We start from the raw sequence: 72,089 nt of genomic DNA on the forward strand, positions 1-72,089 counted from the left end.
AATGGGTCGTGCTGATTCATGGGCCAGGCTGCCCTCACCAGGGATAATTTGGGGGGTCGGCCTAGCATAATCCATGGCCCAAGCTTGTGTGGGCCCGTGCCATGTTGTGCCGCACCACGGACTTGGGCTGAGTGGACTGTAGGCCATGTTGGGCTGAGCCACAGGTCGAACCTTGGGCATGGGTTGAATTGGGCCAAACTTTTTTTTTGACATTTTTTATTTTTTTATTTCTTTGTTATGTAAAATTTAAATATCTAACTTTCCTTTGGGAACTATTTGAAAAAAAAAATACTTAACCAAATAAAATGTCAAAGAGACAAAGACTCAAAGTGAAAAACAAATTGGAAGAAAAATAGGAATTTTATTTCATTTAAATTTGAATGATACAATGCACACAATGGTTGGATGAATGAAATATGAAAATGGAATAAATTAATAAAATATAAAAAGCACAATATAGTTACAAATTGAAAACAAAAAATTATGTTATTAAAAAATATCAAATAAATTGATTAAAATTAAAACAAAATTTATAATAATTTAAAAAATGCTATACAACTATTGAATATACAAAAAATATTGACTTCATCATTTTTTCCTATTGTTCCTGACTTTGATCATCTGCCTCAGGTGAAACATCAGGTGTAGTGTCGTGCTCTCCTTTGTCTTGTAATCCATTTTCAGAATCCATCAAATCTTTAAAGTAAATGCACATCTCTAGACTTTCATTATTCATACAATTTATTTTGTCGTCCAACACCCTAGCATTTGCACTAAAATAAGACTCTGATGGAACTATAACACAAGAGGGGTTAGTAAATCACGTGCCATGGTGGTGAGAATTGGATAATTTTTTGCATGTTCATTCTACCAAGCTAAAATATTAAAATTATTTGTTCTCTCCGATGTGAAGGAAGATTAACCTAAAGTATAAAAAATTGCTTATAAATAAAAATTAAGTTTAGTAAATGAAATTGTTGTTGAGGCGGTAGATTTTTGCCTCTTATTTATTAAATATAAAAGTTTTTCTCTTTCACTACTGGACTCAAGTTCAGAAGTGGAAGATGCAGTTGTACGAGTTGTAAAATTTTTATTATTCCTTGTTACTTTAAATTTATATAAACTATACATTTAAAATAATAAACTATTAATTGCCAATATGTTCCAAGTAAAATATCTAAACCATTTTTTCGAATCCTAAGATCTAATATTGTAACTAAGCAATAAAGAGGAGAAATGTTCTCCTAATATTTTTTTTTAATTTATTTTCTATTATTTCAACAATACTTTTAAATTGTGGATTCTTTCTATATTTTGCAAAATAGTCATTAATCATCATTAATTGATAAGCTAAATTACAACTAGTTGGATAATAAATACTCGACAATTCATTAGTTGCATCATAAAAATGTTTTAAAAAATCTCTTATATACAAATTGCCATTTCCCAGTCTTCCTCAAATATAATATCAATAGGTATTTTTGCATTATTAAAATCACTAATCATTGTTAATTTGAATTCTTGTTTTCCTGTTCTAGAACTTTTAATATATATATAATACATATGAGTAGAAATAATATTTAAAGCATTTTGAATACATAAATTTAAGATGTGATATGCAAATTTGATATGAAATAATTTATATTTAAACATGGTTTTAATTGAGATTTTAAAATATTTATTGCTGAATCATTAGTATTATCATTATCACAAACTAATAGAAAATAATTTATTGTCAATTCAATAAGCAGGTAAAGTATTTAAAATACTTGTAGCAGTAGTTGGGCCAGTATGTGGCCATTCAAACATAGTAAAACTTAAAATTCTTTTATTTAAAAGCCAATTTTCATCAATAAAATGACTGGTAAGACAAATATAACTTATGTTAAATTTAGAAGTCCAAATATCACAAGTAATTGCAACTTTAGAATTAAGATTTGATAACATATAAAGTAAATTTTTATATGAATAAAAAATTTTTAAAGCATTTGATCTAATAGTATTCCTAGAAACTTTTTTTTAAATTGTGGATTTACATAATTATGCATCCATTTTTCAATTTTAGTATCTACGGCTAACAAAAATGGTTGTTCAATATGTACAATGTATTTTGTTAATTCTTACCTCATTTTTTCTTGAGAATATTTAAAAGTATCAAAACCCCCCACCCAATTTATGTTTGTGTTGTTTCTCTCCCTTCTTCTTCTTTTTCTATCTCATGGGTGAGAAAATGTCTGTCCAAATGGTTAGTACCACCCTTGCTACAATAACTAAAGTCTTTCCTACATTTTTGGCAAACAACTCTTTTTCCCTTCTCCTGAACCCCCTCTACTTTAAATATTTTCCAGACCAAGCTAATCAATTTAGTAGTCTTCTTTTTCTTTCCTCTAGTATCAGTACTACGGGTGGAAGTTCCATCAATATCAATAGCATCCATGTCGGTGCTAACATTACCATGTTGCGACTGAATATCATCAACCTTGAACATGTTGGGGAATTGGTTTCGGGAGGAGCTAGCCATTTTTTTTAATTCTAAAAGAATAAAAATTAATTTAATTGCACTTACCTGGATTGCCAGTTTGAAACCCCAACTTGATTTCAACGGTTGAAGCCTTTCAACTCCAAGAGTCCAAGCCTCCCAAATTGCTAATGTGAGATACTTGAGTTGTTGAGCAAGCCTTCTTCTTGTTAAAACTTCAATAAAGATGATAATTAGAGAATCAAAGAATGTATGAAAGATTGAGAGTTTGAAACTTGAGAGAGCATGAGAACTAGAGAAGAGATTAAGAGAATTGTTGAATTGGTGTGATGAGAATGGTGGACGATAAGTCTATTTATAGGAATTGAAAATAATTCAATTGCCCAAAATACCCTAAAAACTAATCATTTTTTTAATTGTTGGGAGGGTTATTTTGGTCATTGTGAAGTTATCTATCACTTTACCCAAAATGCCCCTTAAACTAGCTATTTGGGGGTATTTATGTCATTCTTTTTCCCTCCAAAACCAAAATACATAAATACCTTATATATAGTTGTTTATAGCTATTGGGGGGGGGTATTTCTGTAAAAAACCCGCAACAAGCTTAAACTAGCCATTAGGGCATTGGGTAGACTAAGCATGGCCCGCAAGCTGTGTTGTGCCACGTGTCGTGCCGCAAGCTAGGCTATGTCATGCCAGCCCGTGGACCTAGAACCCCAAGTTCAACATGGCTCGAACCATCGTGTCGGGCCTGGCACAACCCGCGTGCCGTCATGTCGTATCGTGATGGGCCATGGGCAGCACAACCCGATTTATACCTCTACATTCAATCTCTCGCTTAGCATAACGGGGTCGAGGTGGGATATAGAAAGAAAAAAGGACCCATAGAGATGGGAGTTTTTACTATTCTTAAGAATGTACTAAGCTTATCAGAAAGCATGCCATTACTAGGAATGACAATTTCTGTCCTACCAAGTGGGTATTCGCCCCAATGGGTGGAGTTTTTTTTTTTTTTTTCTTTTGCTTAAAAGATGGATTTTGAAATTCTACAACTTTTTGTATGGGTACAAATAGAATATAGCATTACACTAAATCCGACCTCACATTGTTGAAAAGCATTTAAGATTCCACATCCTGCTGCACTACACAATAATCGTGGTGATCGACAAATCTGAATTCATGGGATTGAAGAGGGAGGAAGGGGTCCAGATCTCTATAATACATACTTTTTTCCTACGCTGCTATCCTATAATTTCTTCGGAGAAGTACAGAAACACACGATGCAGAATTCTGAATTCCAGCCCCCCCCCCTACTACTAGCCCTCTCCCCCTATAAACCACATCCTGCCTGTGAATTTGGCATCAATTCATGGTCAGGATGCATTCCCCCTGTACTTTGGGGCTATAAAACTCTGATCTGGGCTGATTAGTCATTCTCCCTAATTTCTTTCAATCCATTTGTAGTACATGCCTTCCTTGAATCATGTCATCCAATTTATGATTTGAGAAATGTCTCTCTTATTTCCATGAAAGAGAGCATGGCTTTAAAAAACTATCTGGAAACAGAATCATTTTGGCCACCCTTTTTGGATTGACGATTTGATCATCTGATTCAAATAGATGGTTTGTTCTAACAAAAAAATTTTAAAAATAATTAAAAATAAAATGGCCAAAATTATCGAATGGATCGATGGTTCAACCATTCGGATCAATAAGTCGTTAACTGATTCAATAGTTTTTTACCAGAAATCAGATTTAAGGTAAAATAGAACCAATTACCTAGACAATTCTCGAGCCGAACGATCTGACAGTCCAAATCAATGACAGTTTGAAAACCATGAGAGAGATGTCTCTGAGAGGTGTTCGCCATAGTTAACTGCCATACCAGCAAATTTCATAAATAAAATCAACTTGTTTTGTTGAACACCCCCTTATTATGCTACATGTTACTACCATGTTGGTTAAACTCAAATACATAAAATTGCATGTGAGACAAAACCGGAAAGAGGGAGAGATGGAATCGTGGAAGGAGGGAGAAAATTGAAAGGAAATAGAGAATCAAGAGGAGATGACTGAAGAGTGACGAGAGGCAATCAAGAGGAGAGGCCACCTAGGTTCTATGTAAAGACGAGAGAGAATCAAGAGGATAGGGTACCTAAGTTCTAGGTACCCATATAGCCACACCTACTTAGATCTACCCAATTAGTTATTCAACGCATATCTACCACCTGATAAGGAAAAAGGTGAATTTGAATGGTTGAGGGTGGCCGAGTGAGTGGTAGTCATGGGCTGCATAGGTTGGGTCAAATATGAAAAAAAAAAGTTTATTAATGCATAGAAGCAATTGTTGTATTCTACTTTCTTGGTATGCACTATTACGTTGTACATTGAGTTCATGATTGGTGCGAAAGTTGGGCTATGCTGATTTCAATAAACTTCTGTTTTGGAGTTTGAGACTGTGTTATAAAAATGTGATAAAGTAGTTTAAGGATTGGATAAATGTTTATTTTAGTAAAGTCAAAATACCTTTACCTCAAAAGCACAAAAGCCATTATTGACTTTGTGTTCTCTCAAAAAAAATGGCTTTGTGTTGGTGGCTTTAAAAACACAAATCCTTAAGTTTATCCAAGTTCAGCCTTATTTACTATGGATAGGGGTGAAATCAAGGTCTCGTTCACTTTTTGGTAAATTATTTATTTGGGTAAATGCACTTATTCTTTTATTTCTTAGATAAATAATATAATAACCATTTTAGACATAAAATGTCATTATTAAAAATGGCAATTTTGTTCCATCCAAGTGTTGACAAGGTTACTTAACCACTTGAGATGGAGTAAGCGATATCCAGAAAAAATAAATTTTTCGTGGATCCTATATAAATCTAAAAAAAAAAAACATGGGTTTCTTCCCATTGACCAACTTTCCCTAGTCTCAAATTTCCAGAAATGAATAGACCCTAATACTATGTTTGGTTTGAAGGAAAAGGTAGAGAAAGGAAAGGAAATATAGGGAAACCTATACAACATTTGTAAAAGGTTCCCTTCTTTTCCCTATTTTTTCCTTCAAAGCAAACACAGTCTAAGAGGGCTTTTTTTTTTTTTTTAATTTTGAGAGGGGGGAAAATTGGTCAATAGGATTTTGGTTCCCATTGACCAAGAACCCCATGTTCTTTTTTCAGATTTATGTGGGGACCAAGGAAAGTTTATTTTTATAGGTATCACTTACCATGGTAAATGATACCCACCCCTATGTGGGTAAATAACTTTTCCATCTAGGGGAAAAATTGCCAATACTTGAATGGAAGAAAAATGTCACTTTTAATAATGGATTTCTATGGCTAAAATGGTCATTACATTATTTACTTGGGAAATAAAAGAACAAGGGCAAATGCACATTATGCACTTACTAGTGTAAGTGTTTTCCAAGAAAAACTTACCCAGGTAAATGCATTTACCCGAACAAATAACTTATTGAAAAGCAAACAAAGCCTAAAGGGAAAGTATCATACCGGATAATTATCCTATGTAGTTGCATGTATGGATTCCAGATTTGTTTAGAATACAAATGTGTATAACAAGTTATATTATGCCCATATTTTGCATACAAGTGAATATGCCTGTTATACATGTGGTGTTAGAGGTGTAAATCCTGACACGAATTTAGACCAACCCGGCCCGACTAGACATGACAGCCCATTGGTTGTGCCAAGACTGGTACAATGGCCCGTGTTGTGCTGGGCCTGGGGTTCGAAGTCCACGGGCCAGCACGGTACGACACAACAAGACACAACCAAGCAGGCAATGCCACTTGCGACCCGCGACTTGGCCTAGCACGACCCATATATACTATCTATATATATTATATATACATATATATTTATATATATACATACTATTCATATATTTTATATATTATATATTATATAAATTATATTTATATAATAATATATAGTATATAATATATTAATAAAATAAATATTTTTTCAATTTTATTCTACTAATTTATTTAATTATTGTATATATAAGCAATTGTAGACATCAAAATTCATATAAAATAAAAAATTTAAGATTTTTTTTTCAATTTTTTTAAATAAAATAAGAAAAAATAGCTTTGGCCTGGTCAATGTTTCAACTTGGGCCAAGGCTTGGCCCATGGGCCAGCCCAGCTCACGGCACAGCATGGCATGACACATGCATGCACAGGCCTGGGCCATGGGCCGTGCCTAACTGACCCCCAAAATTTTCACCGAAAAGGGCGACACGACCCATAACGGCTTGCAAACGAACACAGTACAACCCACACTTTACACGGACCATCTACAAACTGGCACGACTCACTTTACACCTCTAATGGTATTTTGCGTAGATCCTGAATTCCTGATGAACCTGCATCGGCATGTAATAAGCATATAAAGTACCCCTTGTTAATCAAATTCATAAACACCACATGTCTTGCCCATCTACTAGAAAGATAAGGTATGATACCATAACAACTTTGACCAATCATTTTATATATTACCATCAATAGATTCCACCTAATGCCAAACCATAAAATCTAAGACATTAGCCATTAGGGTTATCCAATTATTAAGATGATAAAAGAATTCAAAATCTAAATGTCGTCTCATCTTTTTTTTTTTTAATCTTGCAAACGTGCTTGACCCACACCCTTGTGATAGCAAAATTAATATGTATTTATTAGTAATGTTGGTTTTAAATGTTATAAGTTTTTTTGCTCTCAACAGTGATAGACTTTCAATAAAAGTTCTCTTTTAAGTTATTTCGTTTATGGTATATAATCTTAGGGTCCGTTTGATTTGCAGGAGAATCAGAATTGAAATGGTCTGTTCTGATTCTAACTGTTTGATTAGGAAAAATTGGAATTACATTCTCATTCTTGGTTGAATGGTATTCCCGCATTTGAAGAAATGGCCATTCCCTCCCCTTCCTTGAGAATGAAAATCCATTCTTACTGATTCTGATTCCCATCTGACCCAAATAGGCAGAAGAATTAGACCAGTCCGATTCTGATAGATTTCATTTCCAATTTTGATCGTGAGCCAGACAGACCTTTAATATTTTTAATTCATTTTATTAATAATATAGTATTAAACTAGTTTTTTTAGTAACTAAAATCTACTAAAAACTAGTTTTTAGTTTTGTAAGATAGTGGCATTGCAAAAGTATGTTGACCCGGTTGACCTGACATGAACGGATCAAACCAAATTGTTCTTAGACCAAATAATTAAAGGAATTTACATGGATTAAGTGCTGAAATGTTCTAGAATATTAAATAAGGGTAAAAGAGAATTCCAGGCTAAGTGAAAATGGAAATTAAATAAGATAAATAAATTCTGGAATGTGAGAGGCCCAATTTGTTATAAATTTTGAATTGCTTTACTAATCATTAACTCCAGATCTGGTTGTTATCTCTCCTCCTCTCTCCCATCTCTCTCCCTCCTTCTCTTCCCACGACCATAAACCATGTCCATCCCCCTCAGACTTTCAAAGTACAGACCACAGTCTATGGCCTTACAAGTTTAATTATTAATGATAATGGGATCTTAATCACAATTCACATGAATAATTTTATTAGAATTTGTGGATTGAAATTGGATTAGGTATATCTGATTCAAAGTCTGTAATACTATTTTGCTCAACAAAGGACATGGGAGTCAGTGGTTTCGATGGTCCAATTCGAACAAATGGTTTATTCTAATTTTAAAAATAAAAAATGGTCTAAATTATTGTTTGGGTCAAATGGGTTGGTGGTTTGACCATTTCGGTCAACAGATTACGGTTCGAAAACACTGCTTGTCACCTCTCCCTCTTTCTCTTCAAATGCATGCAACTCACAAAATCCCAACCAAATTATATTCTCCATCTATCCATGATGTAAGAGATGTGCATATATAAAATATCTAGCTGACGTATCTCTACAATGTAAAACAGACTAACAGAGTATTCCAAAAAATCTAGTGGAATTGCAAGTCAGAATAAAAAACCATGCAAACAGGGCTGAGCTGGGCCTAGGTTCGGACAATTGAGTATGCCCAACTTGAAGTCTCATTAACAGCCTTCCCTTGTGACATATTTAGTAAAACTTTTTCTGCCCCCTTTAGCATCAAAACAAAGGAAAGCCTTCTTGGTGTCCGATTGGGTGGGCTTTCTTATTAATGTTTTTATGGTTTCGTGAGGTGAGGCCTATTTAAAAAAGCCCATAAAATCAATGTTGGACAGCCCAAATTATTTTACAATGCATTGCATGCCTTTTGCTTGATGCTTCTTTTGGTGGTTTCTTTAAAGCAAGTCGACCAAAGTTTAGGCTCTCCAAACAGGTCCTGAAAAAAAAAAATTTGGAAGAGAAAACAAATACCCAGTTAGAGATGTTAGTGGAATGGGTTGAATGGTAAATTCACATTGACCCAATCTTATCGGGTTATGGTTGGATCAACCTTGATCAGGTTTTAGGTTAAGTGAAACCCGTATCGAACCCGACACCTTGACATTGCAGCATCAAAAAATTGTTTAAATTGCCTTGTTTGAATGTGGGTGTTCCATATATGTGACGGGTTGGGTTCAATATCTCACCTATGTTGGGTTGAGTTCTTGTTGGAGTGCTCTATACAACGATAATTATAAAAAGAGAAATCCTATATTTTGGGTCTAATGTCATTTTGGTCTCCGAATTTTAGAATATAACAATTTAGTATCAGAATTTTTAAAGCGTGGCAATTCAATACTTGTCATTAATCAGCTGTTAAGCGATACTTGAAAAGACATAAATGCCCTTTGAGTGTCATCTAATTCTTTTTATCAACCATTCAAATATTAACAAAAAATAAACAATCCCAAATCCTTGCCTCTTCTTACCCAACTTTCTTGAATAGAGGAGGCAAGGATTTGGGACTGTTCATTTTTTGTCAACATTTGGATGGTTGATAAAGAGGATTAAATGACACTTGAAGGGCATTTATGTCTTTAAATGCCACTTAATGGCTGGTTAACGACAAGTATTGGATTGTCACGTTTTAAAAGTTTGGATACTAAATTGTCACATTTTAAAGTTCGGGGACCGAAATGGCACTAGGCCCAAAGTACAAAGTACTAATTAGGAATTTCCCCTTATAAAAACATAAGCTGTATATTACACTAGCCAAATAGGAACTCACATGGAAATAGGGGTGTCAATAGACCGGTTTTGGATTGGACCTATCCGAACCAAAATCAATGTGGATAGATTGCAACAGGACATATTGAGTTAGACCAGTCCAGACTTACTGGTCCAAAATATTTATTAGATTGAACTTAGTCCGTCTAAAATGAATTTATATTGGATTGGGTTGTATTGAGACAATACCTGGTCTATTGATAGAAGATAAGAATATAGGTGTCACTGCACCTAATTTGGGTTAGAAATAATCTAAATTAAAACAAATTTAAACAAATTAAACAGTACAACCATTGAATTTGAACGGTCCAAAATAATTTAAAATATTCATTAAATTGGATTGGAGCTGGTCCAATGACCTCACATTGGACTGGATTGTCCAATTTACACCCCTACACGGAAAGGGATGATAGGCTTGCCCAAACAACAATATCCAATGAAATACTCTTTATTTTCGACCATTTTCATCAATAGTCAGATTTGACATTTTGGCATCTTCTTAACGAATAATATTGTGCTCGGATTATCGAGATATTTTCATGCTCAAGCTCTCGTCTCATGAGTTGATTTTATGTCCCTCGTCAACAAGTTTATTGAAAATTGAATTCTAAGGGTGAAACTATGTTTGGTTTGAAGGAAAAGGTAGGGAAAGGCTGTGTTTCTTTTCCTTCCTTTCCCTACCTTTTCCTTTAAACCAAATACAGCCTAAAACTATACTGATTGTGAAATATGACCGCTCATACTTTTTGTAGTATGTTCTATTAAGTAATGATATTTTATTTTTCAACAAAAAAAAGGGCTTTGAGATCTGCTGAAGTAGAGTATATGTTATGATACTGACTCGGATCTGCAACTCATAAGTTGCACATCCCTACTCACAGGACATTACAGGCGAGCATTTGGAATATCTCCCTTGTCATTTATGGGGAGATGTTCCCTTCCCAATACATGATGGTATTATGTGGGTAGTGATGTGGGAACAAACTGTGGGTAACAGATCCGGTTGGTAGAAAAAATAGAAAAAAATGTTAAATAATGTTAAAACAGTCATTTTAAGAAAAATTCAGAATAAAAAATAGAAAATTAGTATTTTCATTACATCAAAACACCTGATATACATGTTTATACTTATAGGATGTATCCAAAATTTTAACCTCGATATCCTATATGTGTGATTTGTTGGTAGAATCCTATTGGTGGCAGATCCAGATTCACCTAATTTTACCTAGACATCTTGTTCCTATTACATCTAGGCCCTATTCACTTTTCGGTAAATTATTTATCCAGGTTAATGCAATTACCTGAATAAGTTTTTTTGGGAAACACTTACTCGGGTAAGTGCATTTATCCACATTTTTTTATTTCCCGGGTAAATAAAGCAATGATACCATTTTAGTCATAGAAATTCATTATTAAACGAGGCATTTTTGTTCTATTCAAGTGTTGCAAACTTTCTCCCCATGTGAGAGTTATTTACCCATATAGGAGATGGTATCACTTTCCTAGGTAAGTGGTGCTCAAGAAAATAAATTTTCCCTAATCCTCACATAAACCTGAAAAAAAATCATGAGATTCTTGATCAATAGGAATCAAAATCCATTGACCAACTTTCCCCCCTCTCAAAATCTAAAAAAGAATGCCCCCCTAATGCATTTATTCTTGGGAAAATCTATGATGCACTGGAAATACATGTTACCATAAGAGATTTGACCAATCAAAGCACCCCCCGTGACCTAATTGGTCACCTCTTTTATGGTACTAGTTAATTGGCTGTAAGTTTTTCCACTATCATTCCTTTCCAGTATGAGAGTCGAATTCTATCAGGAAAAACGACAGCAACACCCATGGATGAATCACTTATGGTCCAACCTGGGTAAAGTATTGGGAACATGATAGATCTTAGCAATTGGCCTAAAAGATCAGCCTCCAAACATGAAATTGGGCCAATCACGAAACATATCACAAATTTTCTAGGGCTGCATTTGGTAAGAGTGCAAACATTGAGCCTAAGAAATTTTGCACTATGGTTGAGTTTTATACGTATTTGATAAGAATATGTTTTTGTATTGAAAATGACAGCAAATTTGATTCTTCTAACATGTTTGTATTCAAAATGGGAGAAAACTTTTGCACTAAAATTGGTTAATATAAAAAAGTTGATTTCATTCTTTGAATTCCCGTTTTATACATCACTACTAGATACATTTGGTAAGAATATAAAATTTATCAATGCAAAAACACACCAAGTTTATATTTTTCTAACTTGTACATATTTGCACTCTTACCACTCTTACCAAATACAGACTAAATACCAAACTAAAATACCATAATTGGTTAGAACAATACCTTTAGGGGCATTTGGGTTAATGCATCTATAGATTTTTTTTTTTTATTACCAAAAAGAAAGAACGACCTAAAAAGTCGTGATAATATAAAACTTTACCTACAGGGGTAGTCTTTCCAACCGATTAAACAATTGTAGAGAAAAGGTAACTTTTAAAATTCAAGAATATAAATGTTTTGAAAGATAGATGTGACCTTGAAAGAGAGGGGAAGTAAACAACATGAGGGTAAAGCTCTATTTGAAAAAAATATAGAAGTAAAATATGGTCTGGTTTGGTTCAACTCTCATTCTTACTCAAGATGAAATTATAAAATGGATAAGGATGGATAAAAATGAGTAGAATGAGAAAACATTACTATGAGCCAAACACTTTTATCTTAAAAATGAATTCATTTCAAAATGGTTAGCGCCCTATGTAGCTTATTTTCATTCTTAAACAACATTGTGTTAGCGGTCATAAACCACCAACCTAGGTCTCCAAAATTGTCACATAGATGTTTATTGGTGGATGGTCGCTGATCAATGCCTATTGGCATAAAGTTTTCATGACAGACCACCAACAAACATTAATGGTGATGGTTTTGTAGACTTGGGACAGTGATTAATGGCTGTTGGCATAGAATTTCTTTAAACAATGAAAATGAGCAAGATGGAGCATGATTATTTTTCATGTTGCAGGATGACTCAATTTTTGTGCTATGAGTTGATTTTTTATTTTGAAAAAAATGAGGCCCATGACAAGAATTTTGTAACTGAATGCTCTAATGTTATTCATTCATGCCCATTCTTGCCTAGAATGAGAAAGAATTATAAAAATGAGGCCTAAAGCAACGGACCAAATATGGCCAATAAGAAAGGCCATTGACTAGAAAACTCAAAAAAAAAAAAATTTTATAAGGAGGAGAAAAGTTAAAATTTACCAAAAGTATTTTTCACTTGCCAAAATGTCCTAAACATTTAGAGATGTCAAAGTCTACATGATAAAGCTGAATCGACTGAATCAATCAGGTTGGTTCTAGTTTTGTGTTTGTGCATGCTTGGATAAATAATTGGGTGAGAATTGATTCTTGCTATTCCAAACCAATTAAAACCCAGACTGATTATATTAGTGAACAATATATAAGGGTGTCTTGGTTTTCTTCTAGTTTTTGTTATACTTTATGTCTTAAAGTGTAGATTTCATAAGGTAAATTTGGTTAAAAACACTTGTCTTATCGACATATGAACAATTTATTATTTATTTAAAGTTATATTATGAAAAAGGAAGTTCTAAGTTGTTACTAAAGTATAATCGCATCAAGGATGTGTATTTCAAATATTAATTGGTGGATCTGCTTTATAAAATTGATTAATCAATTTAAGACTAAAGCTGTTCATGGGCCAATCTGAGTTTGGGACAGGCTTTGTTTCTTTATTAATAGAAAATGTTCAGCCCAAGCCCGATTTGGAATATATAATACTAGGAGGACCCGTACGATGCATGGGAAAATCTGAAAGATTGATAATTTTATTTACTATCAATTAATTGATAAATTAATAATTAAAATTTGCTGTTAATTAACTAAAAGTATTCAAAGTTATTGCTAATATTTAAAATTTTAATGATTGTATTTTTTATTTAATGTTGTTTTACAGGAAATAATTATTGTTAATTTAATATGAACAAATATTTTTTAATAAATTTAATTTTATTAATCATTTGTAGTAATAACTACTATAATTTTTATTATTTTTAAATAAAATTTTGATTGACTTTAAATAAATAAAAATAATTACAAAAGCTAACATTTTTATTAATTTCACTAATAATTAACAATTATATAGGAATGGAAATGGGGCAGGGCACCCCCATCTCTGTCCCCACCTCGTAGTCAAGACTCTCTACCCCATCCCCACCCCGTCCCTAGTGTCAGGCGGGTTCAGGGCAAGGCACCCGCTCTCCATTAGGAACAAGAAATCCTTTAATTTCTCTGCCTCATCCTTAGTGTCGAGCAAGTTCAGGGCAAGACACCCACTCCTTATCAAGGATGGGGAATCATTGAATTTTCTCCGCCCTCTCTCTAGAGTTAGGGAGGTTCAAGGCAAGGTACCAACTCCCCGTCAACCCAATCTTCAATTTGATGAAACAAATGATCAAAAGGATATATTGACTATCAATCACATGGTAAATTTCTAAAAGTACAATAAATTGTTTTTAATTTTTAAAAATATAGTTTTATGAAAATTTTGGAAAAATTATTATATTTTTGTAATTTTCAAAATTTATTTTTAAATTGTTATTAAATAATTTATTTTCTTTTTAAATGGATTACTTACAAAATTACACTAATTTATCTTAATAATTTGTGTATTTATTGGTTCAAATTATAATTTTCCCTTTTCTCATAATCATTTATCTTATTAATTTTCAATAATTTACAATGAAAATAACATAATTTGTCAATATTTTTCCAAAATATAACAAATCTAATAAAATTTCCTAAAATATGCAAAATACTCCAATAATTTTCAATAATTATTTAATACATTTTAAATAAACTTTCAAAAATTTTATATCTTTTAATTTCTAAAATGTTATTTTATGAAAATGTAGTTTTATGAATTTTGTTTTTGAAAATTTTATTACATTTGTGTAATTATGGAGATTTATTAAAAATTATTTTAAATTGTTATTAAATATTTATTTTTATTAGGTAGTTTACTAACAAAACTACACTAATTTATCTTTTATTTTCTAATATAAATTAATTAATAATTTCATTTTCCAAAATTATAGTATTTTATTCCTCCATCTGCATTCGGTTATTAACTATGATAATAGCAATAACTAAATTTTTTTACTTTTTGATAATTATTAAATATATTTCTCAATTTTATAAAAATTTGTTAAAGAGTTTTCAATTTCTATAAAATGTTGTTAATGAACATAAATATAACAGTATTAACCCAAAATACCTTAAAAAGTCATGATGAGTTAATTAATAACGATATTTATTAATTTTTTGGTAATTTACTAACTATATTTATTAACTTTTGGTAATAACACTATTTAATACTCACTAATATAGGTTAGATTAAATATTAACTATATTTAACTATTTATTAATTAATATGAATATTTTAAATGAGAGAGAGAGGGGATATAGATTGGGGGGAGAGATTTTAGGAATTGATTGGAGAGTATGGTAGTTCCTAATGGCTTAGAGGAGATACCTTAGGAGAGTGATTCAAGGAATGGTGACATAACTTAATGGGTTGGGAATGGGAATGGAGAGAGAGTAAAGAAGAATGTAGAGTGGGGGTAATGGAGAAAGGAGAGGCATGCTGACTAGACCGTCTTACTATGTATATATATATATATATATATATATATATATATATATATATATATAAATAGATAGATTATATATAATAGGGCTAGTAAAACGGAAAAGTACAGACATGCCTAATGCAGATTTCAGAATTCCCCTACAAATCTATAAACACTCAAAATATCAAAAAACCACACTGTACTTTGGGCCTATGAATTCTAACACTGTGCTGAATGATCATTCTCCCGCTAGTAAATAATAGATATTATACTATGTACATTATTAATATTATCAGGCTGGGCTAAGGGTTGAGTTTGTTTTATTGGAGAAATCCCGAGCTTGAGCACACATGCCTAAAATTTTGTCTGAACCTGATAATGAATAGGCTAGGCCAAGCTAGTTCATCGGTTACCTGATCCATGAAAAAATCTATTCAGGATTGGTTCATTTTATCCCAAACTAGACCCGACCCTCTGATAGCTCTACAATAATGACATTCCAACGAATGTTTCTTTGCCACAAATCTAAACTCAAGAGTAAGGAACACTGAATTGGGATCTACTCTAAACAATGACCTCACAGTCACATCCCACCTAGAGATGTCAATGGTAAACCCGGCTTGGCCCGACCCTATACGGTTGGGTTAGGGTAAAGTATATTCGGTTTAGGGTTGGGTTAGGATTTTGATTCTTCAACCCGAGTCGGGTTCAGGTTTTGGCTAACTCGTTTCAGCGGGTCGTGATACCTTGCATGTATTCAGAGTATTCTTGTTACTTTTTGACTTCTAAATCAATAGCATTAAAGTTTAAGATTTATTTACATATTGATTTTGTTTTTTTTTTAAATGGAAAAAGTGACACCTTATAATCTATAAAACAATTTCCTAACTTAAATTAATCAAATTTATGTCTTCAAAACATACAATTGAAATGTTATGGGTTTGGTCGGGTTGATATTAGGTTAGACCCTATATAGGGTCAAATTGGGTTTGGGAATCATACATTTTAAAGTCGGGTCGGGTTTGAGTTCGGATTGGGGTACTAGAGGGTCAGGTTAGAATTGAGAGAAACCCATGCCGAACCCAATCCATTGACTTCCTAATTCCACCTGTAATGGTCCCATGAGTAATAACATATAAGTACTGGAGATGTTACTGATGTGTGATTGGTAAATGCTGTGAGGCAGTGTAAGGAGCGTTCAGTGAGGAGTATCCGCTATCAGGAACACCATTGTAACACTGTCCACATCAGCTCCATATTCCATAGGCGTTTTTGGTACTACATGTTGGCAGACATGATGTAACAAGATTGGCCCAGTATGCTTCAATTACCGCAGAGGATTGAAATCGAGTATAGATAAGGCGATCCTTAAGGGGAGGGGAGCAGGACACTAGGACAGTACTGGGCCAGTCATGGTATGACAGAGTGGGCATGGAGCCTCGTGATTAGAACAGTATTACGAGTAGAGCCGTAGTCCGTAGACGACTAGATGACTTCAAGTCATGATCTAAAAAGCCTAAAAAGGTTGGGAAGGGAACGGAAGCTGCTACAGAGCCACGAATTTAGCCACGTCAGAAGGGTGACTCACTGGCATTAGTCTTAACTGTGAACGTCTGAAAATCGACAACTCCTCTCGGTCCACGCTTCTCTCTCTCCCTTTTGTTGGTTTTCACGTCTGAAACCTTAGAAAGCTTTCGAGCGACGAGGCTTCCCTTGCTCGTTCGCTCGAGGGTTTCTTTTTTTCTTTTTTTTTGACTGCCTAATTTTCATTTTTGTTCTTTATCATTTTTCTCGTTATCGAATTCAGCAAGATGAGACGCTCCTCAACCAGGAAAACCGGGCCTGCAAATCCCGCGTCGTCCATGAATTCCTCGGCGACTGATATCTTTCGCTCTGGTAATCGATCTTCCTCCTTTTTTTTCCCTTTAATTGGGATTCATTTTGAGCATTTGATATCTGTATCTGGTATAACTTTGGCAATTCAGTTTACTTTTACATTGTAATTGGTTTTTCTTATTTGTTTCTTTATTCAATTTGATAATAGCTTGTAATGATATTTATTTGAAAAAAATAGAATTCTTTTGGGCCTTTTATGGGTTGAATTGGTGATTCAGATCCATTTTTCGGTTTCTTCTTATCTATGCTTGAGATTAGAGGTAGATTTTTCTCCCTAACGATCATTGAAATTTCAAATAGTAAATCATTCAGTATGGGTGCTTGTTGATTTATCTCATATCCTCCCAGCAAATTCGTAGTTCAGGGCCTTCAGACTATTCGGAAAACAAAGAGACCAAAATCTGCCCCTTCAATTGCCTTTAAATAAGGTTTCTTCAATCCTTCCTGACCTTAATAGTGGTTATATTGCAGTTTCCGTTGCCGAAAAATCTTGTTGTGGTAATCAGTTTGAAGAGAGCAAGGTTTAAATTTTAAAATGTTGGTGTCGATGGAAATATGGTTATCTAAATATAGGAAATATGTTGGAAACGTGGGAAATGTCATATTGTAAAAATTATAGACATGGTTGAAACGTTTTGAAATATGCAAGATATAGAATGCTATTTTACATAATAATAAAAGGTGCATAGGTAGGCCCTTTTTAAGTAAAATTATATGCTAAGATGTTGTCCTGTAAGCTTTAAGATTCAAAACTACATGATAAAGTGAATTCAAGAAAAAATTAAACTCATATAAAGTGTAAATGGTTCTAATAGATCAACCAAATAATTTATTATACAATAAAAACTAAGGTTTAACTTTATGTTTGAAAAGAATTTTGAGCTGGCTCAAAGTGGTAATCATGTTCGTTGGGCAGGCATTAACACTGCTACACAACATCTAAAATATTGCCACCAATTTATGTTATAATACTATCTCTAGTATTCCGCATAGCATTGGTAGTTTCCATTGTGGACTGTGTCGATTACAGTAATATTTCGTGTGAATACCCATGGAAATGGAAATATGTCATGGAAATATGTGGACATTTTAAACCATGGAGAGGAAAACACCACCTTGCCCCTTTAGCTTATGTTCCATATAAGATAGTAAGATCCTTCTTTTGACCATGAATAAGGTGAAGGAATGGTTTACTTGTTTAGCATGGGCCGTTGTTCCTTTAGCTTATGTTCCTTATTTGGTACTGGACTATCTTGTCCAATTTGTAGTAGAAGAATTTGGGGTCATATTTCCAGGTTGGAATAAGATATCATCATATCAACTTACTGTACTTTGAGGGTACAAATGTGTACATGTGAACACTGGTCTCACATCCTTAGAAAAACTCATTTACAACATTAACTCTTGGTATTTTTGTGATAATTATCTTGCAGTTCTCATTGTTAAATTATGATAAAAACATGGGGCTGAATTATTAGGCCTGAGGACATTAATAGAATTTTAGGGTTTGAAGGAGTGGCTATGAAAAGTAGCTTCCTTCTGCATGGAAGAATTAGTTATGGTTTACATCATGTCTGTTGACTTTCTTTAACACAAAAAAGTTGAGGTAGTTCTCCTGTTGAAACATGCATAGACCAGGAAAATTTAGTGTGTTAGTTTTACTCAACAAATGGCCTGCCTTCTTCTCTTAGTGAGTTCCTTTCTATGGCTCTTATCTTTCTGTTTTGAGCAACATATCAATTGGAGATACGAAAGCCTTATTGTGGGTTTGACATAACTTTATATTTGGGACCATTATTGGGGTTGCTGAATTGCTTAACCTGAGGAAATGGTTCTTCAGTATGCAACATTCCATGATCATTCTTGGTTGGAACTAAGACAGAACTAAGTGACTAAGGGCTGTCTGGTAATAACTGAAGTTGCTGAACTGAATGACTTTTTGCTTTGTCTTTAGTATTTTTGGTGTCTTAGGATGGCCATTAACTTGTGTCCTGATTTTGAGGGGTCAAATCTCATATGTTCTTAATGACTTAAAGGTTGTTTGGAACTGTGATGTGCATTCATGTTTAGAGTCTATATAAGCTCCATGTGGGCATTTTGACTTCATAGTACCAAAATCATGTTTGCTTGGGCAGGTTTAACTTGAAATGTTTTTATCACCCTTTACATCGGGTTATGTGCATGGGGGGGGGGGGCTGGGTGAACATCTTTTGGTGTTTCCTCCGATGCTATAATTCAGGTACAAATGTTGAGACTGAAACACCAAGGCACAAAGTACCTACTTAGGTGTCATTAGACAGTTTTTAGTTAGCCATGTACAAATGGATCTTTTTGATAAATAAATTGATTTATTATTGTAACAAGGAGAATACTGATACAAGTTTTTTTGGAGAGGCGTGAACTGCGTACTCTCCTTAGCAAAAACAAAAACAAACTACAATTGAGTCCAGAGCATTGGCTGCCCCGTGCTTGGCTAAGTAATCTGCCAGAGCATTGGCTGACCTCCCAACCCATTGTATTCTTACAGTCAAACACCTTGTTAGCCATTTAAACCTCTTAATTTCGTACTTATAACACCACACTACAGATTCTGGATTCTGTAGCCAGCCCACTACCACCTTGGAGTCACCCTCAATTAACAACTGTACTACTCCTAGCTGATTTGCAAGCTGTACACATTGAATTGCAGCCAACGGCTCCGCCCTAGTGGAGTCTCCAACTCCTAAGGGATCTGAGTAGAGAAACACCACATTTCCATTCCATGTACAAATGTCGAGACCAAATATTTTGTGCATCCAATGTATTTGAGCAAGTTATGGTAATTTTACCAACAGGGTATCGGTTAATGATGGGATTTGGGTTTTAGTAATTTTGTTTTTATTAGGACATCTTCTTAGGTTTAAGTTAGGGTTTTATTTCTTATAAATAATTTTTATTGGGAATTTTTTTTGATAGATTACTATATAATTGTTATTAGAGGAATTTCAAATAACTTTATGATTGGATGACATTTATGTTATTTCTTTAAGATTTTTATCAATTTTCTCTTGTGGATTAAAGATTTTTCTCATGGGAACAAGACAGTGATCTTCTTCTTATTCTTCTCTTTTTCACGCTTACTGCCACATTAAAAGGTCAGAGACGCATTTCCAAATGGCAAATAACTACAATGGATAGAAAGGTATTTCACCACCTCCCCATCATTGAGGCACAGCCAATAACCATGTAGCAACAAGCACCACTTGTCACTTTTGGAGAATTTACTAAATATTAATCTTCCGATTACTAACCTCTTAGAAGTACGTCTTCTGGAGCTGAAATCTCCTAACCATTATTTATGTGAATGTGATAAGATTGTTATCTGTTTTAGTTATCAAATGAGGTTGTATTCTTTTCTTCCAAATGTTTAAATAGATAGTGAAGGGAGTCAAATGGCAATAATTATTTCATTTTGTGTTTGAATTCCTAGGCTTCAACAAACTTAACCTGAGCTGCTAAAAACTAGATTAAGAACAGTAAACAAATGCTGAATGGACGATCAGATATGCTCTGCGTTGGTCTCATAATGAAATTTCAGTATATGCCTAGCCAGTGATTTCATTTTCTATTTTCTTGATGCCTTCACATTATTTTGGTTTTCTTTCTTTTTTTTTGATTGGTAAATTTAATTTTTTTTGCTTAATGAAAAAGAATATGTGTACATATGCACCAGTTACATCCCAAACAGCTAGAGCTAGTGCCTAGCAGTGAGGCACCTGGCCCATTGCCCATATGTTACATAACAAATTTCCCCCAAAAAACTAATCCTGTTTGCCCCTTGTTTGGCTATTGCATCAGTCATATTATTTGCAGATCTTAGGATCCGAGAGAAAGTGGATTTTTTTTTTCTTGCTAAATGCCTAGTCTTCCTCATAATGTGTTTGAACCATCACATCCCTTGTTCGCTATTCTTCAACCAGCTTGCAACTTCCTTGTAATCCCATTTGAGCAGTAGGTTCCTGTAATTTAGTGATTTGGCTATCCTTAAGCCTTTAGGAAGCTAGCAATGCAGATCATATAGAGGTTGCATATCATATTGCTCCTGAAAATATTACTAATAGAGGTTACTCATCAAAACTTAATTTTATTTGGGACATCTTTGGTGGGTTCCACAATGCAGTTGAATGCATACACTACCGGTCTAGCTGTTGAAGTTGAAGCTGCTCATTTCCGCCTTTTTAGGATTCCATACACAGAATGGTGCAAAAAGTGTAAAACAGAACAGATTGGCAAAACAAGATTCATGTAACTGATCCCATACAGTTGGGATAAGGCTTGGATGATGATGATGATAATGGGGCAAAAAATTCAGGAGTTTTAACCCAATCTGTCACTTTCATTGCAATACTGTCTGTAGTACTTCCTTGGATCATGCTCTCAGGTTGAAAATTTTTTCATTCCTTAATTCCAAATTTCCAATAATGTTCACAGGACTGTTGCTCTTGTGCATCTCTCCACAATATCTTCCCCCTCCTAGGCAAGGTGAAAAACATTGACTTAAAAAACCCCACGCTTGTTAAGCCTTCCTTTCAGTTAAACCTTAATCTTGCCAGCTTTGTGGTCATCAACATATTCAAATTCCCTGATATAACCATACTTCTACATAAGAAGGATAAACTTGGTAATTACTTTTTGCAATGGTCTTATCATAGTATATTGCCCCCCCCCCTGCTTCTCTGCATTGCACATGCTTTTAAGAGCATCATTTATGAAGCTAACTCTCACCATTTTTTCCCAACACTTGCTCCTGTAAGCAGAGATCTGTGGCAGCCTCTCTAAGGCCCAAATAGGCTTTCCATGTTTGATTGAAGATTCCATATGAAACCAAAAAGAGAGAAGCAATTCCAAATGCTAGATGCAAAGGGGCAAGAGATTAGTAAGTGCTAAGTAGTTACTCCACTTAGATTATAAAGAAAGCAGATATATGGGGACACGCACCAGTAAGGTCTCCTTTTGTGGAGGGTTTCACAAGTTTTCAGTTTTGGCTGATACACCACTGACCACCCAACAAAAGCCCTAATTTTAGGAGGCACCAGCCCACTTCAAATGTCTTTAATCAGAAAGTCTTGCACAGTAGTTGAAAGCTGTAGGGGTTTTAAGAGAGAAGCACAGGCAAATGGCCTTGAAGGATGGACAGACCATATTCTACAATCAGATTTGGAAGCGTCATGGGAAACTCATTCAATGGAACTCAATAAATTTATAACTTCTTAGACTTCATGATCCTTATGGCTTCTCCTAAACCCAAAATCCCAGTCAATCATGTTACCAGGGAAAGAAGCAAACTAAGAAATAGGTTAAAGTAGAGAAAAGGAATGGAATATGATCCTTCAAGGGCTCTTCCCCACCCAAAGGTCTTTCCAAAATAGACAGCATAGCTGATACTCAATAAAACCAGAACAGACTAAAGATTGCTTTCCGAAGAGAGGTCAAGCATGTCAATCAAATTTTCTTCTTAACCATTGGCATGCATCCCATGGATGTCTACCACCACCACCCTGTGCCAAAGTTTGAAATTGTCTGTTAGGAATCTCCACAACATGTTTACGAGAAAAGCTGAAATCTTCACCCCGAATTTACCCATCCTCAAGCTGCCTTGGTCTTTTTCTTGCAACCAAAGCTCTAATTCTAAATACAAAATGGTAGTAGATGGGTTGGTTGACAAAGGTTGAATTTATGAGCATTATTCTTCTACATAAAGAGATGTAATTTCTTTTCCATGTTGTTAGTTTCTTATTGAACCTATATAGGACCAGGTTCCAATAGGTATTTGATCTCAAGTTGCCACCTAAGTGAAGATCAAGATGCTTCATAGGCCATTGGGTATTAGTGCACCACAATACTTCAGTGTACCCGCCAGCTCTTACTACCTCATGTTCATACCTGCAATGCAATTTTTGTCTATGTTGATTTTTACATGTGATATTTCCTCATAACATTTTATCAGCAACTGTATGTTCCTAACTCTTACCTCCCTCATATAAAGTGATAATGTGTGCAAATTTCAAATTGGTAACCACCATTTCATCTCTCTCTCCTAATCTCCCAACCTTTAGTCAAACCAAACCTGTCTGCCCTAATGACCAACTTGCCAAGTATATAAACAGTAAGGGTAAAAAGGAATGGAGAAAGGGGGTTTCCTTGTCTCAATCCTTTTTTATCTGAAGAAAAATCTTTAACAACCTCATTGACCAAGACTAAGTAGTGGCAAGTCTACAAATATTCCGTGATCCTTAACCTCCATGTATCTCCAAAATCACACTTCTCTAGGATCTCATCCAAAAAGGGACAAGCCATATGCTGGTGTAGTTTTAGTTTGTATTCTTTGTATGCTGCATTAGATTCATTTTGTCTCTTTGTTGTATTTGACCAGTTGTAGAAATCCGAGATGCCATTATTGTTACCTTTAACCATTTAAGGTTGTCTTGTTCAGCCTCAAGCAAAGCTATTATCAAGGAGTTGGAAAGGATTGACCACCTATTTAACTTGTATGCAAATAGGTCTTCTGGCATGATTGAGTAAGTTTATTCCACCTACATATTCGAATTATATCCTGTACTGATATTTTTATGATAAATTTATAAAGGTTTAGATCTTTGAGTTGAGTAAGGGAATATAATTATGATGTTTTCCTTTTGTTGCTGCATTAAGTTACTGAACTAAGCTCCTTACAGATTTTTACACATTTGTGACTGTGTGGCTTGGAATGTTTAGATTTTTCCAAGTTCTTTGAAAATTTGGTAATACCAAGAAGTTAGGCCTTGGTCCAAGTAGCACCTCAGTAAATAGGGATAATGTGTCTGAACCCAGTCCAGTTGGAGACAGAATGATTAAGAAATTGTTGAATATGGGGATGTGAAGAAATTCTTATTCTACTTCATCGAACATTGCTTTTGATGTTCTCAAACAATGGTAAGTATTCAGATACAGTGCGGCCACTTTCCCCCCTTTTCTCACTCAAAAAATATATAAAAAATAAAAGATAAATTATATATATTATTACGTTTAGGCTGGAATTAAGTTGTTGAGGTGTTTGTTTTAATGTATTGAACCTTGTGTCTTAAACCGAATTTGACGTTTGCTGGATTTCAAATTGCAAATCAAGGTTTGTAGAGTGTTAGATAGATACAATGGCTGAAAAGTAGGTTAGTTTACTTGAGTTTAAAAGGATTCAGGAAGGGACTGCAGGCTATAACTAGGGCAGGGTCAATTGCTCAGATTCTACAATATGATGTATTGAGTCGTCCTTAAAGGAGGATTTAAATCTTTTAATAGAGTTTGAGTTAACTCCCAAAAGTAAAGTGTTTCTTGGGAGTTGTTTGATGAGGACATTCATCTTGGATGAAGAATGCAGCAAGGCCCACTTAATTTTCTTTTGGCATTGTTGCCAAATTTTTTGATGTTTCTAATTCCTAAAAGAAACTATTTGGTGTTGATTTCTATTCATCTAGGAGTTGATTCCTAGGTTATTCTTTAGATTCCTGTAGAAATAGTGGGCCAGATGGAACATAATCTTTTATGTTTTATTCATTAGTTAGTTTGAATCATGGGCCTTTAGCCATTTTTTCTTAATAGTTATTGACGACCACCCCATTAAGGCCAATCTTGTAATTGCCATATTAGTTTTTAATTACGATTAATAAAAGATATTAGGGGCTGGAGAGAGTGGTACATTTGACTCTTCTCTCCTCTCTCATCTTCTGTTCTCTTACTCTCTTGATCTCCTACTACTTCCTTGCTGTATTTTTCTGATTAAAGGGAAGTTCTTCTATTCCTTTTCTTATTTTGTGGGTCTATCCATTATTACATTGTCGAAGTTTTGTAATGTTAAAAAAGTAAAGCACTTATGCAAGTGATAATCAGTGATTCAATCATTTGTCCTTTGGATCAAAATTTCACTTATAAGCAGGCCTATGAGAGGTGTAATCAAATGGACTAGAAACGAATGACCACTTACCTGATTAGTTTCAGATAAAAATAGCACCGCACCACCACCTTTGTGATTTTTAAGAATCTTTTAGCCACCTTTTATTTATTTTCGATTTTGAACTGTAAGTCCTAAGTGATTGGCCTCACATGGAGAAGAAAAAAACAGAATGTGGTAGCTAGGTCCAGTGTTGAAGCTGAATATAGGGCAATGTCTCATGGAGTGGCTGAAACTATGTGGCTAAAAATCTTGTTGAGTGAGTTGGGATTTGCAGTTAATGAACCTATGACCTTATATTGTGATAATAAAGCAGCCATAAACATTGCTGCTAATCTAGTGCTGTATGATAGAACTAAACACATTGAAGTCGAAAAACATTTTATCAGAGAAAAGGTTGTCAAAGGGGAAGTGTGTCCCCCTATATCAGTTTTGAAGACCAACTTGCAAACATCTTCACAAAGGGGTTACATCACTTGAGGCATCATGATTTATGTGACAAGTTGGGCATGATTGATATCTATGTTCCAACTTGAGGGGGAGTGTTAAAAGTTTGTTAGTACACTTAGATTAGTACCGCAGGGGTACTGTTGTAATTTCTCCCTTTCTTTTATTTGTTTATGTCACCCTAATATAAATACTAAAAAGCTGGTGCCGCCAGCCTAACCTTTTGGCTCTCAAATCTTTTTTCTCTCTTTTCTCTTCCTTCTCTTCTCATCTTTTGGTCAATATTTATTATTTATTATTTTAGATCTTTTTAAGTCTCAGACCTGTGCAAAAAAAAAATAAAAAGTTGAAGGTTAGCTCCATATCTAGTCTACCTGTCTCAAGTCCCCAGATGGCTAGGACCTATGTTAGGTAAATGACCTTTTCTTTAATGTCCCAAACTTGTGAAGAAAATGCTACATGGCTAATAAATGAGATTCATATCCTTAACACAAGGTCACTTTTAAGCTTTGAGGTATGAACCTGTAAAACATTGTAAAACATTGTTGGGGACCCAGAAAGAAAGAACAATGAGCTGAAGGTTTATTCTAGAAGGAAAAAGAAAAAGCCATCTCAGTCTTAGGGACAGCTCAACACAACTGACAATTAATCAAGATTTGGTTACAAGTAACAAACCAAGAAATCAAGATTAGCTGTAATAAAATGTCGCATGGCTATTACTGAGATATAAAAATAGGTCCTGTATTTTGAGAAGAATAAGAGAAGTTTTACTGAATTCCTCATTCACTTTCCAATCTCCCTTTGTTCTCTACCATGTTCAATTTAGGAGGCATCTTCTCCCTCGAAAAGAAGCCTGTGTTGGGGTAGTACCTCAACAAACATGGTTTGTAGGATATTACTACATTGTTTCATAAATTCTACTTGTTTGCAGTTATTATGAATACTGTTGCAATTACTCTTGGTTGAGTGCTTTCTTAGTAACATTTTTCTCCCATTCATGTGATGCTTTCCATAATGTTCCTTGAAATCCTTGGTACCTGGAGGCAAGGTTTAAAATTTCGATACAATACAGCCCGTATCGTATTGTATCTTTGAAAAATAGATACGGGATACGCATAGAAATCGGACGTTTCATATTTTTTCATGCGTATCGGACTTGTATTGGGGGCGTATCGTAGCGTATCAACAAAAAAGATACGGAAAAAAACTAAAAAAAATTAAAGGAGGAAAGCAAGTTTTTTTCCCCAAAAAAAGCATTCTTTCACCTCCCAAATGACTCCGAAACTCCAAACTTCATTCCTAGAGTGCTAGATTTGCAAAAGTTTGCAAGAAACAAGTGTGCATCTTTAATTTTTTTAAAGATTTTTCAAATTTTGAAAAAATATGACAAAAATAGTTAATTTTTTTTTCAATTTTTTATAATATCTCGTTATTTCTTTTTTTTTTTCTTGAATGTTTAAATTTATGTTGATCTACATTTGTTACATTCAAAATCACAATTTTTTTTTGTGTTATCTGTAGATTTATGGAAATTTCATGAAGATATTTGGGGAAAATATAAACTAACAAAAATTTTGAAAATGTAAGTTTTTTCTCTGCCTATAAAGACTAAATATGTTTTAGGTCTATGGATTTATCTATCATATCCATAGAGCAACTGAAATATAATATTTTTAGAATTAAAAAGTAAATTATAATTAATTATATTTTATCATTTGATCACAACAATTGAATATATTATAATTCTATGGATGATCTATCATATCCACAGACCAATTGGAATTTCTTCTTTAATAATTTTTTTTATTTTTAGAATTAAAAAATAATTAATTAATTAATTATATTTTACCATTTGATTACAATGATTGAATATATTATAATTCTATGGGTGATCTATCATATCCACAAAGCAATTGAAATTTCTTCTTTAATAACTATTTTTTGAATATATTATATAATGTTTATTTATTTTTTATAACTTTTGGAGATGAATAATAAATAATTATTAATTATATTTTCACATAGAAGTTGTGCCAATGCATGTTTTATGGTTGGATAGGGGAGTTGGGTTTTTCTCATCCCATAAAACATTAAAACTTAAGAATTACAATTTATAAATTATAGTTAGGCATAGGATTTTTAATGAAATTATAATTAACTACAATATATTTCTTCATAAAACCATTAAAATACATTAATTTAATGTATATATGCCTCATTGAGGTCTTATATTTAGTGTTGTTGATGTATTTTTATGATTTATTATTGTATTTATAGTGTTTCCAAGCGTATCTTAGTTTTTCTCCAATACGTATGCGTATCCCAATGCATCTCTTAAAATTGCCTTTCCTATACACTTGGCGTTTCCGATACTTGAACCTTGCCTGGAGGTTGATGAGTAGGCTTGTGACTATTTCCTTTGGTGGTATAAAGTTTCTCACATGCATGAATTTTCTTGAACAGCCCTGAAGGAATAGAGGCACTTTGTTCAGATTTGGAAGTGGATCATACTGATGTTAGAATACTGATGCTGGCTTGGTAAGATTTCTGCTGTAAATGCATTTCTTAAGGGTTTCCTTCAGTTTTACCACAACATTGCACTGTAAAACTGATAACTTGCACCCATCAGGAAAATGAAAGCTGAAAAGCAAGGCTATTTTACCCTGGTATGCCACATAATTCTCTCATGTTCTAATTTTAAAGGACTCAGTAATTGAGTGTTAGTATTATCAATTATTTTTTTATTATTATCCATCTAATGTGGCATTGTATTATCAATTATTTATCTTGTCCTCCCACAGCATAGCTGCATAGATGGTGTGCATGCAAGGAAGACAAATTTACCTTTGATTGGTTCTCTCTAGTAGACATTTTGTATAAAAAATCAAATATGTTCTCGTGGTTATTCACATCTTTGCTAGATAATTGTACAGTTTATTCACCAGTGTTGGAATAGATAAATGCTTATTATCATCTGAATTACCTATTTTGGTATTCACATAACCAAAATGGAACCTATCAACTGGTGGATCTAGCCCCTTTGTATTTGTGCTACATAGGATGGTATTCTGTTGGTTGATCATCTAGGTAAATTAGAATTTTCCTTTCATTTTCTCATTTTCTGATGTGGTGGTTTCAACCATTTTCTTAATAGGATGAGTGGCGACGAGGCCTAAAAGCACTATGGGCTGACACTAATAGTAAATTAAAGAAGGCACTCCCTGAACTGGAGAAGGAGGTAGTTTGTTCTGGAATATTTATCAGATATTCATAAGTTCTTTACTCTTTGTTTTATCCTCCTTGTAATAAGAATGCAGCGGCGCTGATATTTCTTTTATAATCTTAATAGGTTAGGAGGCCGCCAAATTTTGTGGATTTCTATTCCTATGCATTTCGCTACTGTCTAACAGGTTTCTACGTTGTTTAACACCTGCAGAAAGGAAAAGTTCAGAAATTTGCTCATTAAAAAAAATGTGACGTTTTTTTTTTTTTTTTTTTTTTTTTCTCTCAGAGGAGAAGCAAAAGAGTATAGACATTGAAAGCATCTGCCAATTGCTGGATCTTGTTTTAGGGTCACAATTCCTTCCCCAGGTTGATATGCTCATTGATTATCTAAAAGTGAGTTGCAATTGTGTTTATATTTGCTTCCTGAGTTTTTTATTTTATTTTGGTTGAAGTTTTCTGAATCCTCTTAAATGGCTGGTCAGTTTTATATAAGAATCACACCATGTATACATTTGGAGAAATTCCCCATCTTCTCTTTCTTCCCCCTTCCTTTTAATATATTTTTCTAAGATTTCTTATAACCTGATTCACCAAGATATTATTTCAATCATTATATACAGACCCAAAAGGATTACAAGGTGATAAACATGGATCAGTGGATGGGCTTCCTCCGGTTCTGTAACGAGGTATGTCTTGATGGTTGTATCATTTCTTCTTCTTCTTTTTTGTTTTTTTTTTTAATATTTTCTACCTTACAAGACTTGCTTTCCTTTTTTTCTTAATTTTTGGAAATTGTCATTTGATTCTACATGGCATGGCTACTGGTCCCAGTTTATTTCTAGAGAACATGTTATGTAAATTGAATAAGGCTATGTTTTTTAACTAACAAAGAGCAAGTTTATCATTCAGTGGTTCTGATCATTTCTCCTATTTCTTTTTGACAATTAAAAAATGACAAAAGAAAGTAAAGAAAAGAAATCCTAAGGTGATGTAGGACAAGGAGAAAATCCCCGTTAGGGTGAACTGAAATATGACAGAGAAATTCATGTTTGAATAGAGAAGAGTCTGAATTTCGATGGGAGCAGTGTTGGAAACCCAGGGCAATCAGGAATTGGTGGTGTTTTTAGGGATGAAGAAGGAAATATAATCACTCTATTCTCAGGTCCAATTGGGGTGGGAGATTCCTTAAGAGTGGTTATCCCTCCTACTTATAATCGTCTTAGTTTTCTAATTAAGTTTATTCACTATTGATCAAAATAAAATGATTGCTTCAAAATAACTTTGACAATGACAATGACTATTCCGCTTCTAAATTCATATTTGAAAAGTTGACTACAAACTATTTATAGACTCAACATTAAAGCTTGGATCTCCCTTTACCAACTCCTAGTTAGACTTAAGCTGCTTTGGAAATAAGAAAAACCGATAACACATAGGGACACCCAGTTTAGGATTTTAACTTGCTAATCCTAGTACAACTGAACACCAAAAACAACTCCAAGACTGATCCAAAAATAGAAAGACTCAAATCCCATTACATACTGACATCCTGTCTATAAAATGATCATAAGTCACTGAAAACATGTCGGGTTTACGAGATCTTGGTCTTGATGAATAGATAACTTTATTACTTATCTAATGGCACCAAAATCATGCAAAACAGATAAGTTTTAACCCCTGAAAAATAGGATGAAAGGAAAAGTAATATGATTGCATCAGCTTTTCAAATTTCTAAAAATTCTAATGTGATTCTATAAATCATATTGACCCTTTGGAATAACTAACACTATATCTAAGATGCAAATAAACTACACAATAACCATCATATATTTAAATTAACCATAGTTAGAAGCATCCAAAAATTATGGAATTGCTTCATGCTAAGGAATTGGGAGAAAACTGAATTTGGCCCATAGGAGATTCATTTGGTGTTTCAAATAGTCAGAGACTTGGAGGTCTTAAAAATCTCAAATTTATGCCATCATTAGACAGGTAATAGCATCTTTTCATCCTATTCTCTTGTGTAAGTGTTTCTCTTTGAAAAGAAAGTAATTGGGTTTTACATGTAGAAATTTCCAAGCATCTCCGGTAATCTTTTTTATATCTTTGAAATGCACTGTGCAAGCCTTCCACTGACCCTTTTCGTGTTTAATTTTCTTAACAGATCAGTTTCCCAGACCTGAGCAACTATGATCCAGACCTTGCTTGGCCCCTGATCCTCGACAATTTTGTTGAATGGATGATAGCTAAGCAAAGCTAGATTCTGCATTTTTCTTGGCGATCTTTATTCTTGGTCCCAAGTTATTTCCCATTTGAGAAGGCAGCGTTACTGTCATATTCCATTACATAGTTTCTTGCACTTCTGGGCTATACTGCAATGTTTTCCCTTATGAACAAGTCAATTGAACATCGAAACAAACAAGATAGCCTACTCTAAATATTTCCAACCGAAACACCATATCTGCAGGATCCCACTAAAATTTGACACATGGAACTTTTCATACTTCAGCTGGAACTCGTAGATGCCTCTTCTCATCTTTTGCAGAAGTTAGACCTTTGTGGTCTGGAGATATGCTTGAAAGAGTTGGTGCATTACTCATTCAACTCGCTCCATTTGTTTGCTTGAACCTTGATTTACTGGTTAAGCAATACCCATTTATTATAGGAATTGAAAGATATGGATTTCTTTTATTCTGGGAAGTGGGAAGGTAGTTACATACATTATATTACCAGTCAGTAATCCATTCTATTACCGGTGAATGTAGGAGCTCGTTTGTAAATGGTTAACGAAGCTTCATAATTTTCCTGTTTTGCTGTTTTGGAGGCTTGTATTGGCAATGTTGATTGAATGTCCACTTGACCGCATTTGTCTTGATTTGAAACACGTGGAGAATTGTTGTTGGATCAATACCGAGAGATCCTGTCAACTCAGACAGTTGACTGTTTGACTTTTCACCCACCAGTCCACCACCTTTATTGGCCTCTTGGCTAAGATCAAGACATCAAGTATAGTATCTACTTTCATCAGTTTAAAACTTTAAATTCTACAAACCCAGTGAGAAACATCAACACAGTTTTGACCTATCAACTTGGTATGAACTGTAGATTGTCAGCCTACTGAAACATTGAACAGTTTTCAAATGCTGGCGAGACATTATTGGTTAGAACTTTAAGAGTAATGCTTTGAGCTTACAAATCTGTTTTCTTATGCTCCATGTATTGGGCATTTCAGGTGGATTCTGTATCGGCATGTTAAGGTGGTCAAACACTTGTACAAGGAAAATCTGTATCCATGACATTCTTGCCTATGGAAAAGGGGGACGGCCATGCTTTGAAGAGACAGGGTTTTGGGTATGGCATGGAGAGAGAGAGAGAGAGAGAGAGAGAGAGAGAGAGAGAGAGAGAGACCTTACAGAAGAGTAACGCAGAGAAGGGAAGCAGAAGACAAAAATCTAAAGCAGTCGAGGACTTGAGGGCCGACAAAAGTTCATCAGAAAAAGGACGAGAACACTGAACACATTAGAGCTTACTATGCCAGCTCTTTCAAGCGTCAACAGTAGGGCTGCAACTGTAAGTGAGCCAAGCCAAATCGCGAGCTAGTCAGACTTGGTTCAATAATAGGAATTTATTTATAATTGCTTCAAACTGATACGAGATCAAGTATCAGCTCAAAACTCGATTTGACTTGGCTTACACCCGTAACACAAATAAATCGTTGGGAGGTTTGCCTTCACATTTCAATTTACACATAATTCAGCCCATCCTCTTAAGATCACTGAGAATACTACGGTTTACTACATGTAATTCTTAAAATGGTGGGGATTCATATTGAATCTCAGTCGAATCAGGTTGATGCTTTTGGGACTCTATTTGATTGTAATTTCTTTTACCAATTTAAGATGCATAGCCAAACAAGCGATTCTACACTAGAATTAGATGCATCTTAAGTCACATCAAATTTGAATAGCATTTAAAGCTACTACTTCAAGTGTGCTACAATACAAAAGATGGCCATGCTTCACAGTCAAAGAATCATCTTTATATGGACACTGGTCTGTTTAAGATGGAAATTAGGGCAACAAAATGCTTTGAATGTCTTTCAAGTGAGAAGCCCATTATAAAAGTTGCTACTCCTGAATGGACCCCACTTTTTTGTGCAGTATATTTGGCTAGATCCTGACCCTTCAATTGGTGGAAAATTATTGAAACGCAGTGGTAATACTGCTCAGAATGTGTAACCTAATTCATGAATGAGTACACTCGAGGAGCTTAGATGTACAATATCATGTTTTAAATGCAATCATGTATTTTTTTTAACCCCCCCAAAAGAACAAAACAAAAGTTGGAGACAATGTCTGCTTAATTCTTGAATAGAGAGATGAAAATTTCCTGGGGACTTACTCGAGTCATGTAAGGGTAAAATCGTCATTTTATCTTTTATTTTGGAAAAAAATATCCCGTTGCCGGGACTCGAACCCGGGTCTCTCGGATGAGAATCGAATCCTGACAAACTAGACTACAATGGAATGCTGATATAATACTGTCATTAATATTATATAAGGAAACTGACTCCGTTAACCCCTCCAGAAAGCAGGAGTGGGTCATGCTGTCTAAACTCTGAAGTATTCTCTTATGTGAGATGGGCCATTGATCGTAATCCACAAGCTCGGCTCCACTTTTCAATTATTAAAGCTGAAATTTGAAACAAAGCATTTGGCCTCACGCTCTCGCTCTTTTGAACATTTAAGACTTTTGAAATTTGAAGTAGAGGCTCCAAAAGACAGGAACCATGCAAAGATTCCAAGAGTTAGGTGGTTCTTTGGACCACTTCACTCCACCCAAAAGAAGTCCTTAAGGCTGTGTTTGGTTTGAAAGAAAAAATAGGGTAATATTTACAAACCTTATATATGTTTTTCTCTATTTCCCTTTCTTTCCCTTGGTCCACCCATCTAATCTGGTCCGAGCCTGATTAACTGATACATAGAAAATTATTATGCATTTCTAAACCAAGGTACCTACCTCCAGTGGTGATCAAGAAATGAATTTTCAGAGGAGTAAGAACCTTTTGGATTGCCCAAGATAGACATCCAGGTTTGTCTACATAACTAAATAATTTTTTGGGAAAAATCTCGATTAGTATTCTGTACTTTGGGCATAGTGTCATTTTAGCCCCAAAATTTTAAAATGCAACAATTTTTAAAACGTGTCAATTCAGTACCTACCGTTAACCAACTGTTAAATGACATTTGAAAAAGGCACAAATTCGAGTGTATCTAATTTTTTTTATCAACCATTCAAATGTTATCAAAAAATTAACAGTCCTAAATTCAATTTAGTGATTGCCCTACTCCCTAAAGTGCAGCTGCGAGGTGAGTTCGTTTTGTGCACGCTGCCAAAAAAAATAAAAATGTTCCTAGGGTCTAAGAACTTGAATGTAGCATTTAGTGGTAAGGTATAATTAAACTATTAAAGAATAACCATCCAATACAAAAGCTCTAACGGCAGCGCCATAATATGAAATCCTGGCAAATCTAAAAGCTGAAGTTTCTAAATAAGAACAACATAAAGAGTTAAAATAAATGGATTATGATGGTATGTAGGAGTAGGGGTGTAATTCGGATTGGTCTGAGTTATCATTTTTACATTACTTCGAGTTAAGGCCCATTCAAAATTTAACAAAAGCCCACCTTGAATTTGTCCATGTTGCATCCCTATAATAGAGTTGAATTCAGATTGGGTCAAGTTGTCTGAGGGATCAACCTTAAACTAATTCGAAGTAAAGTCAAATTAAAAAAAAAAAAATAAACTCAAATCTTAATCCAATCATCAACCCAACCCATCCCAACCCGAAACACTCCTATAGTAGAGCTGAGTTCAGATTGGGTCAGAGGGGTCAACCTTAGACAAATTTGAAGTAAAGTCGGGTTTACAAAAATCAACCCTAATCCTAACCCAATCCTCAACCAAACCCAACCTGACATTTTCAAGTTGAGTTTGGTTTACTCCAGCCCAAATTGCAACCCCACTTTCACGTCTAAGATTTTAGATACCAAACCGGGACCTGACCGGGCCTGAAAAACTTGTGACAGCCTGACAAGGCCTGGAAATTTTGGTAAGGGCCCGGGCAGAAATGATCATCCCTATCAAAGACATCACTCACATCAGTGAAGCAGGAAGCAATGAGAAGCTGGAGTTCAGACTTGCACTTTCTGGGTGCCCTGTTATTATGACACATGTTTCAAACCAGGGAAAAAAATTGTTTCCAGGTCTAGGGTTTCGAGCTTCAATAATGTAGCATTTGTGGGGAGTATAATTAAAGAATGACCTTAAAATACAAAAAAGCTCGAATCGCGGCGCATGATATGGAATTCCTAGGTGAAGTATCTTAATTGAGGAACAAGCTAAAGAGTTAAGAGCTACTGAGAGCTGGTAAGAAAGTGTCTACTTGTGTTTGATAGGGTGGACCCCGAAATGTAGGAAGCAATCATTATTTAAATCACCAAAAGAAGTTTGTGGTTTTGGGTTTTCTTTAAACTCTAATCAATTCACTAACAAGTTCTAGGCGTTGTAGAAAGGACAAACTGAATAAACTAGTTGGAATCAATCAACAGCTAAGCTGGAGTTGATTTAGGGGTGCTTGGTGGATTACATTGAGTCAGAATTTGTTTATTGTTGTAGGTGGCAGAAGGGTTAGAGACTGAGTTGAAGATGGAATAATGAAATGGGTGAGAGTGAAGAGTGTGGTTGGAGTGTGAGAGAATCCATTCACATGGTGGGGGTCCATTGCCCTGCTTCAAGCTTTGAAAAGGAAAAGGAAAAGAAGAGAAGAATCAAGTGTGTCTTTCCAATTGCTGTTCAATTCATCAGTGATTGCACCAAGAAGAAGTTGATACAGTCCAAGGCTGCGTAAAGTCTGGCAATTGTACCAGGCATGGTTGGTAACTTCTGGTCCAGTTTTAATCTTGTTTGATCCGGCTCACCCAGCTCGGTCTACTTGTCCAACAATAAAGAAAGAAAAAGAGGTTCATTTCATGGAACCAGTGTTTTAAAAACCGATTTAGAGATTGACCTGTTTTTCCCTCCCGGTGGCAGGTCAATGATTCAATCATTTAAGTGAAATGGGATCTATATTTTTATAAATAAATAAATAATATATGCAAAATATAATACATTTATAAATAATAATTTTATAAATGTCCTACATAGATACATGTACATAGATCCATGACCCATGTTTGGGTCAAGTGGGTCGACAGTTCAACCATTTGAATTGATGGGTTATAATCAAGGTTGTCTTTGGTACTATTGCCACTTCTATTTACAACGATTTAGGTTTGTCAATATAAATTTTATGAGAATGCGCAATTTTTTATCATAAATGCTTTGAATTATCAATACAACATTGGGTACCTTTTCTCGAGGAAATGTCAAATTTAATGTTTTTATTATAAATGCTAACACCTAATCCAATGCTTATGTTTTTTAGTGGAAGTGGTAATATAATGTCATGTGACAAGACAATTTCTCAAAAATTTGCATTAACCAATACAAAATGTTGCAAGTAGAAGTAGGGGTGTCAATTGGATTGGATTTGGTCCAAACCGGTCCAGTCCAATGTGAGTCCATTACAAATGGACCTGGTTTAATCCAGTCCAATGAATATTTTGGACCATTTTGGACTGGTCCAAAGACTGTCCAATCTGTTCAAATTCCTGTTAATTTAAATTGGTTTCAACTCAAATCCGGTCCATTGACACCTATGTTTTTATCTTCTATCAATGGATTAGATATTGACTCAATCCAATATTAATTCATTATGTACGGACCAGGTCCAATCCAATATGTCATATTGGTCCATCCAGTCCATCCCAATTCAATATGTCTTATTGGTTCATCCAATCTGTTCAAATGAATTTTGATTTGGATGGAGTCCAACCCAAAACTGGTCAATTGACACCCCTTACTAGAAGTGACAATAGTATAAAACACAACCCAAGTCAATGTGGTTTGTAGCTTTGTTTGGGATTAACCCAAGCTGAAATTATTATTGGGTGATGGTTCGACCGGTTTAACCATATGACTCAATGGTAGATTGGAAATACTGGTTCGAAAAATAATGAATAAATAAATAAACAAATAAAAATTGAATACTGCAGGTAATTTCGAGAAATATTGTTAAGTGGGGCCCATTTAATTGTGGGATCCAGTCCAATCCACCCGGGTAATTAGATATGTCATATGTGATAGGCTATGCCCCATGACCCACCAAGACTTGTAGTTGTAGCCATTGCTGTAAACAAATAAAAATTCAATATTAAAGCTAGTTTTGAGGAATTTTGTTAAGTGGGGCCATTTATGTGTGGGGTCCAGTCCGATCCACCCAGCTAATTAGATATATCATATGTGATAGGCTATGGCCCATGACCCATCAAGACTGAAGTTTTAGCCATTGCTGTTGGACCAGTTCTCTAAAATCTTTTACTTTTTAGGTTGTTTTCCATTACAGAAACGGACCGGCCAAGGCACCGCATTCAAGGGTTCGTATCAAACAAGATCCGGAGATGAAGCCAAAGTATTTCGTTATTTGTTCAAACTTAAAAAGTCTCATTCATTGCTAAGACCAACCCTTATTGAATCTCATCAAATGTGAGGACTGATTTTTGTTAGCCAGCTGTCAATTGGGTTTAATGGATGTAGACGTCCTTCAACTGCGTACAAACCGAGTTTGACTCGTCCGGAGTTTTCAGGTCAGCGGCCGAGTCTGCCGGTTTCTCTTCCACTGATATTATTTTGACTCGCTGACTTCTCATTCCACTTGTGCCTTTTCTGCATACCTTCCTCGTTCTTCCGAAGGCTTAACAAGGAGGTCAAAGGAACCCAAAAAAACATCCATCCCCTCACTTAATTTTCACGCGCATTCATCAATTAAGGCCATGTTTGGTTCGTGAGAATAAGGGCATGGGAATCAGAATGAGCCATTTGATGAGGTGAAATTAGAATCTCATTTTCAGTTTTGGTGGGATGGCATTCCCCCATTTGATGAGACGGTCCTTTCCTCCCTCTCCCCTAAAAATGAAATCCCCCATTCCAGCCGGTTCTAATTCTAATTTCATTTTCTGTCTGAACCAAACAGACTGAGAATAGATCATTCCAATTCCGATTTTGATTTTGATTCTAATTGTAAATTAAGAGAACCCTAAAATTTTTATGTTGCATGACCATCAACATTTTCTCTAAAAATTATATATAATGGGAAAATAGATTTTGATTATTTAGGCCATGTTTGGGAGTGCTTAAAAAAAAGTGCTTATTTGGGCCATTAAACACTTATTGGTATTTGGGAAATAAGCTCGAAATAAGTGCTTATTTTTTAAGCCCAAAATTTCAGTTTTTTTAAGTGCTTATACAATAAACACTTATTCATTTTTTTTTTCTTCCAAAATTATCCTTAATTGAATTTTAAAACACCACTTATAATATTATCCCTAGTTGAATTTTATAAAAGTTTATTTATGAAGTGACCTTTACAAAAGCACTTTTATGAAAGCATTTTTATAAAAGCACTTTTATGAAAATATTTACAAAATTTTGTAAAAGTACTTTCATAAAAATGCTTTCGTAAGGATACTTTCTTAAGAGTGCTTTTATAAAAGTACTTCCATAAAAATACTTTTATAAAAGTGCTTTCATAAAAGTACTGTAATAAAATTGTTTTTCTAAAAGTAATTTAATAAAAGTGCTTTCAAAGGGTATATTTTGAAAATTTAAGACAAAATAATCACAAATGTTTATTTAAATGCTTATTAAAGAAAAAAACTACTAAACACCAAATATAAAATAAGTGCTTGTTTTAATAAATAAGCGATTTAAAAAGTTGGATGCCAAATGTAAATAAATGCTTATTCGAATAAACACTTGCTTTTAAGTACTTATTTTTAATTTAAGCACTCCCAAATATGGTCTTAATTGGAATAAGACTTTGTTGAGTAGAATTAAAATGATTTAACATTTGAAGCTGAAGTTTGGTGATTCCAATTGGGCGGTGAGAGCGAGTGGTGATCATATGATTGTGACACCATGGTAGCATTGCTTTCAACATTAATACGTGGACCCTAATTTTGAATGGTATTCTTTTGGTAGGCAAATGTGACACAGTAGAGGTATTTTCCACCCACTCACTTCATGATAAGTTGGTCATAAGGCATTCCCTTGTGTTGATGAGACGGGACAGTGGTGCAACCAGAAATTTTCTTTTAGGTAAGTTAAATAAGAAATGGGGCAGAAAGGTTTGGGTATATTTCAGAGTTTTTTAAAGAAAATATAAATAATTTTTTATTTTATTTTATGAGTTGGAAAAGCATTAGATAGGTATCATTAATATTTGGGCTCAGTTTGGAAGGAGTATATGTGTAAAACCTTGTATTTTATATTATTTTGTATGTATTTGTACTGTATATATTTGTATTTACATTCCTTCCAAACTGAGCCTTTAGTACAAGTTTTGGGGACTAAGGACCCACTTTACTAGTTTTTAGACCTGCCTTCACTTACCGAGATCAGCTTCTATCTGAGCAAACCTGTGCCTATACCTTTCTAACAGCCTTTTGCAACCTTGCATTGGAAGTATCTCCACATAAAATAAAGCATTTAAGTTGGGAGATATTCTCAATGCAAGGTAGTAAAGACTGCTCAAACGGGCTTTGCCTTGAAGCCGAACTCTCACTTACAAAGCTATATGATAGTTTTAACAAAAAGTTTGGGGGGGCCATGGACCCCACCAATATACTTGTCTCTGCCCTGCCCCAGGAAATGCGGGTTGAACCTTGGAAGGCAGGTTCTTCATCTTGTGTGTTAATGAGTCATATGTGGGTCTTGTCTTGTCATTTAACCCTATATAATGTTTAGGTTTGACATAACGCACGGATATGAGATATATTGTATGGATATTTTAATACTTGATTCAATTGGAAAAGAGTATAAATGCAAATACGTACAATGCAAATATATATATAATAATACAAAATATAAGGTTTTGCACTTTACATATTTTCATTTGCACTCCTTTCAAACTGAGCCCAAGGCTGCATTTGGTTGCAATGCAAAGTTATTTGTATTGATGCAAAATTATGGTAATACAAATCATTTGGATGCAAATTTTGATTTATTTTGTGTTTCAAATTTTATTTTATTTTGTATCATTGCAATATAAATGAAGTAAAATAAAACATTAAGCAGAAGAAAGTAAAACCTATACCAAAACCAAACCAGAATTTGCATTCTTTTCATTTGCACTCCCATACATCTATATTAATGCAAATGAAATTGCACTGCAACTAAACACAGCCCAAAGTTCAATTTAGGAGGAGTGCAAATATAAATATGTATAGTACAAATAGAAATTGACAATACTGAATATATAAGGATTTGTACTATACACACTTGTATTTGTAATTTTTACAAACTGAGGCTAAGATGGAATATAATGGAACCTTCAATAATCACAATTTCAACATGGGATCACATGAATGGATTTGAATAAAAATCATGCATGAATTTTGATGTGAGATTCAGATTCATATGAAATAAGGTAGTGTACCCAAAACACTTTAATTAATCAAAAACTCCCATAAATTTGAAAGAAATAATGAAGTAGTAATTACATGGGTTTTGTTCTGTTTGTTATCATTTTTGTCTCTAGCTGAAATGTTTTATAATTGATTAAGCCCGTTTTACAGTTTACTCCACCTCAGCATTCCCCAAATGTATTTATCTCCATCCCTTATAAACAGCATCCCCACGTGAATTGAGAATCTTTGGCCCCCTTAATATTGACCCAAACTGCACAATGGCATTATGAATTCTTGGGTGGACTGAATTCAAATTTCGCTTTGATCAATACAAAATTTGATTTTAAGGCAGAACCAGTCATTTTTGTCGACCGACATTTCAACTAATAAAAGAACTTACAAATTTATATTAACTCAAAACATTTCAAATAAAAACAACAATAATATGAGACACATCTTTGTTGTCATTTTGTTAGGCATCATATCGTTTCATTAATGAAATAAGTCCCAAAGCCCTCGCATTATAATGGACAATTCACGTAGAAAGATTACTTTCACTATGAATTATAAGCAACGGGAGCTATGTGATATCATGATGGTTCAAAGTATTAATAAACTTGATACTAGCTTTAATTTCATGCATTTAGCGATTCAAAGCATCAATAATCATTAATATTTCTTATAGTGTTATAAGTGTCAAAAGTTGGTATTCTGAAATTATATTAAGCTTTGAATTTATGCATACTCCCCAATTCTAAGTATTTGACATACCAGCAAATGACTCTGGTACAATATATTGCAATAATTTGAACCTTGTGTGATATTCATAATAAGAATATGTGATAAGGGTGGCAATTGAGTGGGTTAGGTTCGGTTTAAGCTTCAATTTAATCCATCGGATATGTCAATTCATTAATGATCTATTTAAATACAGTAAATGGGTATGTATTAGGTTCAAAGTATCGGAGAAACCAAGTGTATCTGAAAGTCAATTTTATGAAATGTATTGGGAAATGTCTTGGAAACGCATGCATATCAGAGAAAAATTAAGATACGCATGGAGACACTATAAATACTTCAATAAATGATAAAATACAATAATAATACTAAATATAAGACTTCAAAGAGGTATATATATATATATATATATTAAATTAATATATTTTAATGGTTTTATGATGAAATACATTGTAGTTAAGTATATTTTCATTAAAAAACTATGTTTAACTATAATTTATAAATTATAATTCTTAAGTTTTATAGGATAGGGAAAACCCAACTCTCTTATCCAAAACATGCACTGGCACAATTTCTAAGTGAAAATATAATTAATAATTATTATTTATTTTTTATTTAACAAAATAAAAATAAAAAAATAAAAACTAAATATTGTACAATATATTTAGAAAATATAATTAATAATTATTATTTATTTTTTATTTAACAAAATAAAAATAAAAAAATAAAAACTAAATATTGTTATTAAAGAAGAAATTTTAATTGATTTATGGATATGATAGATCATCCATAGAATTATAATATATTTAATCATTGTGATCAAATAATAAAATATAATTAATTATTATTTATTTTTAATTCTAAAAATATATAAAAAAAATTATTATTAGAAAATTTCAATTGCTCTATGGATATGATAGATCACCCATAGAATTATAATATATTCAATTATTATGATAAAATGATAAAATATAATTAATTATTATTTATTTTTTAATTCTAAAAATAAAAAAAGAAAAAAAAATTAAAGAATAAATTTCAATTGATCTATGGATATGAGATAAATCCATAAATTTAAAACATACTAAGTCTTTATAAGTAGAGAAAAAATTACATTTTCAAATTTTGTGTTAATTTATATTTTCCCAAATATATTCATGAAATTTCCATAGATCTAATCATAACACAAAAGAAAATTTGATTTTGAATGTAAGAAATGTAGATCAACATAGATTTAAACATTCAAGAAAAAAAAAAAGAAATCACAAGATACTATAAAAATTGAAAAAAAAAAAACTTACCTATTTTTGCCATTTTTTTTTTCAAATTTTGAAAAGTCTTCAAAAAAATGAACAATTCACAATTGTTTCTTGCAATTTTTTGCATATTATCATTCTAGGAATGAAGCTTGGAGTTTTAAACTCATTTGAGGGTGAGAGAAGGCTTATTTCAAGGGAAATAAACTTGCTCCCCACCCCCCACCCCCTTTCAGTTTTTGTCTTATCTTTTTTATAGCGTATCGGTTTATATGCCGGATGCACCCCCCGATATGGTGGAAAAAAGATGATACCACCAATTTTTCACCGTATCTTGTATCGGATCTTCAAAGATACGATAAGATATACCCCGTATTGGGCATATCATATCGAAATTTGAAATAACTTCATATATAAATTGCTTGAAATTAAAATATAACTCACTTTTGAGAACTTAATTAAATATGGCCTAATAGTAAAAGTGTGCATGGCGTCAAAAAAAAAAAAGTAAAAGTGATCGTCTCTCAGTCCAAATCGCATCACATGCACATAATTTTAACATGAAAATTTTAAGAGCAGTTAAGCAAACCATATGGATCGTGCATTGTCAAACTGTTTAAGTTCATTTGGGTTTGGATCAGTTTGGATCAATCAAACCAGATTGAACCAAGCTGCTTGATTGGATTTGAGGTTAACTTGAGAATGATTGGACCGTCTGGGTCTGAACCAGATCAGACCAAGCCAACTGATCGGTTCAGTTTTGGTTGAGCAGTTTGGTCCTAGATCGGGCTGTGCTTACTAGAACTAGGTTGGGGTCATCATGCCAATCGTGGTAACCTGAACCAGATAGTACATTGAACCATTTAATGGGATTTGTGTTTGGGTTCAGGTTAATATGGGTAAAATGTGTTGGCCTGAACTGGAACTAGCCATATAAATTGATTGGTTGAGTTGGTCCAAATCGAAGTGGGTAATCTAGCCATTTGATTAGGCTTGTGTTATTTCGGGTCAATTATGGTTGGACGTCTTAGTTTTCTCAGTTCTAAATCGAACTAGACAAATTGGGCCATTGAACCATTTGATTGAGTTCGAGTTCAAGTTACTTTAGGTTAGGTATGGTTATACGTATTTGTGCCAATCCAATCCAATTTGACTGAAAAAATGACTAGCTAATTCACACTTGTATTATTGGTGATTAATCGATTGGATACCCACAACCCAATCCATTTAAATTGATCCAACGGATGATATAACCATTAAATATAGGATATAAGATGGGTGGATTGAACAAGTTAAATGGGTTGGCATGAAATTGCCACCCCTAGATATCAATAAAAGGTCTACCTATGTAAAAACCTTTCATATTGGTGAATTGAGTTGAGTGCCTGTTTGAGAGGGCTGTCACATAGCAGCTTCTAGCATTACATGAGCTGAGGAACATGGAATGCCATGAAGCCATTGGTAAAAACCCAAGAAATCAAAATTAAGTTTACAAGAGCTGTAAAATCAAATTTCTGATGAAGCTATCTCAGGTAGCTTCTTTGAAGCAGCTCTGTGACAATTCAATCAATACAGTAGACCACCCAAATGGACTCCAAATATCTGCTGTATATAATATAAGGAGACAGGTGGTACTGATATGGACTCCAAATATCTGCTGTATCTCATTTTAGCTGATTTTAATTTTCATTCTTATTCCTGTCTGAACCAAACAACCTATTGGAATAGACCATTCTGATTTCAAAGGATTTTGGTTCCAATTCCCACTATGAACCAAATAGACCCTTAAACTTCACCTTAGATTCCACTGCTATGAGCCACCCCCTCCACCATGAATTTGGTATGCCCCCTTCTGAGTTGTGACATTAGCTCCTATGAATTGAGAAGCTGCATTTGGTTTTATGGTGAAGAACTTGGACTTTAGTAACTGATAAATGGAAATTTACAGGGAGATACCAAGAGGGAAGTGACACAAGGACCCCAACTTTCACCCTTGATACCTTGTACTCTTAGAAATCAACACTCAAGTTCAACAGTTAGCATTATATTATCATTTACCAGGAGCACGGCATGTACTCTTCAAACATTTAAAACCCTCAAAACTATCATCTAAGAGCATTTTTCCATTTTTCTTTACTAATTCTCTTAAGCCCTAATTGTTAACCTTTTTTTCCTGTTTTCTTTCTTAGAGTTGTAAAAAGCAACACGATGATCTGTGCCTTAATCATTTTCAGTCATTTTGCCATTTTATTTTCTTAGAATCACAAACCATGAATGGGGATTTGATAAATTTATCATTCACCATAACGCCAATTAATGGATTCGGACTTAAGGTCACTTTCACTTTTCGGTAAGTTACTTATTTGGGTAAATGCAATTATCTAGGTAAATAAGGTAATAACCATTTTAGTCATAAAAATCAATTATTAAAAAGGGCATTTTTGTCTCATTCAAGTATTAGCAACTTCCCCCCTAGGTGGGAAAGTTATTTACCCAGTTAAATGATACCCAAGAAAATAAACTTTCTCTGATCCTTACATAAATCTGAAAAATGAACATGGGATTCTTGTTCCCCACTCTTAAAATCCAAAAAACAACTCTCCCTAATGCCCTGTTCGTTTTTCGATAAGTCACTTATCCAAGTAAATGCACTTACTGGGGCAAGTGTTTCCCATGAAAGACTTACCCGGGTAAGTGCATACCCATGTTCTAAATGAAAAAGTTAATTTACCCCAAGAAAATAAACTTTCACTAGTCCCCACATAAATCTGAAAAATGAACAAGAGTTTCTTCGACCAACTTTCTCTTTTCTCAAAATCCAAAAAAACAAAGCCACGTGAGTGTTTGAAGCCAAAATGTACAGCATGCCACGTCACAAGTGAACATTGAAGCCCTTGAGTGTCACTACCCTCCAAGGTATAGGTATCCCCCAATAAAAAAATATAACCATTAAGGAAGGAGGTATTCTCCATCATTAAGCAAAAAAATAGCACAAATTCACTATTTCAGTTGCTCTTGTATTATTCATGATTTATCAATTTGAGGCTTTTTGTGTTTCTCTACTAAAACACTTGACTCATTTTTTGTTCTTCACAGCACACATCCCTCTCTTTATTCAAAATTTAAAACCCCAGAGCTAGTCTAAGACAGATCATAATAACAAGCAAGGTTCAAAATTTTGAGGCCTAGATATGCTCCTACAGGGGTGTTTTGGGTCAACAAATGGTTCAGGGAGCAGACTAACCTTAAACCGACCCCTCTAAACCAAATTAAAAAAAAATTAATAAAAACAAAAAAATAATACCAATACAGGCTGGTTTGTTCATATCGCCCTATATCAATATTTTGAACCTTCATAAATTCGATCAAAACCTAAAATTGTATAAACAGCAGAAAAGACCTTCAATTTGGTGGAACATAAGCACATGGCATGGCCACTACCTCCACAAGGAAACCAAGTTCATGCTGGTTGTTACCAGAATCATAAGCAACCACGCCAGCCAAATCGAGTCGTTCTGGTTTAAAGCTGATACAAGTTAGGCAGCATTGACCGGACATACGGTGTTTGATGAAAATCCTGTCTTGTTTAGAGCTTCTTAAGGGGAGACAGTTTGGCCTATTCTTCATTCATCACCTAACGCCTTAGATTGGAGAACCCTATCCAGTCACTATGGTGCCACCATTTGAGTTGTTTGATCGATCAGTCTGTTTGGGACAAAAGGATCCCACAATCAATGGCCAGAAAATTGAATCTACCAAACCCTAGATATCATATCCCCCACTTATTTAATTCCTTCCATCTTCCACCTTGTATCGTACTTCATTAATTTAAGATTTCACATTTCAGTTAGAGAAGAGTAAAACAAGTACCTTTTTTTTTCTTTTCTTGTGGACTTTCTTACCAGATGTCGGCATGGGTTAATTTAATCCCTCTGTCAAATCACAACTTGTAATCATGAGACAAGCATACCAAGAGCTATATAGAATTCAAGTTGATCCCCCCCCCAAAAAAAAACAGTATTTTAAAACCTGAACCGGAGGTTGAACCACTTTTGTTTTAGCCCATGGGTCAGTGGTACAATCATTCAAATTAACAGCTCAATTTGTGATCTGAACGTTGCATATAAAAATCAAACAATTTAAAATAATATAAAAATCTTTGGTAACCCATTGAAATGGTCAATTGGTCAACTATTCGAATTAATACTTAATAGATCATTGACAAGTCAACAGTTTTTATAATATAGTAGGTTAGAGGTTGACCCCAAGGTTTAAAGCAATGTTTTTAAAATCGAATTGGACAACAAATCGATCAGGGGTTTTGTTTTTGGGTTGAATGGTCTAATTATTCGAATCGAACAGATAGCCTATTCTGATAAAAGAAATAAGAAAATAAAAATCAGTCAAACTGTTGAACGGTTCGATTATCCAAGTCAGCGGTTTACTAATTAAATCAATGGTTTTTTGGAAAAACAATAGTTTTAGGGTAAAATGTTGTCCGGTTTCCATTTTTCCAATCCGACCGTTTGGTACAATCCAATCTGCTTTTGAAAACCACGATTTAAAGTATCAATATTCTTGATATAAAAAATTATTATTATTATTATTATTATTATTATTATTATTATTATTATTATTATTATTATTGTTGTTATTGTTATTGCTATTATGATATATTTCACCGTGTACAAAGGGTTTACGAATTTTCTTCAATTTATTGCTTCATGATGGTTTCTTTCCATTTATTTGTCACTTTATATTGACTTTCTTGCTATTTGTAGCTTCATGATTGTATTATGAATATTTGTTTGAATTGAAATTCCCTTATCATGCTTTAAAATTAAAAAAGTGAAAAAGAAAATTGGTCGACCCAAACTAAAGTTATGACCGAATTACCGATTCAACCTGATGGATTAAAAACTGATTAAAACTAAAATACTCTTCCAAACAAAAAATAATTGATTGATGAACTTATGACTTATCAATAAAGAATGGGCCTTGGACAAGATGGCTTGTTCACATGGGTTAAAGACATCTCCCACGTGGAAACGCGTTTCCGTAATGGAAAAAAAAAAAAAAAAAAAAAATCAAGAAATTCTTCATTCAATTTTTAGGGGAGGCTGGTGCATGATGCATCTCCCGTCATTTTCCAACAGTTTCTCATCCTTTTTTTTTTTCTCATAATTTTTCCCTTTCCTAATGTTTCTGGCCCCTGTTTTTTATTTTTCCGCTTCATGACCCACAGTTTCCACCACCATCCATCAATCACCCACACATGTGTTGTGGGACCCAGTGTCCTTCGCTGTGTCACAAAATCCAAAACATGAGTCATGAAGCTCCCCTAGTCTGGAAACAATATCAGCTATCGGCCTTGCGGATTAGATCGGGCGGTCAAACCAGTGAACCGGTGACCCATATATGTATTGATTAAAACAAATACAATTGCTATTACATCAGAAAATAAAATGGCTGACATTTCCAAAACCTTCCTATTGTTTGTGCACTTCACATGTTTATGTGTTTATACTCTTCATCTTTTTTTGTATTCATTCATAAAAAAAAAAAAATCAATTATAAGTTCTCTTAATTATAAATTTAATTTGGGGATTTGGGAGCTGAATCAGCTGATTTTTTCTTGAAAGTTGAATTTTTCTCTCATAAGTCTAGGTGCTTAATTTTGCCTTTTTTTTTTTTATATCCCTAATGCTTAGTTTGGAAGAATGCAAAAATAAAAATTTTGGTGTAAAATCTTGTACACAATATTTTTAAACCTTGTCTTTGTACTATATATATAATCAAGCTTAAAACGTAAAAAAAAAAAAAAAAAAAAATCCACTTTGAAGGGTGGACAATAAAGTTTTTGTTAAATAAAGTGGAAAGAAATGGAGCTAGAATGACATAGATATGATGAGATAATAATGAAGAAAAATAATGTAAAGCTGTACTTGATATTAAGACCTAAGACATAAGATATTCAAATGTCCAAATATGGCAGTAATGTAACAAACAATCATTACTGGACCCTGAATTGGGCAAATCTCATTTTCTTAATCAATCGAGAATTATGAAATATTTTGCAGATAAGATGGTCACTTAGTGTCCCTCCAAAAAGAAGCTCCCAATCAAACTCACATAACTAACTGAAGGCTTTTCCATGGTAAGCTCCACTCTGCATCTTACTCTATCCCCAATATCCTTTAATCCCTCTATAATGTGTAATCATTTGTAATAAAAAAAAAAAGAATAATAAAGATGTTGACCATAACGTCTCACTTTACCATTGATTTATATTGTAATTTTAAAGTAAAAACGTTTGATTGAATATATAAAATATAAAATTATATTTTTTTATCTTTTACAAAAAAGTTCAACTATAATATGAAAAATATATGATATCTGAAAAACTTTTGATCAGTTAACTGGAATCATAAACATGATAACCAATTAGGTGTTATTTATCAAAATTCATAGATGAATTTTAATTGATCAAAAATCTTCCCATATCATATCTTTTCCACATCATAGATTTTCACTTTACAAAATTCTGGTCTCTTAATTAGAGAATGCCGCCCCATTTATAAAATGAGAATGCTTTCGTTTTTTTTTTTTCTGTTTTTTCTTTGTGAATTTGAAAAGAATATTTATTATCAAATGGCAAGATTTAATTACCATATAACAATGATATCTTGTACAAAATCAAGGTCATCGATGATGAACGAAATAGTATGCCCGTACCCAAACGAAATCCAAAATAGACAAGACATCCATAACGAAACCACGTGTCAACCAATGATACTACCAACAATAGATGATGTTTGAAAGGGAAAGAGGCAGCAAAACTGTTCCCCCTTTTGCTACATGACAGAGAGTTATGGAGCTGAAATTGCAGGGAATCGGATCATGAGCACAAGAGTACACTCTGGTGAATACAAAAGATGTCAGTGTGGGATCAGGGGCCAGTAATATACTCCTTCCTTGGCCATATGGGAGGCTGTCTATGGACAATCTCGATTCAATGTGGGCTACTTTCCATCATCAGATTGGAATCTGATTAATACTCATGGCCCACATTGCGTTAGGAAGAGTCCCCCCATATGCTTGCCACCTTGAAGACAGTACTGCCGATGCCTGATTTTTGCATGTGGCAATTCCAAAGGGGAAGGTAATTGGGGTTTACAGTTTGAATTTTCCATTTCTACTCTTCAAGTTCACGTGGTCACATAAGGTTTATGTTTGGAAATTCCAAACATCTTTCCGTATTGAAGTGTTGGGCATGGTTTTCGAACCGCCGTTCAGCTGGACGGTTAAAACGTTTGGTCCGGGAATCAGTTTCATTTTACCCCAAACTCATTCTCTCATTAAAAACTGTTGAATCAGTTAATGATTCGTTAATTTTGGTGGTCGAACTGTTAATTTTTATTGTCAAAACAGGCCATCTATTCTGTCAACCCAGAAATCGATACCCAAAATGATTCCATTTTCTGGTCATTTTTTAAAATAATGGTGTTGGGCAAGGTTGCCATTCAAAAAGGGCCCTTACATGGAGCTTTGGACCAGTGAATTATTACCGCCAATTAGGGTTGTTAATTAAAATAAAAAATTTGATTTCGAATTTGAGATTAGACATAATTGAATTGAATTTGGATAATATGAATATCATAATCAGTTCAATTTGAGTATCATCTGATTTATTTAAATAAATATTTAAATTCAATTGATTATATAGTATATAAAATATTTAAGCATTTTAGTTAATTTAAATATAATATTTAAATTATATAAATAATTTATATATTTTATATAAATAAAAATATTTATATTTTATATACTAATTACTTAAAATAACTAATTTGATAAATTTAAGTTGAATCGATCCGCTTACACGCCTACTACCTAAGTTAGTATTCATTTTTGTTTGCAGTGCAAAATAAATAATACTTGGTTGTGCAAATAGGATTAGTATAAGCTCTGGTTTACTTCGATTTCATGTTATGTTTTGTTTCGTTGGAAGGATAAAATGAAAGCAAAAGGAAGGTTGTTTAATTAGACGAATGAAAGAGAGATAAAATGTGTTGTCCCCAATTTCTATGATAGAGAATAAAGGTGGGAGGAATGTAATGTACATTTTTTATTTTCATCACTAAAATGCGCAAATTTTGAATCAAATGGGAATGCAAATCCTTGTTACTGATAAAACAAAAACCATGCAAATTTGAAGCAGGTGAAGAAACAATGATCATATCGAGGTTTTAAAAATCAGATCAAACACAGAACTATTTTGGAGACCGGTTCTTGGGTTAAATGATCCAATCATCCGGTTTGAATGGTGATATGTTCTAACTTAAAAAAATAATAATAATTAAAATAAAAAACTGTTGTCCGGGTTGATAGGTTAATGATTCAACCACCCAGGTCAGCAAGTCTGACCAATACAACGGTTTTTGGACCAAGAATGGTTATAAGGTGAAAAAGAACCGATTGTTTGACCCGTTTCTAGGTGAACCAATCCGATCGCCCGATCAAATCCAATTTTCAAAACCATGGATCAAATATAATAATATATAAAAGTTCTGATGAATCAATTGTTCGTGCTAAGTACCTCATCATTCAGTCTGCTTCCAAGTAGCCGATGACTTAGAGGCCGAAGTGGAGAATTTTGCTGGGTGATGACCTGGATTCCAAGTTGACCAGGCCGAGCTGGGAATGGACTAGGTGTCGAGCTGACCAGGCCAAGCTGGGAGTGGACTAGGTGCCGAGCTTACCAGGCCGAGCTGAGGGCAGGTTAGGTGCCGAGTTGACTGGAGGGTCGGGCTGCATATTAGGTGTCGAGCTGCATATTATGTGTCAAGCTGACCAAAGGGTCGAGCTAGATTGATTGTTGAGTTTCGTAGTTCTTTAGAGACTTGCAAGAAATCAATGTCAGAGGACCCAGGGTGGCTAACCCAGCGAGATTGCTCCGATGCTTAAGTCATTACTCTCATAGTAGACTGTGAGCAAAAAATCATAAATTATGAGAGCTTGAATATGCTTACTTGCCGCTCCCCCCCCCCCCCTTATGCCATTGGGGTTGGTGCCTTTATATAGGCATTGTTTGGCGTGGGTTTTACGCACCGCATCCGAGATTTCCGGGAGGTCGTTTAAGTGGTTCGAGATTCCCGGAGGCAACCGCCATACACGTCTCGCAAGTTGCCACTTGGACCTCAGTCAGGCTGACCTCCCTCGAGGAAGGTCGCTCATTGCGTCGAGGTCACTTCGACCAGTGACAAGGTGCTATAGATCAGCCCTAGACAAGGTGCTTTTTGTCGACCTGAATTGTGGTCGAAGTCGCTAATTCGACACCTGTGCCAACTCGCCATCATCTTGGTTAAGATAAATTATTGCCTAAGTGATTCTAAGTATCACCCATTAATTCTGAAATGCCACGTGTTACAATATCATTTGAAAGGCCAAATCCACCCAAATCAAGTTCCATTCCAATTTCCAACCTATCACACTCTCCAAAACGGTCCAAACCTTCCCTTAGGGGCCTTTGCAACGTAATCTCCACGGCATGAATTTGTTGTAAGTTGTAAGTTGTAACCAAGCATGGAATCATTAGCAGTATGTGGGTTGTAGAACAGTATGTGCTAATATATCATGACTTTGAACCTTAATTCCAAATGTTATATGTTTTATCAGTTCCACAAACCAATACATATCTCATACAATATAGTATGATGTGGAGAAATTAGTGATTCCTAGCTTGAGTGGTTCGTTGTCCGATTCGATTTTAAAAACCTTGATTTGAACTTTTATCATCAATAAAATTATCAATATTGAAAAACAGTAATGGAGAGAGACCTCATTCTTACCTCACGGAGGAGCATTAGCAATAAGAAAAGGTAAAAGTAAACACATGCTTATTTGACCACTTAAGAATAAACGTGATCAATATGCCAAATGAGCAAAACCATCTCAATTGAATGAGTAAATAGTTTCTGTAAACAGCTTGTACACGCAGTTTTTGTAATAGATATAAAGAACCTTTGATCAAATTAATGGATCAGGTTTGACCCAGCTAGTCTCCATGTGCCAACCAACCAATGGTGGGTTGGAGCAGGAATACATACACTGCATGTGGACAAAATGACGCATGTGACCTAGCAATTTCAAGTGAATCTTTGAACAAGTAAATCTAAAAGAATGGGTAGCTTTGGAATTTCAATTCCACCACAGTCACCTCCGAAAGAGCTTGAAAATGACCAGCCAATGTCATTTGCAAGCAAAAAAAAAAAGGCGATCTTTATCTGTGGCTAGCTACTTGTGCCTGTGAGAGAGCTCTTTCTCAATACTTTTAATTGTCTATTCTGTCCACTTTTTTCCAAGTGGTAAGGCAAGGCAGCTCTATCAGTCCAAGGGCATTTTAGCCAGTAGAACTTAAAACTCTTTTCTCTTTTTCAAACGAAATTGGCAGCTACTTTGGGTAATAAGTATTATTATCAAGAAGAAAAATTAAACCTTTACAACTGTTTCGGTTAGCTTTTAAACTAAGCCTGCTTTTAGACCTTTCAGCTCATACTTTAAAGCAGAAAGCATGGATTAAAGTTCAGCATTTCACATTACTCTTCACTTCCATTTCTCAGCTTTTCTTATTAGCACTGTTACACATAAATGCTTCTATCAAAAATATAGGAAACAGAAAAGGAAGTTGGTAAAGGAGGAACTTCTTGCAGGGATGAACACAAGGGGAATGATCTAGTGAATATAAATGGGGCCTAGTTGGGTGGTGAATTTTGGAACTTTGAGCCGCCACATGATTTAGTAGGTCCCACCATCCCATGGGCCTATTGTAGAATAAACATGATAAAAATTTTCCCAATCATCTGATTTATTCCATTTGTTCATAATACTCCACACAAAATGATACTCATCATCTTGATTGGTTTTTTTTTTTTTTGGCCTACCAACTGTACATCTTAGGTGGGACCCATCTAATGGGTTTTCTATAACCAATCCAAGATTGCCACATATACCCTATTCATTTCCCTCCAAAATTACTTGGGTTTCTCCTTAATCAAGTCCATCCATTTTAGAGAGAGAGAGAGAAATGGACTTCAACAAAAGTCCACCCTCCACCTATGATAGATTAAATACCCAACTGATGAACTGAAACATTTGCTAGCTGTGGTTTCTTTCATTCTACTAATCCATTTGATAGATATGTATATTGATAAAAAGAAAAAATTAATAACAAATTCAATGGACGAATCGGTCCTCACCTCTGTCCCCAGCTTCCCACTTGACACGTCTCTCTCTCTCTTTCTCCTCGTTCTTTTCTCTCTCTTCACCGCGACCCTTCCCCCAAAAGTGATAAAAACCCCTCTCCCTCGTCCAAAAACCCTTAACAACGAAACCCACGTAAAAGATGTCTGATTACTCTCCTTCTTTCCCGTCTTGTTTCCGCCCCAGCCCTGCTAACTTTAATGACCACCATTCACCGGCGCCGCTACCGCTGCCTCCGCCTACTTCCGGCAACGCAAATTTAACGACATGTCTCTACTATACCAATCTTGGGGTCTTCGCCCTCACCTGGTGTCGCAACGTCATCGGTCGAGATCTCCAGATCGACATCCGCTTCGATGATCAAGAAGATGAAGATCTCTTTCCCTCCTATCGCCTTCACATGAAGCCATTTTTCTTCTGGAGAAAATATGGTTCAAAGAGGCTCCACGTCAACGGTCCGACGAAGAAGAAGGTTGAAATCTACTGGGATCTCACCAGAGCCAAGTTCGTCGCTTCCAGCCCCGAACCCCAATCTGGGTTCTACGTCGCCGTCGTCGTTGACGGTGAGATGACCCTTCTTGTCGGCGATTCTCAGAGGGAAGTATACGGCAGAAGCAAAACAAGGAAACCCAAGAGAAGAAGCCAGGTGTTGATTTCGAGAAGAGAACATGTTTTTGGCAACAAGGTTTATACAACGAGAGCTAGATTTGGAGGCAAGACCAGAGACATCTCGATTGATTGCAGCGTGAGTGGCGATGAACCCAGGCTTTGTTTCAGTGTCGATCGAAAAAGGGTATTGCAGATTAAGCGATTGAAGTGGAAGTTCAGAGGAAACGAGAGGATTGAAGTGGACGGAGTCCCGATTCAGGTGTCCTGGGACGTGTATAACTGGCTGTTTGAAGGAGGTGTTGAAGATGGGCACGCCGTGTTCATGTTCAAGTTCGAGAAGACGGAATTCGGAGAGGAAGAAGAAGAGAACGTACAGGAAAAGTTGAATGAGAAGACCGGAAGAATGGTCGTGTGGAAGCCACAGCAGTCCCCAACCAGTGGCGGGATTGGGATGAATACGTTCGAGTGGAAGAGAATAAACAGAGGATTTCTGAAGACGACGAGGAGCTCGTCGTCGTCATCAATGTCATCGGCTTCATCTGGGTGCAGCTCATCGGTGATGGAGTGGGCAAGTAGTATGGATGAGAGCGAGCTGCAGAGCCCATCTGGGTTTTGTTTGCTGGTTTACGCCTGGAGGAATTAAATTAAAGATCGATTGGTGCATCCTCAGATTTCTTTTCTCGTTTCTTCCGATATTGTTTAGATTCTTAGATTGATTACTAACCCATTTGTTCATGAACATATATCAGAATAAAATCAGTCAATATGGTCAGACAAAAAATAGAAGTTCAGATTTCAGACTGTACTGATCTAGAAGACTAAAACCATTCTCTACTATGCAATCCTCACTCTTTCTGTACTTTTCCTTGTTTGATTCACGGCTGCTGTAAGAAAATTTAACCGGAAATTTTTGAAAAAAATCGAAAAAAAAAAGAAGCATTTTTCTTCTTGTAATCTTGTTCTTTGTTCTTGCACGATTATTAGATTATATTCAGAGTTGGAGCTGTATAGTCTTGCAGTAGAGACGTTGTTGTCGTTAGTTCGTAGCTGTTGCGAGTTTTCCGATCAGAGGGGAACAGTACGGCAGACGAGGCATGTGAAAGTGTGAATCAGAGCTTAATGAATATTCATATTTCTTTTTACTATTATTTTATCTTGGTCGGTCAGTTGATCCATCAATCGGGGCCGTTCATCAATTGATAATCCATCATACTTAATGTGGGAAGCTGGTCTCCCGAGATGATTCCTGTATCGCGGATAATCAAGTAACAGTAAAATTAAGAAGAGAAAAGAGTTGGGAAGTACTAGATCATTGAATGGGGCGCGGAAAGAGATGAGGGTTGAATGGGGAAAACCCATAATTTTTGTTTTTCTTTTTTTATCTGGAAATAGAGCGTTGACTGTTTGACCAAATCGCACGGCAATTTCAGGGGAAAGGGTGCCAGGTTGTGCGTGGCAGGTGAAAGTTGGACTGGTTGGCTTTGGATGCAGCAGAAAGAAAAAGCGAATCTGCCTCCGACAAATTCTCTTCTGTGAAAGTGACCGAAATATCTTTTCTTACTCTTCACCTCCTCGTCCTACTATTTTTTACGTCTTCAATTCGGGGCTTTTTGCACATGTGCCCCCCAGAGTTGTCTAATTTTCCTTTACCTACCCTCAGAAAATAAAGTTCTAATCCAAAAATCTGGAGCGGGGAACTGGTTAAAAAAAACATAAGGGTTTCTTTGGAAAAAGCAAAATTTTAAATACTGGCAATTTTTTCATTTTCCTTTCTACGTAACATTCTCGAAGGGGCTGTTTGGGTGGGCTGAGTTAAAGATTCAATTATGTTGGTTAAACACGCTGCAGTCTGCACCAATGACCTTATTCATATATCCGTATTGATATGATTAATAGACTCTTTTTTCTATTTTAATTTATGAGTGTTAGAGGGTCCTCTAATTTTATGAATTTATCAAAACCTACCTAATAATTTGTGTTTCATGAATTTATTAAAACCTATCTTATAATTTGTGTTTTATTAAAATACTCCCTATATTTTGCAATCAACTTAATCAACTTTTCATTACATAATCACATCGAAAAATGAAAAATTTAACACTAATGTCCATTTGGATAAATTTAATCAAAAGAAAATAAAAATAAAAATACAATTTTTGCTCCTCATAATACATGGGCAATTAGGGGTGCTCACGGTCCGGTTAATCGAACTGTGGGGCATTTTTCATAACCGAACCGGTACTGTGGTTTTTGGAAAACCGGTAACCGGAATTGAATTGATGCTAGTTGGTTGATCGGTTCGGCTCATCTGTTTTTTAGTTTTTTAGTTTTTATAACATATATTGTAAAAATATATAAATATATATTTATATATAATGCATATTTATTAATTTATAATATAATAATATATAATACACATAAAATATATATATATATATATATATATAATATAGAAATAGATGTATACTGGTCGGTTCGGTTAACTGTCGGTTTTTTATATTGGTTAACTAAAATCGAACCAATACCTTTAGTTTTTTAAAAACATTGAATCAACCAGTTCGATTAATTGATATTTTGGGTCGATTAAGGTCGGTTTTTTTTTTTTTTTTTGCTCACCCCTATGGGCAATCAAGTTTTATTTTATGTACAAAGAAGTATTGAGGATATTTTTGGGATAAATAATCATAGGCCCAGGCCATGCCCTTGAATATTTTTCACTTAGTTAAGTGATCTTGTTATTCTTTTTAGATGGGAAAAGAGACACTTCTTAGTGGAAGGTATATTAAATTGGTTGTAAACTATAAAGTGTGTTTTAGTAAAATAAAAAATTACAGGGTAAATTTAAATAAATCCATGAAATTATAGGCACTATTTTCAAAATCGAACCGGATTGGAGGGTCAAACTGGAAAAACTAGAAACCTATCACCGAACTGGCTCCGTTTTCCTCCAAAACCGTTGATTTTGGTTAGCAAACCACTGAACCGGCAAGTTTACTGTTCGAACGGTTTTGACCGTTTTCCAATTTTTAAAATTTTATTTTATGTTTTTGTTAGAATGGGCCCGCCATTTGAATCGAATGATCGGACTGTTCGAACCAATAACTGGATCCCTTACTAGTTTGGTCACCAGTTTGTTTTTAAAAACCATGATTACAGGAGTTGTTTTAGTAAGTGACCCTTTTGATAAATATTCTGTATCAATGTGTCCAAACGTATCTGAAAGCATTGGTACATACATGATACACATACACCCGATATGATATTTAATTTAGACTCCATTTTGAAGGAATACAAATATATATATATATATATATATATATATATATATATGGAAAATGTAAAACCTTATATTTTGTATATATTTATACTCCTTCCAAACTTAGTCTTAATATATTAACATTTTAATCCTAGATAAGCTATTCAAAATTCAAAGATCCTAAAGACAGTTCATGGGCCTCTGGATTTTTAACGAACGCAGCCCATAAACTGGGATCCATTTCAAAAATTCAGAAGCCGCTGTGTTTCAAGTTTCAAGGCCCCTAATGGGCGTGCACTTGCTTTGAAGCTCTCTAGATGAGATATTCAAAGAGGTCAGGGCCACAGCACGATTCTGCTGCCCATGAGTTTTTCTCACATCCCTACCCATGGGACATTACATTAGGAATATCTCCCGTAAGATGTTCTCAACACACAGCTGTAGTATTTTATGAATAGAGATGTTGGAACAATTTGTGGGTAGCAAATCCGGTGTTAGAGCCAACCACCCGTCAAAATGACTGACAGGCAGTCGATTTAGGCTCTCCAGATTTTTTTTTGGTTAAACATGAATCGTAAGCTATTTATGTGGGTGTTAAAGCCAACCAAAAGCTGCTGTGCTTCAGCCCTCTCCCGAACGGGCACAAGGTTGTACTTATTTCTCAAAGCTTTAAAAGAGTTCAACTCATGCAATATGTAGTTTCTTGCATGCTTCATGATTTTAAAAACTTCAAGTCTTCAACATTAGCGGCTTATAAACAAATTAGGATTTGGTAAGTAAACATGATCGGCCAAGGAGTTGAGAGGAATATTCAGCAAGACAAAGAAGACACTATCAAATCAAAGAATGGATTGGATGCTGAGGGATCAGAGGGCAAAACAAATTAACCTCCTTCCAGGAAATGTTCACCACAATAGATCCTATTACAGGGACAAATCCTCTCTCACCCCCTCAGAATCCCTACATTCAAGCATGGGCTATTGAAAGCAGTAACACCCCCAGTTGGTGATCTTTTCATACTTCTTGCCCCTATCCCTATAATTTTTTAGACTCCCATAGTTGCAGTTTGTCGCTCTTTTTCCATTAAAGACGTTGTCCTGTCCTGTCTTATACCCAACAAGCATGAAAATCTGATCCTTTAATCACCTTTAATTTGTTACTACTTGAATTGCATTTGCATCATATTAATTAAGAACTTTATCCATAGTGTGAAGCTAGTATTCTGAACTTTGGAGTAGTGTCAAGTTAGTTTCTGAACTTTTAAAGGTATCACTGCAGTACTTGAATTTTCAAAAAGTGTCAAGTTGGTCAATTGACCGTCTGTTATCTGTTGAAAATGTCAAAACTATTCTTCAAAATATGACAGTGTTCATTGTCTTTTACCTTGAGACTGAACTGGTTGAGGTGTTTGAGATTCTAGACTAATGAAGTCATTGTCTTCTACTTTTAGATTTAAAACTCATTCTAGTTTAGTTATTTCTTTGCTTTCAGTTATTGTTTTCTTCTATCATATTCTTTGTTTTTCTTTCTCTTTCTTTGAAAATAACCGATTCAGTCTCAAAGTAGAAAACAATGAACAGTATCTTCTTTTATGAAAGATAGTTTTGATATTTTCAACTAATAATTCACGATCGATTGACGGCATAAACCAATGACACTTTTTAAAAATTTAAATACTGTAGATACGTTTGAAATTCAGATAATAACTTGACACTATCCCCAAAGTTTAGGATAATAAAATGGAATTTTTTCAAAAAAAAAAATAGAAAGAAAAAAAGTTAAAGGTTTAGAGTACAGCTGACCAACTGTCTGAGATGTCCCTGATTATCTAAAAGCACTTATGCTATGTCTTATTTTTGGAGTAGAGCATGCAACAAAAGCACTTTCGTGTTGAACAAGCTGTCTGTTTTATGAAATATACAATTAATTCTGCAACCAGATTATGTGTTCTATTAACCATCATCACCAATGGGTAAGACCGTGATTCTGCTCTTATCCAGTTTAGGAATGGCAACGGGGTGGGGCAGGGACGGGGAGCCTTTCCCCATTTCTGTCTCCGTGAAAATCTCTATTCTGTTCTCATCCCTGTTATCGTTAACGGAGACAAAGTTATTCCCATCCTCATCCCCACAGGAATGATGATCCCCGTGGGGATCCCCATTCCCCGTGATTTTTTATAATATTAACTATTTTGTTTTGTTTTTTGTTTTATTTAAAAAATAAAAATAAAATAATTAAAATTTATAATCCTATTAAAAATATTCAAACAAATTCAACCATATTTGTACATATATGCATATATAATGTATGCATACATATATACATATATAACGTATGCATACATATATACATATATATTAGTGGGGATCCCACTGGGCTGGGATCGGGGTCCCCGTAGGGTGGGGAGTGCTCTCCCCGTTCCCGCTAATGAGGATGAAAATTTCCCTATTCCCATCCCCATGGGGGGAAATCATCCCCAACCCTGCCCCATTTGGGGTAGATATCCACAAGCCATGTTTTCTTTTCTTTTCTTATGATGGGTTCGAATCTGCACATGGCACACCTAGTTTTATTGTGAGATGTGCCACATAAGATCATGTTGGAATGGATTTTGTTGGGAGCATGTCATAACACTTCACAACTCTACATCTGGTCTCAACACATTGTCCCAATAGAACATGGGGAGATATTCCTAATAGGGCTGTCAATGAGTCAGGCTGGCTCTGGATCTCCTGCCCACGAGAACTTTGCACACGTCTACCCACAACGCACTTCTCCCGTGAATTGGGAATATCTCCCCCTACATAATATTATATAGGAGGATGAGATGTTTTCCATGTGTGGCTGCGATGTTATGTCGGTAGACATGGGCAAAATTTGTGTGGGCAGGAGATCCGAACTTGGTCAGGCCTGAATCGGTCTAGGTAGAATCAATTCTGAACCAAGTATTAATTTAGACAAAATCATAGACCTAAAACTGTCCCGATTAATAGTTGTGTTTATCAAGTCTAAATCTGATAGGTCCGTTTATACTGAAATCTATATTTATTTACTTAAATAGAAGTTAATAACTTAAATTTTAAATATTGATAACATATCCTTAATAAAAGTGATAGAACTTACTAAATTATCTATATTAAATTATATATTTTTAATTAGTATTATTTTATTTATTATCCTTAATAAAAGTGATAGAACATACTAAATTATCTATATTAAATTATATATTTTTAATTAATATTATTTTATTTATTATCTATCAAATTTGCCATTTCAAATTTTAAAATATAATAAAAATTATAAAAAAAAAATCTTATCTATTATCTAAATCAATTTGGAACAGGCAAAAACAGAAGTGACTTATGGAATCAAAACCGTTATAATCAGTCTAGTTGGTTTGGGTCCGTTAAATATACCCAACCCAATGACATCCTTAGTTGCCCATGTATGGCTACGATGGCAGTTGGGACTGTGTTGGACCCTGCATTGGGACCAGATCCTAACTCATATCAACGAAGAAATCTCGGCATGTTTTATGGGAACGTTGATGGTTATGATATTGGAGAATCGAGCTGCAGATTGGGAACATCTCTCCGTAAATTAAATATATATGTATCAAAGATATTCGTAATATGTGTTTTGATGCTATGTGAAAACAGAGTTTTTTGCTGGTAGGAAATCAAGCCCTATTTTCTATTATCGCATTGGCGCCAATAACGTTGGGAGCCAATCTGGACTCCTAGCCTGGGAATGGACAGATCAGTAGCTGCAAACAAAAGCAGCTTTACCCCATCTGTCCTTCAAAGCAACATTTCTTCTTACCAAACCGTAGGCGTAAGGGACACTCCAGCAGGAGTTCCAGAAGGACCAGAACCGACCGACCCACTTTTTCCGGAGGGCTTAAAAAAATTTGTTTGAATGGAGACAAACAACGCATGCTGTGTTGTGTTGGGTCAAAACTCAAAAGGGCGACTTCCGAAGCTCATTACGGAGCGCATGCAAAAGGCAAAAGCTTTTGGGTAGTCTTCAGAGACAGGGGCCCAGGGGACGCGACTGTACTCGCAATTGAGCAGCTCTTCTATTGCTCCAGACTTTGAAATTTGAATGAAAAGTTTGCTTTTACTTGTTAGAATGGAATGATCTGTTGCAGTTTAATTACAAGGGCAAATATTAAGAGGGTATTTGGAACCATAGGCGTTTTTTAAATAAAAGCTGCCACATAGACGTTAGTTTAGTATTTGGAACCATGGACTTGCAAAAGTAAGTTTTGGTTTATGTCCATGCCTACCAATGGGGAAGTTTTTATGTTGGTGTTTATTCATTATTTTGTTGATGTGGTGCCTAAGTGTCAATAAATGAGTTTATTATTGCTTTTCTTGATTTTTCAAACAAATCAACTATAGAACGTTTAGTCAATAAATATCCACGGTTCCAAACACATATTAAGTCATGCCGTCACCTATGACTTTGGTTATTATCCCAACCAGCATTATTCAAAACTTTTCTTTTGTATTTTAAATCCCCAAGTATGTCCAACAAAAAAGAATAAAGAAGAAAAGATGAGAGAATGATGGGGAGAATACTTAAAATCATTGAATTGGTTAGTGACCAGTTGACTTGGGTGGTTGAATTATTGAACCATTTGACCTGAGTAATGGTTTTCAGGCCAATCTTTTTAAAACATCACAAACTGATCATTCAGGCCAGATGGTCAAACTGTTGACCCAAAAACTGATGGCTAAAACGATTTCAATTTCAGATCGATTTGTAAAACATCGCCATAAAATTTCCGTTGAGCTTTTGTTTATACACTTAGAAAGTTGGGTACGTTTTAGGGTTGCCGTAATTCTGAATTTAGTGTGATTGTGGTCCAAAAGGTGGTTGAATTGAGTGATTTCCATGGGACATTTTCTGAAAGAGAAAGGGGATCCATCGTCTAGTGGACCTCTTTCCATGAGCCAAGTTGTGGCCCAATTGCCCTTTTCCACTGTCATTTTATCAACGTTTATCTGTTTGATCAAATAAGGAATATTCGACAGCTATTCCTTTCAGGGCGATCACAAGTTCTGGCTGATTTGGATTTGTGGCTTATCAGATGGACTGTCTAGATCCGCCCACTCTTCACATAGAAGAGTTTGATTTACCTTTATCATTGGTATGGGCTCCAAATCCAACATTCGTAGAAAAGAAACTTCCACTTTATAATCAGGTTTTTCTTGAGCTATTCGAGTTTGCTTCATGAAAAGCTCATTTAAATTTGGTGTAAATTGAGTTTTATGCCTACTTCAAGTCTAATATACAGGTTTATTTGCTAATCAAGCTCAGTGAAACTCAGCTCGTAAAGTTTACAAGTCTAAGCAAAATTATATTATGTATAATATTTTTTTAAGTTTATATATATATATATATATATATATTTTATACGCATAGCTTCTGTACGTATAATTTTTTATTTTTCATATTTATAATTTTTTTTGTATGAAACTTGACATACTATCGGATCAAGCGGAACCAAAACAGAATTTATGAGATTTTGAGTTGAGCTGAATTCGAGCTGATGTTTCTAGTTAAAATCGAATTCAAACCCAAATTTAAGCCTCATAATTTTCTATTGTGATAAGATCGAATAATCAAATATTAAGCTCAGCTCGACTCAAATCCAACCCTACTACCAACATATGTCACACATTCAAACTTTTATCAATCATAATTGATGGAGCGCAATCCGACCGGTCTTAGCTGTCAACGAATTCGTCTCTGAGTTAGAGCGTCGGGGGACCTGAAACGAGGAAGATGAGAGCTTCGGGGGGAACCCGGTGTGATAACTCTGAAGCTCAAGTCAGTAATCTCTCAAAGGCAAATTGTAGACCAGATAGCGCAAAGTTCACATACCTTGTTTGTTGGGGGCAGGGAGTTTTATAAACACTTCGCGCACTCGCTCCGAGGCCCTTGTTAAGTCGGGTATGATTACTCTTGCGTCTATCAATTCGGCTGCCGTCCTTTCTGCTGGGACAGAACCGTCACTGCCTAACCGTCTCTCTAACTGGAGATGGCGGTGTCGGGTGTCGGGTGGCGGTGGCAGGTGGCCGTTTAGAGTGCGGCCGTCAAGCGTCAGATCCCAAGTTAGTCCGGTGCGGCACCCTCGGGTACGGACTTCTTCAGTGTCAGGCATGGTACGATTTATTTGGTTTTGGTGCTCGGAAGGTGACGCGGAGTGGTGAGCGATGCGAAGTCTTGAGTTCGGAGGTATGTATAGGGCGGGCCGGTTTGGCGAGGTGTACCCCGAACTGTTACAAGGTTGGCCAGTTCGGCGAGATGTACCCCGAACTATTACAATGTTGGCTAGTTCGGTGAGGTGTACCCCGAATTGTTACAAGGTTGACCAGTTCGGCGAGGTGAATCCCGAACTGTTGCAAGGTTGGCCAGCTCGGTGAAGTGTATCCCGAACTGTTACAAGGTTGGCCAGCTCGGTGAAGTGTATCCCGAACTGTTACAAGGTTGGCTAGTTCGGTGAAGTGTATCCCGAACTATTATAAGGTAGGCCAGTTTGGATTACTTTCTGGTTTGGGGCCAAGGGTGAGTTCGGGCCCCTAGTAGAGAGTTTGGTCCACTGGTGTCTCCCCTTAGTGTTCGCGCCTTAGGCTCGCTTTTGTGCCGAGCTATTGTTTTTGCCACATGTCGCATAACTGTGAGGTCAGGCCAAATCTTCCTTCATCAATAATCAAGGATCATTTCCACTTTTCCTCTCTGATATCCTTGAGCACAATAGTAAAATAACATAGAAGTGCTCTTCTTTGAAGACCATAAATAATCTAAAAAAGAGAAAAAGAAGATTCATAAAATAGCATATTCTTTCATAAAGAAGTTGGGTAAAAAAGCTTTTATGACTTCTTATATCACTTTACATGTGATGACTTTGCCTAGTTGCCTTACTAGACCAGTAATTCATTTCCTTTTCTTTTTCTCTATCCCTATCTGCATCACAAAAGTACCAAAAGCTTATCCAAACAAGCCCATCTCATGACAGTAAACCGATCTTCAACAATGACAGTAAGCTTTTAATAACTCTTGATTTTGCCACTATACTCATATTAAGTTGGTCATAACTCACAAGGCATCCTCTCTTGAGGAGGGTCAAGTTCAAACGCAGAGAAAGGCAAGCTCTTCATCACATTGTGACAGTAAAGTCCGTCTAAGTGTGTACACCTTATCACTATCCTTCAAATGGGAAAATGCCATTCCAGCAGAAATAGGAATGGAATTCAGATTCAGCACCAATCCAACAGTTGAAATCAGAATAGGTTATTTCAGTCTCTTATTCCCACGGACTGAACAGACTCCACCATCCATATTGGTGGGGTGGGGGGATAATTTTGGCTTTGATTGTGATGGTTCAAGCTCGTTTATTAGATATATGATAACCACTTCCATTACAGTTTACCCCATGGAGGGACGATGTAGCCAGTCCAAAAGATCATCTGATGTGCCACCATCCAGATGATTCTGTGTTTCATTTGCCAATGGCATCCATTAGGGGTTTCAGTTACGTAACAAACGATACCCGGAAGGCCAGAGCCAATGTTTTTCTCTTCTTTCATACAACAGGAAATTCGTATTCACATAATTTCTTTCCAAAGTCTTGAATCTTCTGTGTCTTGCCCTTCTTCTCTCATGTCCCTTACCCATGTCTGTCCATTCCACCACTTGATTTCTTTTTTTTTTCTTTTTACTTATGATGATTCCATGTTCCTCATGGTCTAGACTCCAAATCTGGGCCAATCATGATCCACGACGTCAGACTAATAATGGGCCTCATATGTATGAACTTGATGAGTTGATGTGAATGTGGCTGTCTATTTTGGTTGGCCCAGTATTTCGGGCAAAGTTGTAGATGATTCGAACGTCGCTGTCTGTATAATATAGGGCCATTGAGCCAATATAGTGGGCCTGACTTGGATCGGAAGATATAGGAACTGCATGAAGGTTGGATTGGCCTGTCGTAACTTACAAGTGAAAAGCGTGACTGGAATTTGGGTGGCCATGAGCCAAGTTTTTCATAGCTATTCGAGTTTGATTTGGTTCGTTTTAAACCGAGTTTTTGAATAAGCTCAAGTTTGATATATAGGCTCGTTTGATGATTAAGCTGAGTTGGATCTTGGTGAAGCTCGGTCGTGAGGATTGCGAGCCTAGTATAATAAATAAATATTTTTTTATATACATACATACATATATATACATATAAATATATATAATAAATAATTTTATTATATGTATTATAACATTTAATATATAATATTTTTATTTTTTATGTATTAGTAAATAATTTTTATAATTCTTACCTTTTGTATGTATTAATAAATAATTTTTAGAAAAAACTTGACTTGCAATCAAGCTCGAACTTACAAACTTTGAAACAAGTCAAGCTCGAACCTGATACAGTTTCAGTGAACTGAGCTCCAATACTCAAATATTCAGATTGACTCAACTCAAATCCACAACTTAAAAGTTGGATTCGGGCTTCATATACCTATTAATAGATCTGAAATAAAACTCAAAAGTCTGAGGTTGTGAATGCATCTGATGGAACCCCGAATATTTGCCTAAATACAGATTTGAGACGTTAATACATGGATTCAATCAAATCTTGTCCTTCATATTGAAATGGAACTTGGGGTTTCATTTTATATCTTAGGATAGGTTTAAGTAGGGGCGAATTGACTATCCAAGTTTAGTTTGTCAAAATATCATGAGGATTGAATTTGATTCAAGTCAGAGATTTGAGTTCGAATTCAACTCGATTCAAAAGTTCGAGCTCAATTTGATTAAAACTCGACTGTAAGCCAAACTTCTAATATAAAAAATTATGTATATAAAATAAAACATTGTACATATAAAAATTATTATATATATAAAAGCCCGGTTAAATTCATGAGTTCATTGAGCTCCAACTCATAAAAGCTTAATGTGGTTTAGAGACCAAAACGCTGAATCTAGCTTTTCACAATCCCCCCCCCCCCCCCCCAATAAAATAAAAGTAAAATAAAAGAAAAAAAAAAGCTGCGTCAAAAACGTAATAAAGTGGATCTTGGTTTCCCTACAAACCTTTTTCAGGCCAATTTTCCTCGAACCCTAATTCTTCTATTCCATATTTCATTTTCTTGATTTTCTAAAATTCCCGGCTCCGCCAGGTGGAAACAGATGAAAAGACCTAAGCTAACCAAGGGAGAGCATTACAGCATTACTTCATCGTTAAGGAAACCCAAATTACAACACATACACCTTATCTCATATTCACGATTCCTCAAACTCACTACTCTAATTCGATCTCTTGACCTCTCTTCCGCTGTAAGGGGAGGGGATTTTATCAATTGGAAAATATTTCTCACTGACCATAATAATTTTACATTTTCTTAAAAAATCTTGTAAGATCCAAAGTTATTTTGAAAATGGACAGTTTAAAATTGATCATAAATTTTTAGCATTCTTAAATTCACCATAACTTGTCTAAAACTTATATGTCACTAACTTGACATTAAACATATTATGAGTGATAATATATTATCATTTTAATCTTCATTAAAAAATATAAAATATAACATAAAAAAAAAGAAAAAGTTCAAAAAATTTTCAAATATAAAATAGACAAAAAACAAAACAATTACAAAAAAAATTTTAAAAATATAGAAATTGCAAATAAAATAAAAAATTATTTTCAAATTATAAAATTTATAGAAATTAAAAAACAAAATCAAAAAATAAAAATTATAAAAAAACACAAGAATTATAAAAAACACAGAAATTGCAATTAAATATCAAAAAATAAAATAAATTTTATAAATTATAAAAAATAAAAAAATGTAAAAAGCAAAAATTATAAAAAATGTTAGAAATTATAACAAAACACTAAAAATGCAAAAAAAGAAAAACAAAAAAAAACAAAAATTAAAAAGACTTTTTTCCTCTAAATCATGAAATTTGTTATTTATGCTGGATGAAACGAAGGTGAATTTTAAAAAATAAAATCTTACTGACATGGTAGAATATAAACATTTTAAAAAATTGTGATAGAATTTAAGAGAAATGGCTAAAAGCACATGTTAATGATACGTTCTCCCAAATAACTTTCCCACCGAAACGGGTGGAAGAGCACCCGCACCGTGGAATCAGTGCTTCCTCAAGTCCAAATAAAGCAGCGCCCCAACCAAATCAAGGCTATGAGTCTATGACCAGACCATAAGCGGGGGAGCGTCAGAGCGTGGCTGAGACGAGACGCCCCACGTCAGTCGCTTCAACTCAGCACATTTACGGCTTTAGTGCTTTACCAACCGATACATCCATTTATTCCGCCCGTCGATATCGGCCATATCGTGTCGGTGGATAACCGATTAACCGTTAAAAAATAAAAAGGAAAAGAAATTAAACAAACGAAAAGACCAGTCCATCAGCGAAGCGTTGACCGTCCACGATCACTGGGGTCCACCGGCTCCATCAATCCAACCATCAAACATTAATTAATTATAATTAATCACAACTATACACCAACAAATCTGTGCCATTGCTTCTATAAACAGCGTTTCAGTAAACCTTAAAACTAAACGCTTTCTCCCGAAAGAAAGCATTTACAGAGCGAAAATCGGAAATGCTGCAACACTTTCCTCCGCAGCAACCGCTTTTGTTAGCGTTAATAAGAAGAAAAAGAACCCCCCATCAAAACAAATTTCATCTTCTTTTTCCACCTTTTTTTTCTCTTTTTTTTATGTTGCAAATTTCTGATAAGAACCTAGAAAAAAAAAGAACTAGTTTTCAAGCACGGCCGCCATTAAAGCTTCCTTCAAGGTCGGTAAAGCAAGGACTCGAGTGGAGGAGGAGTAGAACGTTTATGTCTACTACTACTCTTCGCAGAAGCAGACGTTGATGAAGATGTAGACGTTACGGAATTTGAGGAAGATGTAGCAGAAGCAAACCTGCTTGAATGGCTCCTCAGCTTCTTCTTATCCCCCTCGTAACCCCTGTTACTCTCCGACCTCTGATTCCGGACTTTGACCGCATTCAAGTCCGCCGGTAGAACACAGTTACAGAATAAACCTTCGATTCATCAACCCAAAACCAGTTCAGATTTCGGAACGAATTAAAAAAATAAAATTTTTTGCACAGTAAAAAAATATTAAAAAAATCGGCTCATTTTTTTCCGCTTACCGAGTCTGGCGAGTCGGTTGACCCAGCGAGGGATCGGTTTGCCAGTGAGTCTGAGGCAGGCGTCGTTGCAGAAATGGTTACAGTTCTTGGTGATGAGATTGTAGGTGTTGCCTGTGTATTCCTCTGCCAGCTTTTCCATGAACGCTCGGACTTCTCTGGGACCTAAATCCGTTCTTCCTATCAAGATGGACTTCCTGAACGTGAAACCGGGGCATTGTTTCGGCTCGCCTTCGAATATCCCCGTTGTTGGGAAATCGTGCGCGCCGAAGGCATATTCGACGCCATGTACTGCAGGAAGCAAACAGAAAACAGATGGCTAATTTAACAAATTTAACAGATCTGGATTTACAGGTGAAGATTAGTTATGAAAATCAAGGAATCATCTTTCTATTGATTCTACTCTGGTCCAGTTCTCTTAGGGTTTTGATAGATCTGGTATCTAACTGAGCAGACGGGCCACAAAATCAGTGAAAAAAAAAAAGAGGAAACTGCTGACCTTGTTCGCCGGACTGAACGAATCAAAACAAGTTATAATCCATAGATGAATAGAAAGAGAAGCCAGAAGCTGACCTTGAACGCCGGAATGATAAACGCCGAGGCCGAGCCAGTAGGCGTAGCCATTAATCGGGGTGAGATCATAGACATTGAGATACACAGGGACGGATCCCGTTTTTCTCTTCCGGGAGATGACTCTGCAAAGCATCTTTCAGTTTCCTTTCTTCAGAGCTTCAAGAAGAAAAGGAACTCCTCCAATAACTGCAATTTCAAAGAGAGAGATGCATCTCAACCCCGAAACCGGATCAAATAGGAACGGAGAAAAGGTTTTGGAATGTTCCTACGAATAAGAACAGACTGGTCGAACGAGGAGAACGAGAGACAGAAGAAGAAGAAGAAGAAGAAGAAATTCTGGCGTGATGAGTGTTGGCATCTCTTTTGTGTCTATGGATTATTTTACTTTTTTTAATTCTCAGAACTCATAAAAAAATTCTCTCTGTCATTGGATTCCACCGGCGGCCGAAAGTCACCGTCTCTTCCTTCCATTACCGGCCTCGCCTCTTATACTAAAAGTCGGCTGAATTTGAGGCTTCGAATATCTATATTTTACAACTCCATGCCCCTCAATTTCCTTGAAATTACGATAATGACGATCAGCGCGTCGGTCGCTGAGACTTGTGAGTCATTGTCGGTCCAACGTGGCGAGATCGATAGCCACGTAGCAGAGGAGCCGTTGACCCCAGATATCCACTCCAAAATATCATCATTCATCAGTCATCACCACTTCTAATTTTAAACATACAATGTTAACCACGTGTCGTGCAGATATCTGTACAAGCTTTGAAATATGTACCAACCTCCTGTTGGGTCAAAGTTTATACGTGGCGTGTAGACCTGTTCATGGGCCGGCCGAGGCCCCGAACAGGCTTGAACATGCAAATGAGCCCGTGGGTTTAACCTCGGGTTAAAAAGCTTGGCCCGTAATAAATTCGAGTCGGGCTCAAGATTTGCCAAAATAGCTCGGCCTAAGCCCGACCTATAGATTAAACTTAAAAAATCCTAAGCCAAACCTCTCTTCTCTTTCTCCTCTTTCCCCTTAGCCAAACCTCTTTTCTCTTCACATCCTCCTTAGTCCTCACACTCTCAGGCAGCCACACAATCAGTGAGGTGGCAAACATTCACCGACACAACAATTCTGGCAATGAGTCATCTCCTCTCTCTTTCTCTTTCTTTCTCTCTCTCGTTCCTCTTCTCACTTCTCTTTCAAATCTCAAACACTGGTGAGGTGGTGAATATAGGCACTAGTGGCGGCAATGAATTCTCTCTCTCTCTCTCTCTCTCTCTCTCTCTCTGACGCGAACAGATACACTTTTCACTATTAAAGTTGTAGTTCACCTCGAACTCATTCCGATGAACATAGTTACCAACGGTGAGTAAAAGCTGCTTTGGGCTTTTTATCAAGGCCGGGCTCGGGCCCAAGTTATAGGCCCATTGGTCGGGTCGGGCTTGGGCTCGGGCCTAACAAATTTCTATTCATGAACACTTTTCACTATTAAAGTTGTAGTTCACCTCGAACTCATTCCGATGAACATAGTTACCAACGGTGAGTAAAAACTGCTTTGGGCTTTTTATCAAGGCCGGGCTCGGGCCCAAGTTATAGGCCCATTGGTCGGGTCGGGCTTGGGCTCGGGCCTAACAAATTTCTATTCATGAAGAGTAAAAGCCCGGCCCGAGTCTGGCCCGGCCCATGAACAGGTCTAGTGGCGCGCATGTTCAGAGAACGAGTTGCATCTTTTTCTTTCCTCATGGCATCCTAGACGGGTCGTATAGATAAAGACACGTGGAGTCTGATGCCAAGAAAAGGAAAAGTGGGGTACGAGTTGTGAGCAGATTCTAATCTAAGGGCACGCAAAGAATCTTTAGTGAGTCGGCACTTGATAAGTTGATAGTACGCTCTACAACCAAAGAGCACGGTCCACGAAGTATATGCATTAGTTGGTGGTCGTGACATATGGGGACCGAGTTGTCAGGGCTGTTTGCAGCGAGGGGATTGATCATTAACGCATGGCAGTAGCTGGCGCAACACATTTATGTGACATGTCCCCTCGTCGCTGCTACATAAGATTCAGCGCAATGAGTCGTCGCCATGAGGCGAAGGAAGAGAACTTAATCGCCTGATGCCGTATGGAGTGAGTACGTGGTGGGGCCGGGCGAGTACTCAAACGTGTGCTTCTTGTCTAGGAAGGCCATGTGTCATGTTCCCAAAATGGAATTGGTTCCCGCGTGTCATGATGACGTGGCAAAATAATCAAGATTCCAACCTCTATCGTCAGATTCCAATCAGGCTAATCACTGGCAAATAGGTAATACAATTTTTCGACACCTCAACACGGCTGTAAATCACTGCTTAATGTAACTCGGGGCCAGGTAGGCAGATAAGATTTTGCCTTCTTGGTGGATTTGAACTTTGAAAGCCATGGTTAGTATTTTATCAGTTAAGCATTATATAATATCAAAAATACCCTTTGTGTGTATTTTTGAGAGATGATAACATTCTCTGTGTATTTTTGACATTTTATAGTGTTTAATTGACAGAAATATTAAGAATAAGGTTCAAAATATCCATATATCTGATTTTTTGGTAGGGGCGTATTGTGCATTTTAATATTTGTTATTTTATTTTATCTTTTGTTTGAAAATTGGTTTAGATGAGCTACGATCCCTTCATCTTCTAAACTGGTCAGACTCTCAATATACCCACTGTAGAGACATATTGAAAGGGTCCCAGAATGATACGTTTCTATCGATATGAACCAATGCATAACGATACTTTGAACCTTAGACCCAAGTGCCTATTTTTAAAAATTTAGAATACT

At 35.3% G+C, this 72,089-nt stretch overlaps 3 protein-coding genes across 3 annotated transcripts; 2 read left to right on the plus strand and 1 right to left on the minus strand.

Annotated features, from left to right (window-relative positions):
• Positions 1 to 16,821: 16,821 nt before the first annotated feature.
• LOC148843221 (uncharacterized) lies at positions 16,822 to 31,716 on the plus strand. The gene is made up of 9 exons (XM_088957560.1): positions 16,822 to 17,199; positions 23,672 to 23,756; positions 28,073 to 28,147; positions 28,239 to 28,275; positions 28,764 to 28,847; positions 28,959 to 29,019; positions 29,121 to 29,227; positions 29,455 to 29,520; positions 30,999 to 31,716. The coding sequence occupies exons 1-9, from the start codon at positions 17,115 to 17,117 to the stop codon at positions 31,092 to 31,094; spliced, it is 696 nt and encodes a 231-aa protein (XP_088813686.1). The 5' UTR covers positions 16,822 to 17,114; the 3' UTR covers positions 31,095 to 31,716.
• Positions 31,717 to 53,799: 22,083 nt separating this feature from the next.
• On the plus strand, positions 53,800 to 54,909 carry LOC148843222 (uncharacterized). The gene has a single exon (XM_088959381.1). It carries the CDS (start codon positions 53,800 to 53,802, stop codon positions 54,907 to 54,909), a length of 1,110 nt encoding a protein of 369 aa, XP_088815507.1.
• A 13,147-nt stretch (positions 54,910 to 68,056) lies between these two features.
• LOC148843223 (deSI-like protein At4g17486) lies at positions 68,057 to 69,858 on the minus strand. The gene is made up of 3 exons (XM_088958201.1): positions 69,289 to 69,858; positions 68,719 to 69,006; positions 68,057 to 68,607 (listed from the first exon to the last, which is right to left on the minus strand). Exons 1-3 carry the CDS (start codon positions 69,419 to 69,421, stop codon positions 68,354 to 68,356), a joined length of 675 nt encoding a protein of 224 aa, XP_088814327.1. The 5' UTR covers positions 69,422 to 69,858; the 3' UTR covers positions 68,057 to 68,353.
• Between the last annotated feature and the right edge of the window lie 2,231 nt (positions 69,859 to 72,089).

Source organism: Nelumbo lutea, chromosome 8, assembly GCF_056320005.1.
Source record: "Nelumbo lutea isolate HS-2025 chromosome 8, American lotus-T2T, whole genome shotgun sequence".
NCBI lineage: Eukaryota > Viridiplantae > Streptophyta > Magnoliopsida > Proteales > Nelumbonaceae > Nelumbo > Nelumbo lutea.

Coding starts and splice junctions, on each gene's coding strand:
- LOC148843221 (XM_088957560.1), top strand. CDS start 17,115: ATGAGACGCTCCTCAACCAGGAAAACCGGGCCTGCAAATCCCGCGTCG. Junction 23,757..28,072: donor AGGTCTTCTGGCATGATTGA/GTAAGTTTATTC, acceptor TTTCTTGAACAG/CCCTGAAGGAATAGAGGCAC. Junction 29,228..29,454: donor TGCTCATTGATTATCTAAAA/GTGAGTTGCAAT, acceptor CATTATATACAG/ACCCAAAAGGATTACAAGGT.
- LOC148843222 (XM_088959381.1), top strand. CDS start 53,800: ATGTCTGATTACTCTCCTTCTTTCCCGTCTTGTTTCCGCCCCAGCCCT.
- LOC148843223 (XM_088958201.1), bottom strand. CDS start 69,421: ATGCTTTGCAGAGTCATCTCCCGGAAGAGAAAAACGGGATCCGTCCCT. Junction 69,007..69,288: donor TTATCATTCCGGCGTTCAAG/GTCAGCTTCTGG, acceptor TGCTTCCTGCAG/TACATGGCGTCGAATATGCC. Junction 68,608..68,718: donor CAACCGACTCGCCAGACTCG/GTAAGCGGAAAA, acceptor GATGAATCGAAG/GTTTATTCTGTAACTGTGTT.